We start from the raw sequence: 64,046 nt of genomic DNA, 5'->3' as shown, positions 1-64,046 counted from the left end.
CTCTTGGAAAGTAGCAAAGACTGGATTAGAATCCAGGCAGTCTGACTTCAGAGTCTTCAGTAACTGCTATGCTGATTTTACATGGGAAGTAACAAGTGAATAAAGCAAACAAACATAAATAAATACTAATGCTCTGCATTAATGTGTGACCCTTACTTTTAATATCAGCTATTACAAGGACATGTAGAATGGGAGAGAGCAAATATTTAGCTGATGAAGTAACTGCAGGTTGCCATTCTTTACGCTTCATGGCTTTGCTTTTCCCTTTACAATTCCTCCTTTTCAGTTCAGATAATGAATAGCTCCTGCTCTTCACACCACAAACTTCCTCTTGGCTCAGCTTCAGCCCCTCCCCGATACCTAGATCCCTGACTTTGAGAATGTCCGGGCTTTGAGAAGCCCTAGGTAAACTGTGAAGAATACCCAGACTCTGTAAAATCCGTTCCCAGAAAGACTGGAATCAGGTCTTGTGAGATGCAGCAGAGGTTTGGAGGTTATGAGATGAAGGAAGAGATGAAGCCAGGCATGGATATAAACAATGCATTGTGCAATCCTGCACACCATGGAGCGAACTTTAGTGACCCCAAGTTAGTAATTACAAAGAGTTTAGTGTTTACATTTCATGTTTATTAAATAGTCCAATTTAATTTCTTATTCATCCTTATCACAGCATACATATAAACATTTAAGCGTATATTAAGAAGTTATATAAAAGAACATAGTTGCAACACAGAGACATTCATGCCCAGCAAATTCCTAAATCAATATTTCATGTCCCATGGGACCTCCTGGGCAGAAGACAATAAATAATTTGCCTTGATTGAGTAACACTAGAGGATTCTACGCCTGGGTTCCATTTTCTTGTTTTGCCTGTTGGATGGGTAAATATTGCCTGTGGTGTGATATTTTCCCATTTGTTATCCAAAAGCTTAACAAGCTTTGGAGTATCCAGTGAAAATGTGTTATGCAGAGACCAGTAATACTGACCAATATTATTAAACAGCTCTGCCTTATAAAAATTCTAACTAAAAGGTCAGGTGCCATTAGGTATATATTGAATAAAGTGATACTTTCTCATATATAGTGGACTAGTCATTCATTCTGATGTTTTGCACTATTAAAATGGAAAATATTTTCACCCTTCAATGAATTATTTATAACAGGCATCATTTGTCATAAAAATTAACTGAGTTGACAATGTCCTTCTTTCTAAGACCCTTGGAGAAATTAGTACGATAGATTATGTTCTTAGCTTCCTTATGATATCATGAGAGAGGAAAGATAATAAATGTGCTTTTTTAATTCTTTCCTTTCATATTTCTTTTAAATGTTTTTCTTTATTGACTTTAGAGAGAGAGAAAGTGAGAGGGAGAGAGAGATAGAAACATCAATGAGAGAGAACATCGATTGGCCGCCTCCTGCATGCCCCCCTATGGGGATCTGGCCCACAACCTGGGCATGTGTCCCGACTTGGAATCAAACCGGCGACCTCTTGGTGCATGGGTCGACCCTCAACCACTGAGCCACGCAAGTCGGTCCTTCCATATTTAAAAGCAAAGGAATTGGCAAGAATGAGTTTTTCTTGAGATGTTTGTCTCTAAATGCCAGATGGCATTTGTTGACTGTTTCTGTAGCTTCCTAAGGCACAAATAACAATGTTTTAAATCCTGAACAGAGTACTATGGGTTATCAGCCTTTTAAAAGGTCCTTATTTATGCCTGTTTTATAGGTAAAACTCACAACTCTCCACAATGATTCAGCTATACCTCCCCTTCTTATACTGAATCTCACACTATGAATTCTAATGTCCTACCTTGATTTATGTTTTCTTGAAAAGAAATAATAATAATCACAAAAAAACAAACCAAAAGCAAGAAAACTGTTCCAATATGTTGTGTTAAGAGTTAATCAATAGTTGGATGCTTTTTCCTCATTGTGTGATCTCCTTCTCTGAAGCAGATTAGGGCCCATGAGCACTGAACACTAGTAATAGGTTCTCTCAGTGTGGCACCAGGTCCTCTCACCACTAGGTTTCAGTGACAGGTTTAAAAAGGAGGCCAACAGCAATGATCAGGAATGCTCTCAAACAAGCTCAGGTATCCAAGGATAGCTCCTGAACTGAGGTGAGGTTGCAATCAAGAGTTTTTTCTTAACCCTACTCACTTTTCCTAGGCCTTCTTCTACAGCTCATGTATATCCCTTTATGGGAGAAGCAACTTGGTGTTCATGTAATTGACAGGAGGTAGAAAGAGAACTGATATTTGACTCAAGATGCTCCAGGACTATAGCAGAAGTAGAAAACTAAGGCTGGATAGACCTACATTTCAAAGTACTCTGCTTCTTACCACCTGTGGGGTCTTACTTAGCAAGTGTCACTGTGTTCCTTTATACAATGGATGATAAGCCTATTTTAAGGTATAACATACATAAGGTACCGAATACATAGTAGGCAAAATATAGTGCCCTCCTTCACCTTTTATTCCATTTACTACCATTTCTAAATGCCATATATTTTCACTAGATCTGAAACTACTTGCAAAAACAACAACAACAACAAATCAAATGATGCTTGGAAGCTCTATATCATCATTGTCAACAATTTCTTTTCTTTTTTTTTTTTTTTTTTGTGTGGTATGTGCCCCTAATGGGAACCGAACCTGAGACTCTCTGGTCCGCAGGCCAATGCTCAACTGCTGAGCAAAACTGGCCAGAGCCATTGTCAACAATTTCTGAAGCCCAAGTATAACTTGCTCTGTAATGAAGTTGCCACACTTATAGCAAAAATACTACAACCTGCATTATATTTTACAGTCTACATATCATTTAATTGGATGCTCAAAAATAATCCTAAGATAGCCCTGGCCAGTTTGGCTCAGCAGTTAGAGCGTCGGCCTGCGGTCCAGAGAGACCCAGGTTCGGTTCCCGCTAAGGGCACATACTTCGGTTGCAGTTTGTCCCCGGCCCTGGTTGGTCGTGCGGGTGGCAGCTACTCGATGTGTCCCTTCACGTCGATGTTTCTCTCTCTCTCTCCCTTCCTCTCTCTCCCTCCCACTCTATCTGTACAAAAAATGGAAAAATATCCTCGGGTGAGGATTAAAAAAAAATAAAAAAAATCCTAAGATATAGTAGTCTAGTGCCTGAGAATCATAGAATTACAGAGCTGAAAGGGGACTTGGAGATTATTTATACAATCTCCTCATTTTATATCTGAGGAAACTAAGAACTGGAAAGGTCAGGTGACCATCAAAAATGAGAACCTAGATCCTCTGGTGTATAGTCCAGTGCTTTCATTACTTCCCTGTCTGCCAGATAACAGAATTTAAAACAATAGCTATTTGACCAGCACTGGCTCAAACCTTTGAACTTTCCATGGGCCAAGAGGTGATGGTAAGGAGCTCATTCCTGAATTTTCAATTTAAACTTAAGATTCTGAACCCTTCTTCTTGCTACAATTGTAAATCTCAAGAATATTTGCTATGTGTTAGAATGACTATTACAGAAAATAGAAAACCATCTAAGGATTTTACGCTCCTTTGTGCATGGTGGAATACAGAGGACTGGGGAGACAGACAGAAGCCCCTTATTAGTTTATTCATTCCATCAGCCATAACTCTATTCAACAGTATTTGCTCAACACCTATAATCTGCTGAGGGTAAAATGATCACAAAGCTTAAACTCTAGTGAGAAAGACAGATGATAAAAGACTAACCAAATGAATAAAATATCTGCAGATGTGATAAGGTGTAATAAAGGGTATTAACAGCAGGCTGTGTGGTAGGGAGTATTGGGGTAAGAGAGAACCTGTTTAGATGGAATGAACAAGAGAAAAAAAAATAACTTTGTGAAGAACTTACAGAAAAAGGTACAGTACTTGCAAATATTCCTGAGACTAGTATGTTTTAGGAATTGAGAGAAAGCCAGTTTGGTGTGTGCATTAATGGGCCAGAAAAGAGAGATGGAGGATGAGGTTGAAGAGCTTGTCTACAAGAATGGCCTCCTAAAAGACTTAGGCAACATTGATGATGAGGAAAGGCAAGATTCTTTCAGAATCTGTGATAGATCAAAGATGTCAAGCTTTTAAGAGGCATCAAAAAAGACTCGGGTTTCTAGTTAAGAGGTGAAATTATTAATTAAAGCTAGAGAATCTTGGACAGGGGGGCCTGGGGATGATGGGGAAAGAGGAGTAAGTTCAGTTTGGGACATTTTCAGGTCTTTGTGCCTCCAAGGCAACCACACAGAAGTGTTTAGTTTGCCAGAAACACAAGGTTTGAAGTGCAGGATAGAGTCTGGAGACTAGGTATTTAAATTTAGGAGTCATAGATTTGAAGTTAAACTCATCAGAATGAAGGATATCATCAAAAAAAGAGGGGGTGGAATTTAGAATAAAAAGGCAATGGGGCTTAGACTAGAACCCTGGAAAATGCCAATATTTAAGAAGAGAGAGGTCTAGAGAAGTTATACATGCATGTGACAATGCATTATTAATTACAAGTCATTATTCTTCTTCTGTATAAGGTATTATCAGTGTCAAAGCTGTGAGAAGAAAGGGTGCTGCTGCCCTGGTGAAGATACAATGGTAGAGAACAGGAAATTGAATGTTAAGAATGGAAAGCAAGACAGTTTGACTGGAACAGATAGGCTTCATTGGAACATAACATAGGATATAAGGTTATAAAGATATGGGACGAAGGAAATGATGGAGGACAATGATTGAGAGAGAGCTGTTACAACTGAACTAAGGAGCATGGATCTGTTTCACCAAAGAAATATCCTCCAGATGCTTGAGCAAAGAAGTAACATGCATAAAATAGCATTTGAATGTCATTCTGACATCTTCATGTATAAAGAATTAGAGTAGAAAGTCACTGAAAGTTGGGGGGGGGGGGTAGATCCCAAAGAAGAATGTTGAAGTATAAATAATATAAAACTAAATATAAGTGAAATATCCTATATGTATATTTCTGGAGATTGATTATCCCCACCTGTACATGTGTTCATCTGAAGTAGTAGACTGTATGATTGCTTAATGTCCAGTCCTACCATTCAGCTATTCCATGCATAGAAAGTGGGGGGAATGGAGTGCCATATGACTCAGGGTGCAGTCAAGAAACCAAAAACACACCCGATCTCAAACAGAAGGAATAAAATAAAAGAAATTAATTACACTGTGATGAAGAAGCTAAAAAGCCAAACAGGAAATGGCAAGGCCACTCAAAGATTAGCCACAGCAGGAAGCTGCTGCTTTCTCTAGGATTGGCGGCATGCAGGGAGGAGCTAGTGTTAGCAGAACCCAGAGGCTGGACAGCTTGGCAGGAGCTAAAGCCATAGCAGGTACTGCCCAGCAGGAGCTGGGAGCAGAGGGGGGGGGAGGGGGGGTTGTCCGGAGGAGACCTGGGACTCTAAGCAGTTGCAGTCATGAAAACACAACCAGAGGAGTGACAGAGAAAGAGAGAATGCCATGCCCACCCCCAGGTTCCTACCTCCTGCCCTCCAAGCTTCTATCAGTGTTTCACACCAGCTAAACTAGCTGGAAGCCAGTTAGCGAAAAGAAGGGCAGGAAAGTATTTGGGAGCAAACACAATGACTGGTTTTTCCTGGGGGCTGCTATGGTAGTTCATAAGTAGATATTTTAATTCTCACTAACATTTTAGATTTAGGAAAAACACTAAAAAAAATTTCAATTCAATTTAGTATATTTATGAAAATAAAATTTTCCCAGCCTCAGCTAAATTTATGCTTTCCTCAAGAGAAAGTACTTCTCTATTTTAACAGTAAAATATAAGCTTTCTCCCGATATCCAAAATAACTACGAATTTCCACCATTTAAGAAATAAAATAATTCTACATTTGCTCAGTCATCAAATTCAAATTAATAGTTTTGTTTAGCTATGGTTACATAAGACTATAAGTAACAAATTCAAAAATTCTATTAGTATTGAATGCTGAAGATGTCTAACAACAATGCTATCTGATAATGTTTCACTTATTTTACATGCTATAATTTTGAACACTAATCTATGTATTCATGATGGAAGCTTTGAAGACTACGTGTGATTCAAGTTGTGATTCCCTGGTATAAAATTATTTGAGAAGGCCATTAATACTTTACCACATGTGTACATGAAAAATAATAAGTGTGATTTTTATTTCAATACTATCAGGAAAACTTGATTTTCTTAGCATTTTTTCTTTAAGAGTATTCACTCTTGTTAGTACATGTTTGTTATAACTTTTGCAATTATCTTCAAAGTGTTTTTTATGTAACCAGAATACAAATATAATAAAGAATATAAATAAATTATATATGGACTTTAATGTATCTCACAAGACTTGAAAGGAGTAACTCTGCAGCAAATAAAAAGAGCTATCAATTTGTCAGGTACACAGTAAACATTTGGTACTCAATGCCCTCAAACAATAGTCTAAGTGAGAAGTATTATACATTGGTCATGACCTTTTTCTAGCTGCAGGTTCTCTTACTGTAGCACCCACTCAACAGTGCCAGGCTCTTTGAAGAGCGAGGATAGCTGCTGATCAGACCAGCAGTGGTTCTTGATTCAAGGACAGCCATCCATAGGAATGCTGATGATCCATGACGTAACTTGATATTGGGAGCTGTATCTGATAAAGGAATTGGTGATTAGCAAAGCTAATCAAACTGGCTCCTTCCGATATGAAAGCTGGAGGATAGAGAGGGTTGGATACTTGTTAGTGAGAGATTTGAAAGGCCAGTTCAATAATTGAGATCCCAGTTGTCCATGAGAAAGAAGAAAGCATTTTGGAGCTGTCTCAACTCTTCACTGAGTGCCTACTAAAACTCTACAGGCATGGTCACAATAAGAACCACTCTTCACCCAATTATTTTTTCAATACATTATTCGGAGTGAAGCCAATCCTTAAGCTAAAAACAACTAGAAAAGAACACAAATATTAATAAATTCAAGAAGAAGAGCTTATGAAAAGTAAGTCATGGACCCAAGGGTTTTTAAATATATTGTTGCCAGTATGAATGCAAGGCTTACTAGCAATGAACTGGATTAGAATTGGAATATAACCTCACAGTCCATGGATACTTGAATAAATTTTCTTGCGAAAAGGAAGTTGAACACTGGTTTTCAGGAGTTGGTCAGGATATCAGAAGTGGGAAAATCCAGTCTAAGAACAGAGTCAAAGCCTGTGATTTTTCTGAACTCCAGAAGAGAGGGATGTATACTTCCCTCTGAAGTCCCAAATAACTGCATTTTGAGGTTGCAAGTATGTCCAGAACAACAGAAGCAACAAAACTATTTTCTTGAGAAATAATGCAAGTCCTTCAAAGGGCATCTGAACCCCACCGTAGTAATGTATCCCAAAAATCCTCCCTTGAGGACCAAGCAGGCATGCTCCCAGTCATGGGACTGTTGGCAGCTGAGGCTCTCAGTGAGCTGTTGTTCAGGAATTTTCTTAAATGGAATAGAGCCTCCCTGGCCGAAATCATACCTGATTCGTGAAGCAGCCCCATCCTCACATCCACTGAGTGATCTATGGTATGTGCTTGAGGACGCAAGAGGATGCAAAGGTCCAGATCGTTTGCCTTAAGACTGGTCCACTCTGAATGGTTATCCCAGTTACAGCAGACCTTGTTGCAAAGGCATTCCCATGCAAGTTTTTTCCTTGACTGCATAATTTTACTTCTTTTACTTCCGCACAAGAATTGATTTGAGCACACTCACGCCCCAATATATTTTTACATGTGAATCTCCATCTCATCGTCTGTTCTCAGATAACTCAACCTAAGACATAAAGTAATAAAAAGAACTCTATTTAGAATTCACAGATACAATGCTTTGCATGTAAATGAGGGTTCAGGTAATGACTGATCTACCATCTTAAAGATAAAAATTAATGGACAAATTTTAAAAATGTATTGTACATGCCTCAGGATATTTTTAAAAATACCCAAAAGGGAAGATGAGCAGAAAATGGAGCCAAAGAGACTTAGTAAATAGTAACTCAGTAATGGTGGCTCACATTGTTCTAGATACAATGGTTAAACCTTCTATTACCTGAGTGCCTTTGAGCTGGACGGCTAAAGGCACAGAAGAGTCACCTGAACTTTCAGCATCTTGGGAAGGCAGTAACTGCAAGAAAAATACACCTGTTTTCTCATATTCTAACTATAAATAGCATTTGAATTTTTTAAACCCCTACTATTTCCATATTGCTTTAATTTTAAAAATATTTTAGATTATGTTCTTTCAAGAAAAGTTGTCTCCCTGTGTCTCTGGCTAAAAGACAATAAGCTAATCCAATCAGCTCCCTACTTCATCCAGGCTGTTTCTCATCTCTGCCTTAGTTTTACAATATTTTGTGAGGTCAATAATTTAGATATGTGTATAGAAATTATAATAGATTCTTTCTAACTTTATGGGCTAGACCTAAGTAGTGACTGAAGAAGCACCCCTGCTCAGTTGTTCAGTAAATATTTGTCAAATGCCTAGGTCTGATACTGTTTCAAGAGATACAGTTATGCGCCCTCTACCCCTACCAAATTCATATGATGAAATCTTAATCCCCAGTGTGATGGTATTTGGAAGTGGAGCCTTCAGGGGGTGATTAAGTCACGAGAAGGTGGCACTCATAAATGGGATCCGTGCCCTCATAAAAAGAAACCCCAGTGAGCTCCCTCACCCCTTCCATTGTGTAAGGGCACAGTGAGATGGCCATCTATGAGCCAGGAGCAGGCTCTCAGCAGACATCAAATCTGCCACCACCTTGATTTGGGACTTCCCAGCCTCCAGGACTGTGAGAAATAAATCTCTATTGTTTATAAGCCACCCAGTCAATGGTGTTCTATTACAACAGCCCAAACAGACTAAGTCTTTGCTCTCCTGGAGGTTACATTTTATTGAGAGAAAACTGAGGTAAGCAGAATGTGGCCAAGAGGAGAATTAGTAAAACTTTTTATACTACTATTGCTAAAAATTTTAGTACGTCCTTCTCCTGTGAGGTCTTGTCACTTCTGACATGTGGATGATGAGGGTTTTCAATCCACTCATCAGTTTCACATGTGCCTTAGAGAAACACTCAAAGGACATTTTAAGTGATGAGAGGTGACTGAAAAGAGTTGTTGATTTTATTTCTAAATTGATAATTTTCATTAAATTCAAGAACTAAGAATGGTGAGCCACAGAATCAGCTTTCTTTACCCAGCTTTCACACTTTGCTTTTATTACGATCATGTTCTCATGTGCAATGAGAACTTCCAGTTTTGCCTTGAAGGTTTCGATTGTAAGAACCCTCAAAATTATCTCCTCACTTAACTGAATTTTAGCCACTTTTTAATTTATAGTTAAAGTGAACAATGAATTCATTCTTCTCTTCTAAGATTTAATCCCTAATCCCGATATTATTCTCATCATCCCCACTCTTTTTCTGAGGTAAAATAAAAATTCAGTCTTGAGGAAATTTGCCCTATATATTTCTCAACTTAATCAATGAGAATCTGGATAGTTGGCAAAGTTCTCAAAATCACTTCTCATTTTACCACAAATGACCTCACCTAAAACCGCTGGATATGGGTACTTTCAGTCTTAATGTTTGTATCAGTCAGGGTTCTAGAAAGACTCAGACAGCCCATTTGAACTGGGTAAAGTGATGAGACTTTCCTAAGGGAACCACTCACAGGTATGGGCAGCATCAGGCAGACCAATAGTGGAATGCATGAAACTGAGCACTGAGCATCCTATGACTGACAAATTCTCTCTCTCCCTCTCTCCTCTTCAGAGACCTAGTCTTTACCCCAGATAATCAGCAACTCCCGAGGAGCAGGAGGCAGTAACCCAGACTTGACTAATGGCCACACAGCCCAGACCTCTGGCGGACTAAAGATAATATCTTGGCCTGAGTTATGTTTCAGTTCCCGAGCCCTAAGTGGAACAACCCCCTGGCTACTTTCCCATGGGACTAGACAGAGAAATGCCAGAAAAGACCTCAGAGCTGTCCTCAAAGCCTGAAGAAATGATTCATCACCCTTACCCCATCCCTGACCAATCAGCTGCCAGCATGACCCTGAATCCCTAATCCATGGTGTCTTGTGATTTTACCCTATATAATCTGTAACCTACACAGAATTGGGAGTTCAGGCTTTAGAGCATTAGCCTCCTGTTCTCCTTGATGGCGCCATTCAATAAAAGTGGCCAGTATTCTCCACTGCAATTCTTGGTGTTTAGTGTTTGGCTCTACGCGTGCCGGGTAATTGAACTCTTTTTGTTCTATAACAGGTACAGTACTTCAGAACTAGCACAATAGGGAGATGTTACCACCCCTACGCAAATGAATATAGAAAGGGCCACCTTGTGTGAACATTAGCCTATGTAGAGATGTAACAAACAGAAAGGGAGCTGGGGAAATAAATACACAAACCACATGTTCACCCATAGCTGTTCTCCTACAGGTATTTCATAGGTCAAATCCACTATTAGGCAGAGGGCAAGAAAGTCCAGTGAAACCCTTGTAGCTGAGTAGGGGAGAAAAGAGTGGAGAGTGGTCACCATGAATAACACACCTTCAAGGTGTGCAATGATGTGGACTATGGACTTCTGTTCTTGGTGTTTTAACCATTCTATGATTTGGTCCCATTAAGCAAGTTTGCTTGAGACACAAAGGTTTCCAAAGTCTCTTTGTTGTAACTTGATCTCTCAAAACACATGACTCTCTAGATAAGAAAGCCCTTTATTACTGTTGAAGTAGATAGGCTTTTCCTAGACTATTAAGAATTGCTAGGGATGCTTGAAGTGTTTTACTGTTCTCTTGATGTCAGTTTTTTTGTGCAAAGTAACCATGATTTCATGTAACACATCTCTTGGTGTATAAGAACACTGACTTGAAAGGACTATTTTTATACTCCACTTAGCATTTTCTTTGTTATTTTTCCTAAGCTTTGCTATCATATGTATTTTATTTACATTATATTATTATATATTAAATATATTTAAAACATTAAACCAAGGTCAGGTTGCTAGATTCATGTCACAGATATACAGTATCAGACTTATGAGCAATGTATGAATGGCATAAGTTTACGAGATAGCTGTAAAACCTATAAACTTATTAACTTATATAAGTTTATGAGGCAGGTAATTGGAGAATTGGCTTCCCAAGTTTGTGTTTTCAGACCCAAACTGGTAGTGGGTAACGGTAAAGGAAATATGTGGAAAATCAAGTCTTACTTTTAGATTTCTTTTCTTAAAATCTTTTCAATTGTTTGAACAGTCACATCAACACACTTCCCATTTTAAAATGTGCCACTTTTTAAGATTACTCATGAGTACAAGTCACGCTGCCTCTTCCTATTTTGTTGTCCAGCACAGAACTGCCCAATATTTTTAATATCATCTCATTCTTTCCCTAGCATCTCCCAGAAAACATCTTTTATCTCTGTGCAATTGACATCAGAGAGCTTTGAACAAAGCAATCAGTATAAAATAATGCATCAAAGGTCTAGATTCTTCTTCCATTTCCAAATGGAGGACACTTGTGATGACTATTTGTTAACAGCAAACAGCACCAGATGTTAGACCTCAGTCCTTGAGTTTGGGCTGAGAAAGAATTCAAAAGCAAGACTCAAATACAAACACAAGTTTATTTAGAAAGTCACAGAAGTAGACGTGAACACAGAAGAAGCAAGCCAGCTGGGCTGTGTGGGCTCAGGAAACAAGTTACAGAAGCAAAAGAAAGGCCCTCAGAGCTTAGGAGAAAGCAAAGGTACACATCTTGAGGGAAGAAAGTATGGGGGGGCGGGGGTGCTCTGAGTCCTTTGTCATAAGGGTTTTTATCTGGAGGTCTAGGGGAGGATCTCAATAGTATATTCATCAGCTTTCCAGGAGTGTCCTTTCAGGGTCATGGTCAGCATCAGGGCAGACTGTCAGTAGTCATCACAGCTGGTCCTGTTGTCAGCCACGGCATCGCCCTGCCTGGACTTGCTGCTTTTCTGGGCCTAGAGTTAAAACACAACCGAGGCCTAGATGTTAACTCTAGGGCTTAATGCTTAAGGGAGTGGTGTGCAGGGGCATGTATGGGAGTTGTATGACTCTTCTAAGGAGGTCAACCACATGACTAATGACATGCCAGGAGAGGAAAGGTAGGGGGAGGGTCTGAAATGCATGACCAGTGACATTAAAGGTCAGGATCTAAACTGTGATATGCTAAACAGTTGTTCTCAACCTTCCTAATGCCACAACCCTTTAAGAAGTTCCTCATGTCATATGTGGGCGTATCTGCATGTGGGCGGACCGGCCTGGAGACGGATAGAGGAGCGGTTCCTAAGACCATCGGTAATATGTGTTTTCCGATGGTCTTAGGCAAGCCCTGTGAAAGGGTCATTTGACCCCCAAAAGAGTCACTACCCTCAGGTTGGGAACCGCTGTGCTAAGGGAAGAACTGTTGCGCTGTGGTGTGAGGTCCCACCTTACAATTGTCAGTTGCTAGGCACAGGGGGGCTTTCCACCTTGGTGACATTCAGTACCTGGCCTATGTTCCTACTCTGCTCAGGTCTGTCTGACTACCTACTTACTATATCATATTGATTTGGAAAATGCCCCAACATAAGAAAAAAGTTTTTAAAAAACTCAGCTTTAGAAATGAGGGGATTTGGGGGTACTTAAGAATGACTATAAAGCGTCTCAGAGTTAAACTAAGCAACTCAACACAAAAGGATGAGGCCAGAGTCAGTAAAAACAAACCCAGAATTATAACTTGTGAAAGGCTGGCTAATGAGCTTCCAGATTAAGTTTCAATCAAGAGATTAGAGAACGGCTGCTGTGGAAACCTGGCAATTAGCATGTTTAACGCTGTGGGACAGTGACTCTCACATATCTAAGAGGAGGATGTGTTACAGGAGAACTCTCAGTGGCAGAATGAGGAAAAAGAAGGGACCAAGAATCCCCCACATGAAGGAGAAAGAGGAGCCCTCGCTGGAAGATTCCAGTTATCTCTTTGGTTGTGTTTCTCAGTGGAGAAGAACATATTTCAAGTACTCTTAGCTGAAGAACCCTTCATTAAGAAAATCTAATTCCCATTTGTTTGTACTTAATATTCACCAAGCAATTTTGACTGTAGATTACATTTCCATATGTCTTCCTCAGGGGGAAAATGTGAGATCCAAACACCACTTTATGAATGTCCAATCTGCATGCCACCTTGAAGCCCAGTGTGTTTGTTAAGGATGCTGGATGCCTGGGTCCCAACCTGGGCTCTGTTATTTACTACCTAGGGCAAGTTATGTAACTTTTCTGTGTTTTAATTTCTTTGTCTTAAAGGAATTAAGAGCAGAACCTGTGGACCTTTCATGATTGTAATGATAACTGATATGAGATAAAAAGTTTTAGAGCACCGCTTTTTGATTGACACTTCCATTTTTGTGAATTCAGTTGGTTTGGGTCAGTTCCCCCAGACTTCATTATTTGGGAGCACTGAAAGACTTTTTATCTAGACACACAGGCTAAGAACCAGGCTCTGTTACTACCTAAATGATAGAAGCCTTGGAAATCACCTTGGGCAATACTACCTTTCTGTTGCCTGTGGAGGCAGAAAGGGAAAGGTTGGGTTGGGAGTTGCTTACCTAAGGTGCATTCCTACAACGTTATGAGAGCAAGTTTAGGGGCAATAAGGAAATGGAATCTGACTGTGGGGCAACTTCTCAGTCTCTTTACTTGCCTTTTCCCCCTGACCTGCATCCTGGTAGAAAAAAATCAAGACTACACAAATGAGATAAAGCTGAAAGTCCTTGGGGAAAGTATATTGTGCACAAGTAAGGTTTTATTGTTCAAATCACTTTGCCAAAGGGCTCAGGTTCCAAGGCCCAAGTTCAGCTTTTGAGGAAGTCCATGTGTAGAGGTGTGTCTGTCCTCTGCCCTGACCTGCCTAGAGGCTGATAGGGGCCAGTAAGGTTGCCAATTCAAGATGGGATAAGGACAGTCCAAAACTAGGGCAAAATGTCAAAGTCTGGTTCAGAAAGTAAAAGTGATACTGGCTAAGAACCAGGGTTCATACCTGCTCACTACAGCAGGAGGCACCCAATTTGAGCAGGGGTAAGAAGCAGAGGAAAGTCTCCTGGCACTAGAAAGGTGACAGGATAGTGGTGTACTTTGACTCGAAGCAAATCATGGGACAACTTTTAAAAGGTGATGGTGCTGCATCCACGAATGCTCCTCCCCATCCGTAAGTCTTGTAAACGAAGTTCTGTGAAACCATCAGCCCACTCCCTCCAAATTTCCCACTAGAAGTTGCAAAACTACCAACAAAGGTTATATTTGGGATGCTATAAGCTCATCTTCTTCCACAGCATTCTATTCCCCGCATCTGAATCCTGACTTTTGGGTAACATCATCACTTTTCTTGAAAAAGTCTCCAATCAAATCACTCTTTGCCCAGGCTCCATTCTCCGTTGCTTTTCCAGACATTGTGCAACTACCTCTGCTTTTTGAACACCAGCCATCTGCTTATTCTGCCCTCTCTACATTCTTGCAGCTGTTGCATACTCACCTTAGACATTGTACCAGTCAGGGGTCTATCAGGAGACAGATAGGGTTAATTGAAAAGATTTTAATATGGGGACAATTTGCAGATATGAGCAGCGTAATGGAAGCCAACAAGGGTTAGTGTTGAGAGATTAGCAAGCCAGAAGCTTGCTGCCCCCAGGCCTGAAGATGCAGGAAAACAGGGTAGCTACCAGATTTAGACAGAGACTGAGCTGTGGGAAGGGGTTGTCTCACGGGATCTGTCACTACAGGTAAGGTAGCAGAACTACTGTCCAGTGTGCCTGGTAGCCAGGAGACCAGTTAGCCTAACTTTTCTTTTCTCCTTTCTGCATTATTTTACTAGAGCCTTTTATTGGTTAAATGCAACTTGCAACCATGGGCAAGGACAGGAAGTCTTAGTGAGGCAGAATGTGGAGGCTGGCTTCTCCTGGGGCAGGGAGTAGGGCTGGCAGAGGATGTAGGAGGGCAAAGAGAACAATCAGCACAAACAGACTCCACTACTGTTCTTTTAAAATAACATTTACTCATTGTCTTAACTTGATTATAAAAGTAATATATGTTCATGTTTAAAATACAGAGAAGTATCTTTAAGAAAATAAGAGTAACCTATAATTCTGTTACCCCAAGCTAACTATCTGTATAGTTGAGGGCTCTACTTTTTATGCTTAACAAGATATCACGAACATTTCCCTATATCACTAACATTATTTGAAAACATCAATTTTTTAGTGGCTGCAGATTTCCATCTTTTGGATTCACCAAGATTGGTGTACTCATTTCATTAATGTTAACACTTAAAATATTTCTAATTTTTTTACTATTATATATAATACGGAAATGACAACTCTCATATGTCCATCTGATTATTTTTATAGGAGAAAGTCTTAGGAGTGGAATTACTGAGTATGAATTCATAAACATTTCAGGCTCTCGAAGCATATTGCCAAACTGTACTCTGCCAACAGTGTATAGGAGTGCCCCTCTCCCCAACCCTTGGCTCCTGAAGAGAGTGAGCCCAACATTTAACTCTGCTTGCTATCGCCATGTAGAATGATGGTAATAAACTATACAAGAGTAGAGATACAAATATTGTGGCAGCAGGCTAGAGAAAGAAATGGGAAGAAAGGTTGATGATGGAGGAGGGAGTGGAGAGGAGGCGAGCGCTCACACGGTTTCATTTCCTATCCTCTAGGACCTGGCATGTTGTGGAGCACAAAGTGCTCACTGAGATCTTTGAACAAAGGAATCCAGTGTCTGGCTTGCATACTGACTGGTGGGTGCTCTGAGTTGAGAGATAAAGAATACCCACCCTGGCCCTACCCTGTAAACAAAGCCAGGCCTCCCTAGAACACAGGATTGAGCACATGTCAGGTAGTTCTGGGCAACGGTGCTGGTTCTACGGCGCCGGGGCCACTCCTGAACCACTGCACCCTGCTCTTATTCTCCTTGCCCCTCAGTCTCTCGTTCCTTAGCTCCTGGTGTCTACATTTGGACTTTCACCCCATTTGGGCTGTCAGTTCAGACAACACTTTGGGGGTTAGCATTGTAGTTTAAATGCAACAGGACGCTAGCCTAAACTACCTGGGTTTAAGCTCCAGCTCTACCACTCCTAGTTGTGTGACATTCTACCAACTGTTTAAATTCCTTGGACTTCAATTTTCTCATGTGTAAGTGGGCTGATAACAGTACAATTATGCTATAACAAATTTCACAAACTTAGTGGTTTAAAACAACACAAATTTGATGTTTTATAGTCTTTAGGTCAGAAGTTTGAAATGATCTTATGGGGTTAAAGTCAAGGTATTTGACAGAACTGCTTTCCTTCTGAAGATACTAGGGGAGAATCCCTTTCTGGCCTTTTGCTGCTTTTAGAGGCTGGCCATATCCCTTGGCTCATGGCTGCATCCCCCTGACCTCTGCTTCCGTCTTCACATCCCCTCTGCCTCCTTCTTTTTTCTTATCCTCACCCAAGGACATTTTTCTCATTTTTTGTTCAGATAGAGTGGGAGGGAGAGAGAAGAGAGAGAGAGAGAGAGAGAGAGAAAACCATCGATGCGAAAGGTACACATTGCGTGTCTGCCACCCGCACAACCCAACCAGGGCCAGGGACAAACTGCAACCGAGGTACATGCCCTTAGTGGGAACCGAACCCGGGTCTCTCTGGACTGCAGGCCGACGCTCTAACCGCTGAGCGAAACAGGCCAGGGCATCTGCCTCCTTCTTATAAGGACAATCTGATGACTTGAATAGTCTGGGATAATCTTCCCATCTCATAACTGAATCACATCTTCAAAACCAGTTTTCCACATAAAGTAACATATTTACAAATTTTGGGGATTGGGGTATGGACATCTTTAGGGAGCCATTATTTTGCCTGTCTCACTACCTCATAAGGTTGATAAGATTGTTATGAAATCACAAAAGAGAATAAATCAATTATCTATGAAGACTGCCTAACATGGTGCCTGCCATATAAGAAACAGGCAATAAATCTTGGCTATAATTTTTACTAACCTTCTTCCCCTTCTGCCTTCCTAATCTTCATGATGCAGATACTCTTCATTTGTTCAATTTACCCAAACTCTTTCCCTCTTCTTCTTTTTGGGGAGAAATTTTACAAACAAAAGAGAAGGATCTGATATAGGGGGAATTAATGAGATACGTGTTGAACGTGTTGAGTTTGAAACGCTTGCATGGCAAATACGGAAATATTTAGCAGGCAACTGAGAATATTGACTTGGGAAATATTGGAGCTGGATATAAGTTCTGGAATCATGGGTATAATTAAATATACAGGAATTGATTGAACAGATGAGAGAAAGTATATATATATAAAGAACAGAGAAAGACTGAAGATGGATTCTAGGGAAAATCAACATTTAAAGAGAAGGAGAAGGGAGGAGTCTCCGAGGAGACTGTGAACAAAAGTATAGAGAGGTAGACATTCAAGACGGTGTGCCCCTAAGGCTAATGTAGGAGAGAATTCCAACTAGGAGAGGCATGGTAATAAACTCTAATATGGACCAGAAAGATGAAGACTGACTTGGCAAGTAATGGTATGCTTAGGTAGAGCTCCAGTTGAGTGGTAGGTACATAAACTAGATTTTGGTTGTCATGTATACTTGTTGCATGTTTCAGTGAATTGCCGGATGGTGAAGAACGCAGAGCATGGGGCTTCATAAAATGTGGCAGTTAATGAAAGAAAAAAGATGAGGTGGCAGCTTAAGCAGTCATGGGTAAGAAAGAATTTGTTTTAAGGTGAAGAAGATTAACTTGTATTTGTAGGCCCTTTATAGGCTCTGGTGAAAGAGCCAGTAGAAAAGTAGATACTGTTGATACAAGTTTGGGTTACTATTCATGGAGCAAATTCTTAAGAGTTGGGTGAAGGTTAGAGTAAGCAAACAGTGGACAGATGAAGTGATGGAAAAGTCCAAATATCAAAGGGGGGGGGGGGATTTTTAAAGAAGTTCATGCCTGATTGCTTCCTTTTTTTCTGAGGTTGAAGGTAAAGTTGCCTATTTAGAATGAAGAGTTAACAATAGGATTCAGTTACTTCACCATCAACATTCATTGGCCACAACAATCTTTTCATTGTTAGGAACCTTCAACTTAACTTGACCTCAGGCACCTATCCACTCAGCCCTAAGCTATACCTTCACATCATTTTAAACTGCTCCCTTTCAAAGCATGATTCATACACTTTTCACCCCTCTTACTCCTTCTGTCCATTAAATTTATTTTTTGATATCGCTTTCACCTTCAACCTCTCTTATTTTCTTTGAATGAACATACTTTTGCCCTGGCCAGTTTGGCTCAGCGGTAGAGCATCGGCCTGAGGACCAATGAATGAACATACTTTTCTGGCAAGTTTATATACTATATTTAGCTTTTTTATATTTCTACTCTCATATTTATGTGAATACTAAGGAGAAATTGGCATCTTTTTTCTTCCCCTCATCTCCCTCATACAGAAAACACACAATTTGAGAATAAATGTCTGGATTGCAGCTGTTTGGGGTAACTCATACTATTTGAAATAACTCTAGTCCTGGAAGACTAGTTAAATTCTGAGCAATTCCCAGAGTTTGAATCCATTCCTGAGTGGGCCCAGCTTGGGCTTTGTGGTGAGCAGGTGGAAATCAAATCCTGGTTCTGATTAAGTACACACCCCCATTCCCAGCCTTAGACTTCCTGGAGTTGACTTCTGTTTGTCTACTTTTTATTCATTACTCTTCTCCGTTGGAAGAGCCAAGTCACCTTCTAGCAGCTGAAAAGCATGGTATTATTTCACTGGGACTCAGTACTAAGTGTACTCAGGAGTGTGATTTATTTTGCACTCTGAGATACTATAGGATAGGAGATCACAGTTGGTGCTAATCAGAAAAAAAGAGAACTTTGTAAATTATTGACATTCATTTGCAAAACACATTCAACTTATCATTCTCATATACTTTATTTTGTAAGGTAAAAATTATTAGCTTCTATGTTGATGGTGAAGTGATGGAAAAGTCCAAATATCAAAGGGGGGGGATTTTTAAAGAAGAATTAGGAGAATTAGGAGAATTCTTAAAATAAAAGAATCATGATCTTCCATAACTTATATAGCAAAGGGGAATGTTACGGAAAACTAGACAAGTGTGAGTATACAAATCTTGTTTCTTTGTATGCCATGTATAAGTTACTACATCTCTCTGACTTCTGGTTTACTTATCTGTGAAATGGGAATAAATATACTTATTGTATATCATTCTTGTTAGGATTTAATAAAACAATGTTCTAAAGTACCGAGCATGGTGCCTGGTGGCACTTCTGGTGGATGTCTGGTGCAGTTGACACGTCACCACTCCCTTCAACATCTGGAAACGACATTTCCCAGGACCCCTGTCCCTGAGAGGTTCTGGGTTATAGCTTCTCAGTGAAAACCAAACACGGCAGTTTCTTCTATGTGGCTTTTTGCAGACCTCTTTGAGATCCTGCATTGCAGTTCATGTTTCCACTTTGCCTGACGCTCATGACTCCTAGAACTCTTCTGGGAGTTCTAATCATGCCACCCATGCTGGTGCTTCAAGGAAGTGATTTGGGACTGTCTCTGGAGCCCCTCAGTTGCAGGCACACAGCCCTTCTTTCCCCCAGCTTGAGATATCTCTGTTTTATTGACAAAGACTAATTTGGTACAGTACCGAAATGTCTCTATGAAAGTCATCTGTAAAATTATCCAATTTCTGTTTGGAAACAATTTCACTGAAACCTTCACCCGTTGCTTTTAAAAAAAAGGAATTACTTTTGTTCTACGTCTTTATCGTGTTCCCAACTTCTTTACCAATTTTTAAGGCAGAATTTTACACCCTGTCAAAATGAGAGGTTTATATTTGTTTATTCATTTCTGAAAAACCTCAAACATCTAATAACTATTTTTAAAACTGGACTTTATTGGTATTTTATGTGTCTCTTCAATTAATCTGACAAACTGAAATACATGCCAATTACCTTTACTAGTCTGTGTTATTACCCCAGTCTGTTCCTCCCCTCATGATTTACTGAGGAGGGATCTCCTGTTAGGAGGTTTACAATTAGTTTTTCATCTAGTTCTCCACAAATTACTCTGTTGCATGAATATGCTAATGCTATAATTCATGAATGAGAGTTAATGATGTGGTCACTCAATGTATTTTCTAATTCTTTGGGTAAAATGTTGATTGATTTTATTATATATGTGAATGCATTATTTTTAGAAATGTTTGATCTTGTCCAATCTCCCTGGTGGACAATCTGGAAAACTGGGGTCTCACGCCATGGTCAGGGAGGGGTTTACATCTGAGATAGGCATGGGATAAGAGGGAGCTGAAGGTTGATTTCTAGATTGAGGAGGAAAGCAAATCAGAAAACTAAAATGTCAGAGAAGGATGGAAGCAAGATAATAGCTGATGGTTATTGTGCTCTGACATCTCAGACCCTATTCTAATCTTTACCTATATTATTTGCTGAATCCTCAATCCGCAAACATAGGAAGTACCCACTTTTTTTAAACCCCTGTATCAGTCCCAGCAGAATACAGAAAGCATTCGAAGATATGCTCAAAAAGACAATTTAGTGAAGAGATCATTTACTGTGTGTGGGCAGAGTTACAGGAACCAATAGGGATGGCGAGGTACTAGAGACTAGTCAAAGGGTGAGCTTCCCTAGGACTGAAGGAGAAGGGAGAGGAACAGTGTCACTAGAGCCCAGTTATTGATAGCACCATAGGGGAAGAGCCACCGCCAAAGCTGGTCTTGGACACGTATGCCCACTATCATATCTGCAGTCCTGAGAGGCAGGAGAGGATTAAGAAATATCCCAACCTTTCCTCTGCATGTTGACCTCTCATTGGCTGGACCCAAGCAAGTCTCAAGGATGCTATCTGTAGGGGGTTGACTCCCAGGGCAGAGAAGGAAGGCTTATGGGCTTTGTTTGACAGTGAAGGCCAAACAGAGAATAACCAACACTATTCTCAATTTTACAGATGAGAAAACTGAGGCTCAGAGAGGTTAAGTCCTTTCCCAAAGTCACATAGCTATTAAGTGGTGGCGCCAGGATTCACACATCACACCTACTTAGTCTGATACCACAGCCTCTGGAAGATTCTGTAGGGAAGTAGGTTGATAGGAAGGCACATGCCCAAATCCTCTGAGTTAATAGTAGAAAAGGGCAAGATGCAGACAGGAGAAGCCTCTGGCTGAAGTTGTAGCTGAATTCCTGAAGAAGAGCCATTCAAACCTGCTGAGAAATGATCCTCTTATACACCGGGAGGGCAAAAGTACACGAAATGTGGAGTTTGTTCTTGTATTATTATTTATTCTTGTATTGCATATTTTTGCATGGGAACAAATCTAAACCTGCTTTTGCCCAGCCCTGTATAAAATCCAATTCATTTGCACGGAAATACGTTCGCACAGAAATATTATAGAAGTATCTGTGGTTATATATGCATGATGCCAAATATCCAGGTGAAAAATAAAATCCACCTAATCTTTCTCAATATCCAAACTTTTCACAGCAAACTAATTGAAAATACCAGTGAATTCACCAGCCAATTCTTATAATAATAACTAAGACTTGGGTAAGTCTGTAGTTTTAACAAAAATTGTCATATACATTATCTCATCTCATCGAACAATCTTGGCTTTTTACATTATAATTCCACTTTTATAGATGAAAAACGTGAGGCTCAGAAGGAAAAAAAAGACTTGCTTGACATCCAGGCAGATCCAGGTCTCCGAGCCGCTCTGGCTGTAAGCCTCTGCCCCTTCCCCAGCTGACAGGAATCCAGTGCGAAGGCACATGGGTCAGCAGCTTCCCCCAAATTAAGGAGCACTTTGCAATCGAGAATATGACGTGTCACCACCAAGGAAACAGAGAAACACGAGAAAGGGATGAGTGCAGAGAGCCAGAGATGTGAGGACAGAGACAAGGGGCGAAAAAGAGGAAGAAAAAAGTCAGTAAAGGGAAGAGGAATGAGCGGAGAAGCCAGCAAGGCCATCATCCACCAACATTAAAAGACAAGCCATGAAAAACTAAAGGAGCCCTGGCCGGCTTGGCTCAGTGGTGAGAGCTGGCCCACAGACCCAGGAGTCTCGGGTTAGATTCCCGGTCAAGGGCACTTACCTCGGTTGCAGGTTCGATCCCCAGCCCTGGTCGGGGTCATGTAGAAGGCAACCAATTGATGTGACAAACTGTGTTTCTCTCTCTCTCTACCTCCCTCCCACTCTAGCTAAAAAATAGAAATAAGAAAATAAAATCAATGAAAGGTCGAATGAGGAATAAAAAAACAAACAGAAAGAAATCTGAAATTAAAAGATTTATCATTACGAAAAGCACCTGACAGACAAGTCTGCCAGAGGTTCAGGTGCAGACTGCATTGAACTGACAAGGAAGCCAGGAAAGGGGAGATTTGGGTGAATCGGGCCGTTGTAGGAGCACGGGGTCAAGCAAGAACATGCACTCTATTCGCTCAAGGCAGATTCATGTTTGAGTCCTAACAGGTGATTAGATTCACTACTCAGCTTAATTTATATGAATTTTCTGCTTTCCAAACAGATATTAACATCATGCAGACATAAATGATAGCTGGGTATTTTTGCAAAATGAGCTTAAAATGATTGAAATAAAAGAAATAACTGGGGTCCCTGCTTCCCAAATTCTACATCCTATTTTAACTCTTCTGGTGACATGCAAGGGAAAAAAGTGAGATTTTCCGAAGAGACCCCTAGGAGATCTATGTTTATTTATTTATTTTATTTTATTTTTAATTTATTTATTTTTGTTAGAGATGTTTCTCCTTTTCCCCCCACTGATTCCCCCTCCCCTTCCCTCCCTGCCCTGTCCCCAGGTTTGTTATCCATGTCCATTGTTCATGCACACATGCATATAAGTTCTGTGGTTTATCTCTCCCCCCCCCTCTCCTGGGGATTGTCAGTCTGTACCCCACTTCCACGTGTCTAGGACTACCCCATTTCTCAGACTGCTATGTTCATTATATTCCACAAATAAGTGAGATCATATGATACTTGCTTTTCTCTGTTTGGCTTGTTTTGCTTGTGTTACTTTCCAGGTCCCTCCATGTCGTCTCAAAGGATAAAAGATCTTTCTTTCTTACAGCTGCATAGTATTCCATTGTGTATATGTACCACTGCTTTTTTATCCATTCGTCTACTGATGGGCATTTGGGCTGTTTCCAGATCTTAGCTATTGTAAATAGTGCTGCTACAAACATGGTGATACATATATTCTTTCTGATTGATGTTTCAGGCTTCTGAGGGTATCACTGGGTCAAATGGAAGTTCAATTTTTAATTTTTTGAGGTAACACCATATTGTTTTCCATAGTGGCTGCACAAGTCTGCATTCCCACCAGCAGTGTATTAGAGTCCCCTTTTCTCCACACCCTCGCCAACACTTGTTGTTTGATGATTTGTTGATGGCAGCCATTCTGACAGGTGTGAGGTGACACCTCATTGTTGTTTTAATTTGCGTCTCTCTGATAATTAGTGATGTTGAGCATTTCTTCATATGTCTCTTAGCCATTTGTATGTCCTGTTTGGAGAGGTGTCTATTTAGTTCCTCTGCCCATTGTTTAATTGGGTTCTTTGTCTTCCTTTTGTTGAGTTGTGTAAGCACTCTAAATATATTGGAAATTGACCCCTTATCTGATACATCATTGGCAATTATGCTCTCCCATACAGTGGGTTGCCTTTCCATTTTGATGATTGTATCTTTTGCTGTGCAGCAGCTTTTGAGTTTGATGTAGTTCCATGTGTTCATTTTCGTCTTTGTTTCTGTTGCCTTAGGGGATGTATCAGTAAAAATTCCTGGGTATGACATCTGAAATTTTGTTGCCTACAGTTTCTTCTAGGATTTTTATGGATTCATGAGTCACATTTAAGTCTTTTATCCATTTTGAGTTTATTCTTGTGTAGGGTGTAAGTTGATGGTCTAGTTTCATTTTTTTTTTTTGCATGTAGCTGTCCAATTTTTCCAACACCATTTATTAAAGAGGCTGTCTTTACTCCACTGTATGCTCTTGCCACCTTTGTCAAATATTAATTGAACATATTGCCTTGGGTCCATTTCTGGGTTCTCTGTTCTGTTCCACTGGTCCATATGCCTGTTCTTGTGCCAGTACCAGGCTGTTTTGGTTACAGTCGCTTTGTAGTATAACCTGAAATCTGGTAATGTGATCCCTCCTACTTTGTCCTTCTTTTTCACGATTGCTGTGGTTATTCAGGGTCTTTTTTGGTTCCATAATAACTTTTGAAGTATTTGTTCTAGCACTGTGAAGTATGCCGTTGGTATTTTGATGGGGATTGCATTGAATCTATAGATTGCTTTGTGTAGTATGGACATTTTAATGATGTTAATTCTTCCAATCCATGAACAAGGGATGTGCTTCCACTTTTTTATATTTCCTCTATTTCTTTGTTCAATGACCTATACTTTTCCATGAATAGGTCCTTTATTTTTTTGGTTAAGTTTATTCCTAGGTATCTTAATGTTTTTGCCGCAATGGGAAATAGGATTGTTTTCTTAGTTTCCCTTTCTGTGAGTTCATCATTGGTGTATAAGAATGCCATTGGTTTCTTGACATTAATTTTGTGTCCTGCTACTTTTCCAAATACATTTATTAAATCGAGTAAATTTTTGATGGAATCATTGGGGTTTTCTTGGTATAGTATCATGTCATCTGTGAATAATGACAGTTTCACTTTCTCCTTTCCAATTTGGATCCCTTCTATTTTTTCTTCCTGTCTGATTGCTGTGGCTAAGACTTCCAGTACTATGTTAAATAAAAGTGGCGAAAGTGAGCATCTTTGTCTTGTTCCTGTTCTTAAGGGAAATGCTTTAGTTTTTGCCCATTGAGTATGATGTTGGCTGTAGGTCTTTCATATGTGGCCTTTATTATTTCTAGATATGATCCCTCTATTCCTACATTGTTGAGCGTTTTTATCAGAAATGGATGCTGGATTTTATTGAAGGCTTTTTTGGCATCTATTGATATGATCATGAGGTTCTTATTCTTCATTTTGTTTATGTGGTGTATCACGTTTATTGATTTGCGAATATTGTACCAGCCTTGCATCCCTGGGATGAATCCCACTTGGTCATGGTGAATAATATTTTTGATGTATTGCTGGATCTGATTTGCTAGTATTTTGTTCAGGATTTTAGCATCTATGTTCATCAGAGATATTGGCCTGTAGTTTTCTTTCTTTGCACTGTCTTTATCTGGTTTGGGAATTCGAATTATGCTGGCCTCATAAAACGAGTTTGGAAGTCTTTCTTCTTCTTTAATTTTTTGAAATAGTTTGAGGAGAATGGGTGTTAGTTCTTTTTTGAATGTTCACTAAAACTCCCCCATGAAGCCATCCAGGCCTGGGCTTTTGTTTGCTGGGAGAGTCTGGATTACATCTTTGATTTCCTTAGTTGTTAGTGGTTTGTTCAAGTTTTCTATCTCTTCCCGGTTCAGTTTTGGGAGTCTATGTGTTTCTAGAAATATGTCCATTTCACTTAGATTGTTGAATTTGTTGCCATATAATTGTTCATAGTAGTTGTTAACAATCTTCTCAATTTCTATGGTATCAGTTGTTACTTCTCCTCTTTCATTTCTGATTTTGCATATTTGGGTTCTCTCTCTTTGTTTCTTGGTGAGTCTAGCTAAGTGTCCATCAATCTTGTTTATCTTTTCGAAAAAACAGCTCTTTGTTTCATTGATCCTTTGAATTGATTTTTTTTTTTTTTTTTGGTGTCTATGTCGATTATTTCTGCTCTGATCTTTACTATTTCTTTCCTTCTACTTGCTCTGAGGTTTTTGTTTTGTTTTGTTTTGTTTTTCTTTCTAGTTCTTTCAGTTGTGAGGTTAGATAGTCTATTAGAAAATTGTCTTGCTTCTTGAGGTAGGTCTTTAGTGCTATGAACTTCCATCTCAGAAATACTTTCGCTGTATCCCATAGGTTTTGTGTTGTTGTGTGTTCATTTACATTGGATTCCAGGAATTTTTAAATCTCTTCCTTGATCTTCTCAGTGACCCATTCGTTGTTTAATAACATGCTATTTAGCCTCCATTTGTTCAAATGTCTTTGCATGTTCACGTTGCAATTGATTTCTAGTTTCATGCCATTGTGATCTGAGAAGATGTTTGATATGATTTCAGTCTTGAACTTGTAGAGACTTAGTTTGTGTTCTAACATGTTGTCTCTCTTTGAGAATGTTCCATGTGAACTTGAGAAGAATGTGAATTCTGTAGTTTTGGGGTGTAATTCTCTGTAGATATCTATTAAATCCATTTGGTCTAGTGCTTCATTTAGAGTCTCTGTTTCCTTGCTAATTTTTCATCTAGAGGATCAATCCAGTGATGTCAGTGGGGTGTTGAAGTCCCCTGCTATGATTGTATTGCTATCGATTTCTCCTTTAAAGTCTTCCAGAAGATTTTAAATATATTTTAGTGCTCCTATATTGGGTGCATATATGTTTATCAAGGTTATATCTTCCTGTTGGATAGATCCTTTCAATATTATGAAGTGGCCTTCTTTGTCTCTAGTTATGGTCTTCATTTCAAAATCTATTTTATCAGAAATTAGTATTGCTATTCCAGCTTTTTTTTCCTTTCCGTTTGCTTGGAAGATTTTTTTCTATTTCTTCACCTTCAACCTATGTGAGTCTTTTGTTGTGAGGTGGGTCTCTTATAAACTACATATAGACGAGTCATGCTTTTTTATCCAGTCAGCTACTCTGTGTCTTTTTATCAGAGCATTCAATCCATTTACATTTAAGGTGATAATTGATATATCCTAATTTATTGCCATTTTTGTATAGTGTGGTTATATATATTTTTTAATTTCTCCCGTTAATTACAGCAATCCTTTTAACATTTCTTGCAGTGCTCGTTTGGTGCTAATGTATTCCCTTAGCCTTTTTTTTTGTCTGGGAAGCTCTTTATTTGACCTTCTATTTTGAATGATAGCCTTGCTGGGTAGAGTAGTCTTGGATTCAGATCCTTGTTTTTCATGACCTTGATTACATCATGCAATTCCCTTCTGGACTGTAGTGTTTCTGTTGAGAAGTCAGCTGAAAGCCTTATGGGGGTTCCTTTGTAGGTAACCTGTTGCTTATCTCTTGCTGCTTTTAGGATTCTCTCTTTGTCTTTAATTTTTGGCAGTTTGATTACTGTGTGTCTTGGTGTGGGCCTGTTTGGGTTCTTCTTACTTGGGGCTCTCTGTGCTTCTTGAACTTGAATGCCTTCTTCCTTCACCAAATTAGGAAAGTTTTCTGTCACTATTTGTTTGAATATATTCTCTAACCCTTGATCATTTTCTTTTTCTTCAGCGACTCCTATGATGTGAATATTATTACGTTTCCAGTTGTCCCACAGTTCTCTTAAGCTGTCTTCCTGTTTTTTAATTGTTGTTTTTCCTTTTGGTTTTCTGATCGGTTAATTTTTTTCTACCCTGTCTTCTAATTCACTGATCTGGTCCTCAGCTTCCTCTACTGTGCTGTTTAGACCTTCCAATGTGTCCTTTATTTTCAATATGTCATTCTTCATTTCTTCTTGTTGGTTTTTAATTTCCAACTGGTTGATTTTCAACATTTCTATGTCTTTACTCATGGTACTCATGTCTTTACATATGCTGTTGAGCTTCCTTAAGATCATGGCTGTGAATTCTAGTTCTGTTAACTTGCTTAACTGCACCTCATTTATCTCATCTTCAGTAGAGTTCTCTTGTTCTTTCATTTGGCTTTTGTTTCTGTGTTTCACCATTTTGGCCATCACAGTGGGCTTTGGAGCCTACCAAATTTTCCCTGTGGGTGTTGGTGTTCTGCTCTTTGTGGCTCCCTCTCCTGGGTTTGGATGAGCAAGGGCGAACCTACGTTAAAGACCACTGTCAAGTCTTACTTTCCTGGGTAGAGTTGATAGCTCAGGAATGGTACAGTTATCCTCTAGCTTTTTGCCTGGAGGCTATCAGTAGTGGTTACCTGAAAAGCCTCGGGTTCTCAGTTGAATGAGAAACTTCCTCAGATGTTCAGAATAAGGGGATTTCCCGTAGGTGGGGCAGATGCTGGTTGTTAGTGGGCCTTAATTTGCATTTCAGTGGTCACCGGGTTGGGTTAAATCTCCGAGGGAGGGGCCATCGCCTCTCCCCAGAGCCCTGGGAGGAGTAAGATGACCACAGTCTTGCTTGGCCACAACTCAGCAAAAGCTCTGAGCGCCCTCCAAATCCCGAGTGTCCCCACACAGCTCCAGTCCAGTCCACTCTCCCTCTGCCGGAGCCCAAGGTGAGTGGCTGCTGCTATGTTAGCCTCTGTCCCTGCTCTGCAGCTGTGGAGCCGCTTGGGAGTGTAACCCGAGGGTGCTCACGGCTGAGGCCGCTGCAGTCTCTGGGCTCCCGGGCCCCTCCCGCGTCCTCTCAAGCCTACCAGGATTGGGTCAGCGTCCCTGGTTATGTTGTCCTCCACGTTGCTTTTCTGTTGCTTTTTCCTGACGATTTGTCTTTATTTTCGTTGTAATTCCAGTTTGGTCCTGGGAGATGGTCTGTGTAGCTTCCGTTCACTCCGCCGCCATTTTGGAATCTCAGGACATCTCTATTTGAAAGTGCCTTCATGTTATGTGGTCGGAGTACACTTCAGAGGACAGCGACATCACTTAATTACTCCGAGGTTACCCTGTGTTCCTTGTGCCCCTGACTGGCCGGTTAATACCCGGCCGAGTGCCAGGCGAGTGCATAGGAGGGACGGTGAGCATACAGAAGGGAGTGGTTTCCTAACGCATTCTTACTGTAGCCAGATCGCGCAGAAAAGACAATTGGTGAGAAATTATTAAACACACGAATGATTATGATGATCAAAGATTATGAAGTTAAAAAAGGGGAAGAAGTTTAGGATTCTGCTGTATCTCTGGAGTATGTCGCTCTCAGAGTTTCAGCCTTTTCTTTAGGTTTTCATGTTCATGTTAGCAAATGAAAAGTTTTAGATAACGTTGAACATAGCTTGAGAGAAGGAAGTCTAGATATGTATATCCCATGTTTTGCCATTTTTAAACATTTAACTTTATAGTGATGTGTTTCTATTGTTTATTTCTCAGTTTTCTAATGTCTAGTTTCTTATGATGTATGTGTCTTATTGACTCATATGATTGCAATTTAAAAAATTTACACTGAAGGATGGATTCCTATTTTTTTTTAACATAGCTCATCTTATATCACATGCTCTTCTTGATGTTTTTCTTCTTCTTAGAGTCAAAATGTAGCATAAACATTTTAAGAGCATTTCATTCCAATACATATATTCTTTATTTGAAATTGAAATAGATTTCTACTTTGTGCTATTAAAATAAATGTACTATTCCCAGAAATGTAAGGGCCTCATGATTGCTTGACTTCTTCTCTATATCATCTTTAGTTCATCAACCATGGTTTCATAATCATTTTATGACATAACCCATTTTTTTGCACATTGTTGTGAATATGAAATCAGATGCCAGAGTGACATTTCTTTCTCTGTCCTTAAACTCCCCAGTTTCTGGGGTAAAGTAAAACTTTACTGGTAAAAATCAGTTTTTATAAAAATCTTCTTGATAGTTCTCTTTAGTCCCTTTAATTTGAGCTTCTGGAGCCATTTAATTCTTACATAAAGAATCACTGGAGCATTAGAAACAAACAAATACAAAGTACTACAATACAGTGCAAACAATATGACAGTAACAATGCAAATACCAGTTCATATTTATTGAGAGCTGTGACAGAGACTAATTTTCCTCAAGATATATTTCTCTTTTCTTTCCATAGTAATAAATGTCCTGGTTTTCAAATGATTGCTGATCAAAATAAAGATAACATTTCCCAGCATCCATTCTTGACCATTTGGTGACCCCAGGAAAGGCAGTCACTCAGCACAGAGCAACAAGATGTAAAGTCCCCGAGTCCCTAACGTAGTGGAATACAACCCCTGGCCTGACAGCTGTGGACTTCTTGAACACTGGAGAGAAATAAACTTCTATCTTTTAAATTCACTGCTATTTGAGAGTATTTCTGTTATTTTCAGCTGAATTTAATATTATTATAAGTGGTCTCCTATTGTAGGCACTTTGCTGATGCCTCACTCCTCTTAGTTTTGCAAGCATCCCTATTTATAAGGATGATTGCTTCCCCCATGTAGCAGGTGAGGAAGTCAAGGCTTAGGGGGTGGAGTGATTTGCCCAGCGGTATGAAACCAGCTCGGTCTGACCCTAGAGTCTGTTCTCTTCGCCACTCTGTTTCCACCGTGTAAGAAGGCACCTGGGAATTGACACGTCATCTTTACAAATAAGATAATCAAGGCTTAGAGATGGAAAGTCATGTGCTGAAGATCGCTCATCCAGTTAGTAGCAGAGCTAGGACTGAGAGCTAGACCGCTGACTCGATGCTCTGAACGTTGCTGCCTCTGAACTGCACTATGCCAGCTTCCAGACACGGTCTTTCCCCAGGCGGTGCAAGATAAGCCTTAGAAACGTGCGCATACCGTGATAACCGTGATAACCGTCCTCCGGCTCTGCTCTGGCTTTCCACCAGCTGCACCGTCTGCCTTATTCTCCTTCGACCAGTTCTTACTTCCGGTAGCACTTCCACTAACTGAGCCACTGCTTTCCTCCTCCGTCATACGCCTGGAGCCAGCCCAGTGGCCCAACACTTCTTGTCCCAAGGCTGGATCCTCTATTCTCTGACTTTCGCTGGGCATCCACCCTACTTACTGTGCCGGTGCTGAACCCCTCTGTGCTCTCATCTCCTCAGTGGCTCCCAGCCTGCTACTTAGTGCCACACAGTCTTGCTTCTGACCCAGATAGAATGGGGGTTTGGGAGAAGATGAAGAAGAGAAGTAACAGTACCAACTATGAAAGTGTTACTGTTCTTATATCATTTTACATCTCCAGCACTTCAGTGAGATAATGATGGAACAATTGTATCTATTCCCCAAATTGGGGCCCTTTTGAGAAAACAGTAGAAAACTAGGATGTGTGGTAACCTGCGGCAATAAGGAGGAGGAGGAGGATACATAACATTGGCTACTTGCTAGGCCCTCCTCCCAGAGCTGTATATGCATTATCTCAGGTGATCCTCACAACAACCTCACAAAGAAGGTATTTGTATTAGTCCTGAGTGGCAGGTGAGGAATCTTAAGCACCCCAAGTAAGTCCCTTGCCTAAGATCACCAGGCTAGCCATTGGGAAAGTCAGAGTCTGAGCTCAGGCAGCCTGGACCAAGGCCACTCAGCCATGCTCCACACTGCTCCACCAGCAGCTCCAGGACACAGATTCCACTGCTCACAATTGTTCCTGCTCTGTTTTGAAAAAATAAAAACCCTGAAGACAGGATAAAACCCATTGAAGAAGAGCATAGTGAATACTTGTGTACCCTAACTCAGAATCACCAATTGGTAAATTTTCCCACATTTGTGCGCTCTCTCTTTCCAGATGCATGGGCGTTTAATTTTTTTTTTTTTTTTCAGAAACAATTAAGAGAAAGTTGCACACATCATTTCACTTTACCCATAAATACTCTAGCATATATCCTAAGAACAGGGACCATTTTTTTAAGTAGCAAAAATATCATGATCATACCCAAGGAATTTAATGCTGATGTAACATTGCTACTTAATAGGCTGATCATATTTAATTTCTTTAAATTCAACCATCCTAATAATGTCCTTTATGGTGGCATTTTAAAAATCTTGGGTCTAATAAAACATTATGCTCTGCATTTAGTTTATTTGTAATTTCTCCTTTATGCATTATATTGTTTCTAATATACAGACCAAGGGGACAAAAAAGTGCGTAGAGCATGCTGCAGACGCTGCTGATGCCCTGCCTGATGTCCCCATGGGTCACCTGGAGCTGCAATATCACCCGCAGCTGCTGTGGGCATTTTCTACACAAACACGGCTTCCTGCCTCATGTGCCCATGGTCTCAGGCTCTGTGCCATGCAGCTTTCTCCAGAACCAAGGGAGCTTGCTCAGCCTATGAGTAGGGCAGCCTGGAAGAGCTGAGTATTTCATCACCTTCAGGGACAACTTTCAATCAATGAAGTTCACCATGTGATCCAGCAATTCCACTTCTGGATATATATCCAAAAGGAATGAAAACAGCCTGTCAAAGAGATATATGCACTCCCATGTTTATTGCAGCATTCTTCACAATAGGGACTAAAGATAGGAAAACAACTTAAGTGCCTGTCAGTGGATGAATGGATAAAGAAAATGTGATTCTGTGTGTGTGTGTGTACACAATGGAATATTATTTGGCCACAAGAATAAAGGAAATCCTGCATTAGCAACCTGAATGGATCTTGAGGACATTATACTAAATGAGATAAGTCATAGAGATACAAATACTGTATATCACTTCAATGTGGAATCTAAACAAGCCAAACCCATACAAACAGAGTGAAATGGTGGTTACCAGGACCTGGGAGGTGGGCAATAGACGATATATTGTTTAAGGGTACAACTAGTAGACAAAAATGTGCACAGCACGGTGAATATACGTAACAATAGTGCATTGTATCATCAAACTTGCTAAGAGACTGGCTCTTGATTCTCACAACAAAGATAATGATGTGATAGAGGGGCTATCACTATAATGACAATCATATTACAATATGCACCTTTTCAAGTCAACTTGTTGTAACCTTACTTTTTTCACAGTGTTCCATGTCAAATATATTTCAATTTTTAAAAAGAGACAAAAAAATAAGTTCTCAAGTTGGTGCGTACGTAGCTGACCTTCCCTGGGTAGAACAACTCTGAGGCCTGTTCTTTATCCTACCTGATGGAGCTGAGTTCCCCCAGGAGTAACTTTTGGATAGCACAGTTGTGTGTGTGGGGGTGCTTTTTCCCTTTTCCTGTACCTCTCTTTCCACTCACTCACTTGTGATTCTTGAGATTATCTCCCAAATATATGACCTACACCCAAGTTCTTGTTTAACTGTGCGGCTAACTGGTGACAAAGCCAGGATGTAGGCCCAGGCAGCCCAGCTGCAGGGCTGATGCTCTCACTACCTAAACCAAACATCATTTGCACACGAAGAAACTGCCCTAGAAGGATCAAGTCACTTACCGCAGGTCTCACAGTCAGTAAATTAGAGCTGAAATGCAAATGCAAACTTCTATTTGACTCATTGCAAGCTCTCAACAATAATACCACATAAGCTCAATAGAGCCTTAAAAATGTAGAATCTGACATAAGGACAGCAGAGACTAGATTACTTCTCCTCTTCAAACACAGAATTTTAATTTTTTACTGAAGTAGAGACTTTCTTTATTGTAATTTATAAATCAACAACTGTTCATCAAACTGTGATTGAGCTCTAAGAGGTGTGTTGGGTAGGAGAGTGGTCTGATTCCTATCCTCAAGGAAATGACTGTACAATGATTGCAATTTATTATTGTATTAACTGAACAGCATTCATAATAATCTCTCTCTCACACACACACACACCACACACACTCAAAACCTCTGGCTAAAAAAACAGGGGATTTGTCATACCCTTCCTTCTCTTTCCCTCCAAGATTTCTCATAAATATTGTTGTTATGGTATGTCTCACACTTCATTGTGTGGCCTGTTTATGTATCTGTGTCTCCCACTAGACTCTGAGATTCTCAAGGGTAGGGATCCTGTTTTATCCTCGGCACCAAGAACTGGACTTAGCAAATAGCTAATAGTTTATCAATTTCTTCCATATGGCCAGGGACTGTGCTAAGCATATTAAGCAAATTGCCTCATATAATCTGCAAAATAATACCATGAGGGAGCATCTATTCTTATGTTCATTTTACATATTCTTTAATAGAGCCTCGAGTGAGGGTTAGGAGCCAAACAACTCCGCTAAAGACACGCAGCTAGTGAATAAAAGAGATGGGATTCAATCCTAAAATTCAACATAGCCCATTGTTCCTTTCTACACTACGTAGCCCTATACCTTTGCTTTTCTAAACCCAAAGATCACTGAAAATGGTTCTGATCACTTTAAAACTGTGCAAAATATTGCTGCTGCCAAGCCTCTCAATATGAGCGGCACCCCCCAGCAGATGAGACAGCTGCCTTGTCTCAATTAACCTTTACTGAGATCGAGCTGGGTTGACATTAGCTCCCTAAGCACCTCTTCAATCACTCATTCATTCATTCATGCATTCATAGGTTTTCATTTCAAATCGCTCCTTTGTGAACCAAGTTAGGAAATTCTCATTTTCACACATCACCTATTTTGATGGATTCTGCTCAGTTATTTTCTATTTTCATGATTGACCAGCAGCCATTTATACATTTTCCAACCATCATCTCCTTTGCAGCAGTGGGCCTTCGACCTGTGATTGCTTTCAAGTAGGTATATTACCAGTAGTTGTTTTTTTTTTTTTAACTGTGTTTCCCTGGTAGCTTCAGTTTTCAAATGAAATTGAAATGAAATTGAACAAGATGAATCTCTGTCACTTCTGAATCTGTGAAATCTTGGCTATATAGGTATAGGTATAGATATAGATACAGATATAGACATACACTAGGATTTAGGCACATATATCTGTATATAGCTATACACACATATATTAATCTTTATTGTTAAAAGTATTACAGATGTCCCTCCTTTTTTCACCCATCAAACCTCTCCTCCTCACTCCCACCCACCCCTGCCTTCACCACACTATTGTCAGTGTCCATTGGTTATGATTACTTTTGATAGGTAGTTTGCACTCTTTGGGACCCCCGGTGCCAAACTTTCAGCACCTTCATCAGCACTGACGAGGGAGGTTATAGCCATTGACTTGAGGGGTGGAAGTGCCAGCACAGACATTCCCTGTGGGGTGGCCAAGATGGTGTTTGTAAATAAAGTTTTATTGGAACACAACTCTATGGCTGCTTTTGTGACACAGTGGTGGAGCTGAGTAGTTGCAACAAGAGACTGTATGCTCTGCAAAACCTAAGATAATGTAGTATTTGGTTCTTTACATAAAAAGTTTGAAATAGAGCTCTGGCACTTAATAAGTGGGAGGACTTGGGTCAATCATCATCTTTCTGAACTCTGGTTTTCTGATCTATAAAATTATCTTAATAGTGAATAAGGCTATATAATGAAAATACTTTGTGATCTGTAAACTTTTATCTAAATTTTAACTGTTTGTGGGGAGAGTAGCATTAACAGCTGTATCAGTTAGGTGTTGCTGCATAACAAGCTACCCTCAAAACTCAGTGTCTAAATATAACAATAATTTATTACTTTTCACAAGTCTTAGGAAACTCTGTGGCTGAATGAAGGGTGGTTTTGCTGTGCTTGTCTCCTGTCCTCTTCCTGAGACCAGTGGACTAGCCTAGGCAGCGCCATCTTATGGTGACGGCAGAGGCGCACGAGTGCAAGCCCAATTATGTCAGCATTTTTGAAGACTCTCCATGCATCATTACTGCAAATACCCCACGAAGGAAGTTCACATGGTCAAGGTCAGAAGAGGGAAATTATGCCCCAGGCATAGCATGAGGTCACTGAAAGGTCACATAGCAAAGGGTGTAGATACAGGAAGTAGTGAAGACTGGAGGTCACTAAGGCAATGTACTAAAACTATTGTTTGAAAAAATGAGCATTCTCAAACTGTGACAGTGAAAGTAAAAATCAGTACAACTGCAATTTGGCAGCACATAAAAATATTATACTGTACATGTGTATGGCTTTTGATAGAGCTATCACATTTCTAAGAATTTATCCTGGATGAATCATGGATGTGTACAAAGGTTTAGCAATAAAAATGTTTATTACAATATTGCTGATAAGGGTAAAAAATAGAAACAAATGTTCAAAAATGGAGGCATGGTTACTAATTATGGCCCATCCATATGATGGAATCATAGGGAGCTATTGAAAATGAGGAAAAAGAAGAATACTGACAAAAAATATACATGATGTATTGCTTAGTTAAAAAGGTCATAAAATAATTTTATAACATATTCAAGTTTTATTAAAGTGTGTGTGTGTGTATATATATATATAATATATATATTATAGTTAAGAGAATGCAGATATGCTAAAATATTAACTGTGGTTATATCTGAAAAATAAGATTAGTATTGAATTTTATTTTCTTACTTGTCATTATTTTGGACAGTTTAAAATTTTCCAAAATGCCTTATTTTTGTAATAGAAAATTGTTTTAAACAAAATAGAATAAATAACCTTTTTTAAAAAATCATGTCTGCCCTGGGTTGCTGATTCACACTTTCAGTTTTTTCCCCCTGTCTTCCCAGAGGCATTGTAAGATCACGTGCACTTCACCTATTGATTGAAAATGCATTCTATTTCACATGAGTACCTTGTTGCACAGGAGTTATTTATGGCTATGTAGCTATGCATCAGTTGTGCCACCCTTGTTTAAGTTATTTATTGTGAATTAGAATTGTGATTATTCTCTGCCTCTGCTTAAAACATTTTTTACATATACTATTCCCATGCTACTTGACAAAAACTGAAGTTTTAACTTTGAAACACCTAAGAGAGGCAGGTCACAGCAGCCCTATGAATTTTTGTAATACAGAAGTATTAAAAAATAATATAATTGCCCCTGTTTGAAATCTTAGGAAAAAACTAGATTCAGACTACACTTGGGACTCACCTACATTCTTTTCTTCTCAGTCTTTGATCTACTCTTATATTTCAAGCTTTTGTACTTGTTAAAGTTTATGCTGTGGAGGGGAAGCTTCCCTCTCCATAGCTATCTTTGGTTAATAGAAATGTGTCTACAAAGCATTAATTCTATTCTCAAATGAAGACCACTCCAGATTGTTTAAGGATATAATAAGGCACTAAGTTAGGTGTTAAGGCTACGTCAAAGCATAAAAGCCACTGGCTTTAGACATATAGGCTACCTATTTCAGAATAAAGTATAATAATAACAGCAACAATGATAAAACAATCATGCAGGTATTACATGATTGACCCCCCAAAATAGGATAGACACAAACATTCAAAGACAGACAGATAGTGCACATGTTTCAGGGTCTGCCAGCAGGGGCCACATCCCACCAATACTCGAGAGCTGCTTTCAATGACATTAGTGCACACTGCAAATTACAAAAAATTGCTTATAGTTTATATAATGATCACATGCTGTTTAGTTAAAAAACATATTTAGGGAATGGATAAATAAATTGTGGTATCACTTTACAAAGCTATATAGTAGTGGAAATGAATAAAATCGATCCACAGGTATCAATATGAATGCATCTTACAAAAATCATCTTTAACCAAAATGCAAGTTGCAAAAGTATACCTACAGTACACTTACATGGTTTTATTTCTATTCATCTTAATAATATGCAAAATAATAGTAAAGAGTGCTCACAGATACACATGAAATATATTAAGTGAATCTATTTACTAGCTGTTCACTAGCTGTACATTAGCTGGGCATTAGGAATGATAAATCCCAAATTCAGCTGAAGGGTATTGCTCAGAGTCAAGGGTAGAGAGCATCTCAGAAAGAGTTCATAGACGATGCAAATGCATTGACAATATCATTCTTTAGTTGGATGGTGAGTGAGATGGAATTTATTATATTGTTTTTATATCATTCTATATGTCTCAAATATGTTGCAATAAAATAAATAAATAAATGCTCTAGATGCCCCAAGATCCAAGTGTGATCTATATGAACAAAAATATTTTCATCAATAGCAGATGAAACAGTGACAGAAAGATTGAAAAGGATTTACAGCAGTGCATTAAAGTAAAATGCATTAACGTAAGAACTTGAACAGTTTTTAAGGATATGAACTCCATGTGACTACGCAGAGCAAACACGGTTTGTCCATCTAGGAACATATTTCTGCTGACACGGAGATTTGTAGTGAAGGCCCTGAATTTCAAGAAACTGCTTATCAAACATTGGGGAAAGTTTCCACGCCTGAGAATTTAGTGCTGTTAATCTTCTGCCACATTTGTGCTAGGTCCATTAGACCATTTTAGGTCTTGTCTGTTTTTATTACTTGTTATATTTCTAGTAAAGTTAAAGCTTTTAACACTGCTTGGGTGCCTATGAAGTTGATGAATTCCTCCACTACTGATGGTGTCTCATGCTGATCCTCTAATGGGTGCATTGAAATATAATCTGCTGGGTTATTTTCTTTCCCTGGCCCATGCACAGTTTTATAATCATAGCCATGTAGATATTGTAAACCCCATCACTCCGAGCACGTTGCCTCCGTGAACTGCGAACTGCCAAATATTGTCATGAGTGCCTGATGATCTGTTACCACATAAATGAAGAGCCGTAAATGAGCGAGAGACAGTGCATGAACCCAGGAGGGCTGGCAGGCCTCTGTCAAACCCCTAATGTAGACATGACCCTCTTAAAATTAGTGTTGCATAGAAGAAAGTCAGAGCGCTTCACCTGGGTTGGAATGCAAACTATATTGTCATAGTTTTGAGAAAACCTTCATAAATCTGGTGGTAGCATCTTTTTTTTTTTTTCAACTATTAGGTATTGGCCTGTAAGTTGGGATATTACAAAGCATGCAAGAGCTATTACTTTAATTTCCATTAGTCAAGTGACTGGAACTACACACAAATATTTTACAATGCTTGACACTATAACAGCCTTCTCGTCAACCTGGCAGTACAAAAGCCACATTTCTGACTAGGTCCCAATTTCTGACTTATTGAGGAGCTCAGATGTGTGTGATCTTGGTGTCTGCCATCTGTAAAATAGAGCTTCTCCAACTGTAAAAGGGAGATAATAGTTTCTGTGTCCTGGGGTGTTGTAAAGGTTCATTCACATTCAAATTATTGTATTTTCAGTAAAGTGAGGAAAACAAGTATTAGGATACCTAAATTTTTATTTTTATTTTTGATACTGTAAAGCCCAATAAAAATTATAGTATTTTCTTTCTAGACCCCAATAAGTCATCTTGTGCACCACTTGGGGGTATATGCACACTTGTAATTTCAAGAGGAATGAATATTCCACAATTAGCATCACTCTCATCTTAATCCTTGCAAGATAATAACACTCCTTACAAGATCTAACTCCTGGTGGGGGGCCACGTGGACATTCGTCTGAGTCATGTGAGATGAGTATCACCATTCTAAAAAAAACTGCTCTTTGATCACTATTTTTGAAATGTTTTCTTCTAATCCACATATTTCTTCCCTATTGAAGTGAAGAAAATTAGAGAGTGAGCCAGGAGAAGGACTGTTTAAGGTCATCTGCCTTGCATTCAGTACAGCAAGATAGCAATAAGTCAAAAAATTTCATAGATGAGTCAGAAAGCAAGATTAGGCAGGAATAAGATTTAACCCATAAACTCGCTGGAAACGGGCCACAAATCTGGTGCTGAGCTTTCTTGCAGCCAAATGAAAATGGAAATGCAATTGCCTATAAACTTCACAGTGATCACAAGTTAAATATTAATCTGTGGCTTAGGAAATAGCTCAAGTATTCCTATAATTTGAGCAGAATAATTCTTTTCCATGGGGCTTTCATGTCACAAGGGACTTTTATTTGTGCCTCATTTTTCTTATCTAAGAAGAAGGGGGTTACCCTGGATCATCTCCTTGGTTCCTTCTAGCTCTCTTATGCTCTGATGTTTTGCTTTATTATTTTGATAACTTTTTTGTTTGTTTTATATTATCTGACAAGACATGAACAGTGGGCATTTTCTTCTGATCCTATTATTTATGTAGAATTTGGTAGAGCTTAGTGTAAGGTACCAATGAGAAGACCTCTCCTTCAAGATGAATGTAGGTCTTTGTAAAGACTCTTTGTATTCTCTATCCAGGCTTTGGAGCCAGTACAGAACTTTTCATGTCAAAATACTACATCATCAATCATCATTATCTTTGGGCATAATCACCATTCATGGTATAAATGAACCATTTTGCTCATTGTTGACATAGCAATTTGCTGAGTGAATGGCTTTAGGTGGAATAACTTCAGTAGTTTGTTTTTGTTTTTTGTTTTTTAATTAATTAATAGGTTTTATTTTTAGAGCAGGTTTAGGTATACAGAAAGCTGAGCAGATAGTACAGAGGAAGCTCCCACCTACTTCCTCTATCCCTCACTCAGTTTCCATCATGATTAACACATTATGTTAGTGTAGTACATTTGTTACAATTGATGAGCCGCTATTGATTAGCATGAACTAAAGTCCATAGTTTACATTAGGGTTCACCCTTTGTGTTTCCATTAGGATTCGACCTATGGGTTTAGCCAAATGCAAAATGTCATGCCTCTACCATGGCAGTATTATACAGAATAATAGTTTCAGTGCCCTAGATTTAGGTGGGATAACTCCAGTAGTATTTTTTTCACCTTGGAATACTTTATATGAAGCTACCTCATTAATTTTCAAAGACAAAAATTATACAGTGCACAAATGCCCCCAAAATATGGCCAAATATTTTAATTTAGCATATGGCTAACATTTCTTTCCCAGTTGAAGATATATATTTTTGTGGGACTTCATTTTAATTTTTCATAAATATTTATAAAACTTGAAAATTCGTCTGAGGCGTTCAATCCTACCATCATGGTGGCGTTAGCACAGCACTCTGATGTCACAGCAAGATGGCAAATTATTTTCAGGACACAGCGCCTGAGCAGTCCTTTTCTAGAAAGCATCGTACTCTTTTAAATATTTGATGAATTCAGTGGAGTGATTTAGTTCGTCAAGTTTTTAAGATCTATGGATTTACACTCAGCAAAAAGGATTTCTACCTTGGAAATATAGAATTATGCAGTTCTGATGTCATTTCACCATTTTTCTCTTTTTTCATTTGTTCCTTAATCTTGTTGCCCATGTAAGGAAAGGATCAAATACCCAACTACCCAGATATCCAGTAATGCCTTTTATTTCATATTGTCCTGATGTTTCCTGAGGTCCCAGGCATCCTGGGCAAGTGGACAATCAGACAAGTTATCACCTTTAATCAGTGAATGTATATCCTCAGTGAACACATCCATATGGGGCGGGGGGGGGCGGGCAGAGAGAGAGATTTATATTTACTTACATGTGATTATTTATTCATTCGACAAATATTTATTGAGTACCTCCTATGGCTGGGTATTGGGCTAAATGTAAGAACAAAAGAGTCTAATGCTGTGACAGACAATTAGCAATGATAAAACAAAGTGGATGTACAAGCACATGGTGTTTTAGAATGCAAGAGTAGTTAAACCCTCTTATTTTACAACAAAGTTGAAGCTAAGAAAGAAAGGTCAAGGTCAATGATAAAAATAAACAGTAGAGCCTGGAACAGAACTGACTCTTAGTTAAGCATTTCCCAGTCCCCCTTTTGTTTTTGCTTAAATAGCATTGCATTGTTCTGATAAATCTGAGACATCTTTAATACTTTAATTTGTGACAACTATATTACTTGGAATGGTTAAGGGAGAAGGAAGATGCCTACAGAATTCTAGTGAAGTTTAATTTAATTTGTTTTGGATGAAATTTAAGCTAAAATTGTCAGCTGAAAGACACACATAAGGAGGTATGAAAGCACAAGAGGATTGTAGCTTTTTTCCAAGTTTGTTACAGATTAGAATTTCATCACTGGAGTTAAAAGCATTGGGGACATGTTGAATTACTTTTCTGATTGTATCTTTAAAATTTTTCAACAGCTGTGTTTATTTTAGACATTAATCTTGGAGGCTGTCTCAAGAAAATACAAAAATAAAATGTTTTTCAAATAACAAGATCTTGTAACGAGTTCTGAGGGTCACCTTTGTTCAAATATGGCTCAGAAAAGACAGATGAACCATTGAGCAATTGAACTGTATCTGGTAAAATTGACCAGATAATGTATGTATCTCCTTTTTCCTATCTCTTGATCTCAGTGATTCACACCAATGCAAATTCTGACCTACCGTTTTATTCAGTTTAAGAAGAAAAAGTATAAAAGATATATTAGTGCATGGTGCTGGATCAGTCACTGTCCTGATTTTATCTCTGCCTTTTCCATTCTTCTGAATTAGATTCTTCATTTTTCTTAAGGTTTCATGTTTCTTCATTTGATCATGCAGCGTCAATAATTTCTCTACATTTGCAGCTAAGTCAGGCTGTAGAATATATCAGCTATATTTTTAATGGTACACATGGAATTGCACTATAATATCCCAAAGGCAGAAGACTGGTTCTATTAAATTACAAATAAATGTAGAACATTCAGGGATGCTGGAATTACAACAAATGGTACGTTGTCTAACATATGGAACAGAATGTTTTTTCAATAGCTAAAAATTGTTTTTATTGTCTGAATATAATAAAGGAATTTTAAGTTGTGTTCAAAGTAAGGTAATAGAGTGAAACACACATTTGAAAGGAAATACTATATTATATACTAACCATATTCTAGGAAAATTTTTCTCTTTGTAGGTGTCCTGCTTCGGAGATTTTGCCTTCACCCATGTTCCATCTGAACCAGCATAAGAAGGAGTTGCAAAGATCTCAAATTAACATCTATTTGCCCTTTATAGTTACAGCAGTGCTTGCATACAATTACATCATTTTGATCCTGTTTATGACCACACGAAGAATATGACTCTCAGTACCTCACCTATTATGCATATGGTCCTTTATCCCCAGGGGGCTGAGTAGGAAGAAATCTGACACTATTAAACGCCTCCTATAAGACTCATTGTTAAGAGCTTTTTTTCAAAGTCTTTTCACATCTTTTTGTTACCAGAAGATGTAAATATTCTGAACATGAAGCATTTCCCACTTTAATCCATAACCACTGACCAAATTGGGAAGTTATGAAAAAAATGAAATAAACCTCCCGATATGATGGAAAAGGTAAAAGCAAAGTAACCCCAATTGTGGAGGATATTTCTTTTTCCTAACAGAAGCCTGGGAACATCATTTCCTAAAGCCGTCTTTTTCTCCTGGTCATATTCACAGAGCACAACAACCTATCCGCATGCTTGCTCAGATAACCAAGCCATAATGCTTATAGCAAACACTGTCCCTGTGAATGCCTTGCCCGTATGTTCACCCAGCGGTCACTGACTGACAGTTCTCTCCTGGGAGGGTTCCAGCATCTCCTGGCCTTTGGGGCTTTGCTGATCCTCAGAGATGGAGCCAGTGCATAGAGTTCACTGAAAATGCTGGAGAGCCTGGCTGTGCGGCTCAGTGGATTGAGTGTCATGCTATGCACTGAGAGGTCCTAGTTTGATTCCCAGTCAGAACTCAATCCCCGTGGGGGGAGTGCAGGAGGCAGCCAATCAATGTTTCTCTCTCTCTCCCTAAAAAAATCAATAAAATAAAATGAAAAGAAAAAAAATGCTGGACAGCGAGACCCTCAACCAGGGAGTAGTAGGCTGTGGGGGATGTGTTTAGTTGGATCATCAGAGAAGCAGATGCTAAGAGGGGATTAAAAAGGCCAAACCTGGCCGGTTTGGCTCAGCGGTTAGAGCGTCAGCCTGCGGTCCGGAGAGACCCGGGTTCGGTTCCCGCTAAGGGCATGTACCTCGGTTGCAGTTTGTCCCCGGCCCTGGTTGGTTGTGCGGGTGGTGACCACTCGATGTGTCCCTTTCACATCGATGTTTCTCTCTCTCTCTCTCTGTTCCTCTCTCTCCCTCCCACTCTACCTGAACAAAAAATGGAAAAATGTCCTCGGGTGAGGATAAAAAAATAAAAAAAAGGGAAATGTCCTGTGAAAGGAAATAGGGAGGGGGCCAGGAAGCCTGGGAGAACTTTGAGACCAGGATGCGAGTGTGACCTGAGGAAGTCCATGACCAGGAATTTGGGTGGATGCATCCTACATGGTGGGAGCCAATTCTGTCAGGAAGTCTTCAAGCTTCAGTCTCAAGAAAAGCGTCCCATGTTTCTCAAGAACAGGTCTGCCTCAGTGTCGCCACCACACCAGGTCATTGGTGGGAGCAGCCCGTGGGAGGAGTGGCCTCCGCACAAAGGTGGCCAAGATCAGCTTCCTGAGGAGCTGGCCTGCCAGGTACTCGTGCCTTCTCCTGCTGGGTTAAAACACAGCTCTGCGAGGGGACAGGTCTGCGGGGTGTCACATACAGTTAGCGCCTCAATGGGTGCTCCGCAGGACTGAGTTAGAGTTGCCCATTGCAGTTATCTACTTTTGTTGCGCCTCCCCACTTCCTTGTCCACGTCTCCACTCTTTCACCATGCTTCCTGGGGTCACCTCCCAAATAACCTGCTTGCACCCAAATCTTTGTCTCAGGGTTGGATTTTGGAGAAACCCAAACTAAGACAATGCTTTTTATTCATTCCTTTTGAAACTACTTCATTGAGGTATGACTGACGTGTTAAAGCCTGTACATATTTAATCTATACAACTCCTGAATTTGGGTATAAGTATACCCATGAAACCATCATCACCACCAAAGCCACAGTCATACCCATTATTCTCAAAGTTTACTTCCGTCTTTAATATTATTATTTTCTTTTTGTGGTAAGAACACTTAACATAAGATCTACTCTCTTAACTTAGCAAATATTAAGTATACAATACTGTATTGTTAGCTATAGGCACTGCACTGTGTAGTGGATCTCCAGAATGTGTTTATCTTGCATAACTGAAACTGTGTGCTTTTGATCACCACTTTCTTGTCACCCCCCCACACACACACTTCTGGCCTCTGGCAACCTTCCTTTTACTCTCTGCTTCTATGAATTTGCTATTGAAGATTCCACATATAAGTGAGATCATCCAGTATTTGTCCTTCTGTGATAGCTTATTTCACTTAGTGTTAAGTTCACCCATGTTGCCACAAATGGCAGATGCTCCTTCTTCTAAAGGCTGAATAATATTCCATGGTGTATATGTACCACATTTGCTTTATCCATTCATCTGTAAATGGACATTTAGGTTGTTTCTGTATCTTAGCTATTTTGAATAGTCCTGCAGTGAATATGGACTACAGGTACCTCTTCCAGATTCTATTTTAATTCCTTGGGATAAATACCCAGAAGTGAGATTGCTGGATAAGATGCATAGGGTAGTTCTTATTTTAACATTTTTAGGAACTTCTAAACTGTTTTCAATAATAGATGTACCAATTTACATTTCCACCAACTGTGTACCAGGTTGCCCTTTCCCCACAGCTCTGCCAACACTTCTTATCTTTTATTTTTTAGTAATAGTAATCGTGACAGGTAGGAGGTGATACCTCATTGTGGTTTTGATTTGCATTTTCCTGATGGTTAGTGATGTTAAGCACCTTATCATATACCTGTTGGCCATTTATACGTTGGAGAAGTGTCTATTTGGGTCTTTCGCCCATTCTTGAACTGGAATTATTATTTCTTTTGTTATTGAGTTGTATGAATTTCTCATATATTTTAAATAATAATGCTTTATCAGATATATAGTTCACAGATATTGTATTCCATTTCCTAAGACAATGCTTTTCAACAACATTTAGTTACTGGGCTCTGTCTACTTGAAGCAGGTTCTTTTCCATGGCTGATTTGGGTAGCCATTCCTATGCTCAAAATGGGGTCACTGAATCATCAAAGCAGTTGGTTATTTCTTATTAGTGGGCCCCAAAGATACCACTAACTCTTATTTCTCTCCTGAATGCTAGCATCTCCCTAATTCTAATTCCTGACCTTTATGTAAAGAGGTTTGAATAGACCTTAACAAATATTTCTTTAAAATATTTGCTTAGAATTGTTCCTTCTAATCGAATGGTGTGAGAATGTGGTTATTAGGGCCAAAACAATTAAGCCAAAGCACCTACAAAATATTGTATTTTGTCTTTGAGAGTTGCATACAGCTTAAATGTATTTTGCTCGATGATTGAAAGAGGACCAGGGTAGTAAGGACAGAAACATTTGACTTTCATACCAGGCCTATCCCCTAAACCCAAGAGATCACCTGCATTTCCAGAATAAAATGAATTTTGAATTTTAGTTCTGCCTTATTGAACCCTTTATTAGAAAAATCATCAATCAGGTGGCCAGAGCAGGGCTCTAGTCTCTGACTTCTCAGGTTAAGTCCCCAGGTAGATTTGCCTTAAAGTTGCTATGGCAACACAGATGATGTGCTGCACTGTACACCTACCCATTAAGTGAAGCCACAGTGAGGCTACCCAGGCACATCTCAGCTGCTTGTTCTGTTGCATACTGAGTCCACAGAGCTGGCATTGTATTTTGTGCACCACATTCTTGTACACTGCCCTCCTGACCCCTGCCCACAACTGCTACTCTTACCACAAATAAGTGTCATTCCTATAAGTGCTCCTCATCCCCTTCCTGAGATCTGTGGGCCTCCTAGTACTACAATCTGGACGACACTGTCACAGTCCTCTTGGCAAGTCCCCAATCTTCACTTGCCTCTATTTATTTTTTCTATTTCAACCCCAAATTATAATGGGGAAGGGTGACAGTTATGGAATTGCCAAGGTTTTATTATTCAAATAAATAAATGCCAATTTCTATTACTATTATTTTCATAGACATAAATACATTTCAACACTAAAAACTAGGAAGAACGTTGTCTTAAAAGGAGAAACATCTGTAACAAAAATAAATAAATTAATAATAATAATTTTAAAAAAAGAATGTTGTCTTAGGATAAAAGAAAATTATTTCCAAGGAAAGATATTGTATTATTGTATAACTTTATACTATCTCATATATATATATATATATATATATATATATATATATATATATATATTCACACACCAATGCTGATCTGAGAACTGTTGTTATTTAGGAACTAATATGAAATAGCATCAATGATGAACCCTTATTGTGTGCTTACTATGTGCCAGGCACTGTGCTTCTGCTTTACAAGCATGATGTCATTTAAGTCCCACAATAACACTTGAGGTAAGCACTGTTACTATTTCATTTTACAGGTGAATAAACCGTGGCAATGGAGATAAGTAGCTTATTCAAGGTTATGAAGCCAGGATCCAAACTCTACCCTTGAGTTCCAGGGCTGGCCTCTTCAATCCCTTTATTTTACTGCATTGGTTCCCAGAGTATGTCCAGGAACCAGCAGCATCAGCAAAACTTGGGAAGTCATTGAAACGCCAATTTTGGGGTCCCACTGTAGACTAAATCAATAATGAGAGGTGGGGGTCCAGCTACCTGTGTTTTAGTGATGTGGGATTCTGAGGCATGTTAAAATTTGGGAACTTTTACCATGTGCCATTCTAAGATATACACAACGTAAATACACTATTATTTATTTTCTATTTATTTTACACCTCTTTGAAAAATATTGTATATCCCTTAATAATGGGATGAAGTTCTTCAACTTCTATTTTCCATAGTATAGGTCGCACATGGTCCTCCATAAAATACTTATTAAATTGAAAGGGAAATGCTACCATTTGTCTTGGATGACTTAATTTCAAATGTCTATAAAGATGGGATGCTAGATTAGAGGACTTTTTGAGATTCTGTGTATCTCTGGCAATCCCTAATATTGTTTCTGTCTTTTCATTGTGTGTATCTGTGATAATCAGGAATTACACGAATATAAAACTAATATAGCATTTTGCTTGCAAGTGTGATAATCATTAAAAACAGCATGAATCGTAGCAGCATATGGCATTTAAAAATAAGCTTTTCATTTATGCCAGGAGATGCAAAGCTCATTTTGTTTGGCCACAGAGTATGCAATATTGGTAAGTGAAGGTTTGAGAACGTGTCTTTCTGTAGAATACATTTGAAAGATGTCTTTTCCTTGTGAACAACATTGGTGCTGCATCTGTCTCACAGGTTCAGATCAACAGGACAATTCTCTGAACTGCTTTTAAAGAAAAGTCCTCTAGAACTAAACAGTAGCACCATTATTAGTGATATTATAGAACAGGAAACTTGCACTCCCATAACTGAGTTACATCGCATGTGATAGACTCTAGATAGTACATATAATTGAGCACTAATGCTGTACTTTGAAAAATATCAAGATTATAATTATAAAAAAGAATTTGAAGTGGCATGGGTATTCTGCAGTTTGTTATCAAGGGTTCAATCGAAGATTTTCTTCATTTCACTATCTCAGGGATGACATTATATGCCCATCATTGAAAGGAGAAAGAGAAACAGTGTTGATGCTCATTTTTAATCTCTGCCATTAACAACATCCTTACCTATCATCTGAGTTCTTATACAGAGTTTGTTAGATTATGACGATTTAATAATATTTATTTACAGAGATCCAGAGGGTATTTTACTATTAATACTGCACTCCTAGATGTCTTTATTATTATTCGCTAAATGCGATTGGCAATGTACACTCAGAGTGTTCTTCCCAGTTATAATTTCTCTAATATCGTTTTTTTTGTTTGTTTGTTTTTGCAGAAGCTATGTTTATATGGAGTAATTGGCTAAGAAGACTACATATTTCTAAAACTTTTCTATCACCTCAAACAGAAACTCTAACCAGTAAGCATTAACTCCCTGTCTCCCCTCTTCCCAGACCCTGGTAACCTTTATTCTACTTTCTGCCTCTGTGAATTTGCCTATTCTAAGTTTTTCCTATATGTGGAATTATACAAATTTTCCTCTTGTGTCTGGCTTATTCTACTTAGCATAATGCTTCCAAGGATCATCCATTTTGTAGCACATATTGAAATTTCCTTCCTTTTTATGGCTGAATAGCATTTCATTGTATGTTTATACTACATTTTGTTTATCCATTCATCTGTTGATAGACATTTGTGTTCTTTTCTACATTAGGCTATTGTGAATAATACTGCTATAAACATTCAATCCTAGTTATAGTTTAACACAACATATGGAACTTAAAAAAATACTGCTGCCTGGGCTTCACCTCAGGCCAACCAAATTAGGCATTCTGGTGGGGATGCGGTGCAGTCATAGGTATGTGTCTTTAAATCCCCTAAGTGATTCTATTGCATAGCAGAGCTGCGCACTACTGACTGACAGGCACACCTCGTTTTATTGCACTTCACTTCATTGTGCTTCACGGATGTTGCGTTTTTTACAGATTGAAGGCAAGACCCTCTTCCACCAGAAAAAAGATTGTGACTCACTTTACTGTGATACTGAGGCTTGGATAGGACTTCGGCATCCTGTTTGTAAACAAGATACACTTTGGGGGATTCTAACATAGGTGATCTGGAACCCCCTTTTGAGGCACGCTGATGTAGAGAAACTGCACCTCCTTGTTCCAGTCTGATTACCATGCCATCTTTTCATGTCTTACTGCAAGAAGTTATTTGTCACAGGAGAAACTGAGGGAAAGCAAAAACATGGCTCAGAACTTGCTATTCACTTTCACAGAGAAATAAGGGAGGACCACTCGGAACATCAGCTCCGCCAAGCCTAATAAAAGGGGAACGTGCTTGTCAGTGGAGCAGAGCTGAGTTAAGGATCCTGGTACTCCTCTCCCACTTGGCTTTTGTGAATTCTGTCTCTCGCTGTATGAATCGGTTCTGATAGTTGAAGGATTTTACAGTTAGATTGCATCTACCAGTGACTTAAAAAAAAGAGAGAGATGTTAAAATGCTTATAAAATAAATAGAAATGTAAAGACATGCTTAAGCCTCAGTCTGATATTTTTCTAACTCCCATTTTGTGTTTGTGTTACAAATGCATATAATATAGTGACTTTTGTCAAGTTGTGCCTGGATTCACTCTGCTCATGTTTATTTTATAAGATAATATTTTAGACCACGATGCTTTAATTCTGGAATACATATAATACACACATAGTCAACTTTTTTAGAACTGCAACATTTCTTTTTCTATGCCTTGTTGTCTCCAGTCACACGTTCAGGGGTGTTGATCAGTTACTCCACACCTCGATGCCAACGTAATGGAGTGACAATGCATTTTTCACATCCTTGGGTTCGCTACAGTAAAAAAGCTTTCAGACTCATCCGGCTTTCCACTCTGGTTGCTGCATGGCACAGTTATTGGTATTGGATATGTCAGACACGAGAAAAACTCTGTCTTCACAAGCGTGGACAGAAACGCACTTTACTTAGGTGTAAAATTATGAAGAATGTAATTCAGCACTCAAACGTCGATGATAATAATTCTTTCAGTTAATGTGTCCTGTTTCTTGTTTGCTTGAGCCCTTAAACCTGACAGTCTTCTCTTCTTGAAAGAGAACAAATAGAATTTTGCCAAAATACAGCTTGGAGGGAAACGCAAAGTTGGCAGTTTTATTACTCCTTTGTTATTTGTAGTATCCTCTACGTTTAACGCCTGTATTTTGACAGTTTTCCAAAAAAAAATGGCTCTCAGGATTTTGCTCTGTCCTAAGAATGACAAGTTCATGGTGAAGTTTGACTGTTTTGTCCAACCTGGTCACACAGCATGTGGTTTTCTGTCTGAAGACCTCCAGGAGCTGACATCTTCGATGGGAAGTGTCAGTGATATAACCCTGTTCCGTTGGATCCTGAGGTTAAGATGCAATATATTTGGGGTCTGGTCTCTAGTCTTGGTCTGAGAATCTATAGCAGCTCTCATATGCTCCTGGCTGGGCCCAAAAGAACTTAAAAAATTGAGGTATATCGGTAGGTTATGTAGTCATATGTTAGGATTAAAACCTACAGAGGATCTGGCCCTCCTAAAAGGTCTCCTGGGTGAATCTTGTCAAGTTGATGATGGAGCCTAAAGCCTCTCTTAAGAGGAATGAGGAATAAACTATGAATGTTTAACTAAAGAGAAGAAAGGTTCAGTAGAGAGCCTGTTATTTACCTGCAGGGATTAGGAAGAATACCAAGTCTTTCTGTGTCTGGGAGAAGAACAGCACCCTGGCTATCTGAGTCATGATTGCATCGTCAGCATCCAGCGCTGTTTTAATGACTCGTAAATGGCCTCGTCTCTGGGACTGAGGAGCAAGACTGACGTTCAGCTCTTCCCTGGAGCTCAGCCAGCAGCTTTCACTGGGCTCCAGCATCATTGCCTTGGCATTTGCTTGCAAACAATACCATTCTGGAAAAGTATTCTAGTTGAAAGCAAGAGGCAAGGTTTGTCCTTTTTTTCTTTTCTTTTCTTTTCTAATGGGAGCTTGTTGTCAAAACAATAAATGCTGAAAAATTATTAAATTTTAAACTAATAAGACCATGGAAAACATATCTTCCCAGTGGGGGGGTTCCAGCAAAAGTCTCAGTAAAAGGCTGCCTCGCCATTCCCCAGGTCTCCAGCAGATGCAGTGACCTTTTGCAGGACTCCCTGCCACCCGTGGGGAGCCTGATAGGTATTTGTACTGCCAGGCTTGTCAAATTATTGCCACTTGATGGATGTAATGAATGATACAACAAAATAAATTATTTAAACACTATTAATAGAAAAAAAGCACTACCCGTTTTTGTGGATGCCACGTCTTTGCTGGAATAAGCAATTCCTTGAGTATCAACCGATGTTGATGGGAAAGCACTGTGGCTCACACCATCCAGTATGTTTATCTGATTCTCAGGTTCGAAGTTATTGCGCAGCCTGAGATGTTCATAGGCTGTGAGTGTGGGCCTGAGGGGTGCACATGCTCACAGATGAACTAACCTTCTTGTGTCTCCGTTAGAACGTTCTCGTGCAAACGCACCAGGTGTTATCACAAGTAGTTTCCTGGAAGACATGATTGTGACTTGCTGTCGTCTTCTTGTCACTCAGGCCGGAGCCTGCAAAGGGGTAGTTCCTGGATGGATTCACCTCCAACTGGCTTTCAGTGTTGCAGGTCCAAGAAGCAGATCTTGTTCTTTCCTCAGACAGGGCAATACTAATCAAAATCACAGCAAAATGATGTATGCATCAGAAGATTAATTTCCACGAAAGCTCAAATCACCTCATCAGATGGGATAGCAATTTCCTTAGATCAGCACATCCTGGCCTAATAAGCAAATCTATAAGGGAAGGTACTTGATAAACAGAGGGTCATTTTTGTGACTATGTCATCAAAGCACAGTGATTAATGGCATCAAACAATAATAGTGTAACAGTAACAAATACTTACTAAGGCACATTCTAAGGGCTTTACTCTAGTCCTTATGTGTTAGGCAGCATTTTAAATACTTTCATATATCAGTTGATTGCACTACCCTCGAGGTAAATATTACTATCATCATCTCCATTCTCTAGAAGAGAAAACAAGCCCAGAAGGATTAAATAACTTGCTTGAAGTCACTGGGAAGTGGCGGAACTGGGATTTGAACACAGGCCTATGCCCTGTTTTGACCCCGATATATTCTTCTGCTCCTTAGGGGTGTATCTAATACACCTGCACCATCTGCTCCATGGACACCTCCTCCCAGATGATAATATGACCTCTAAAATGTTACCCCTCAGACTCATTTTCCTGATTTTCAAGTTGCTGATCCCACAATGTTGACACATGCTTTCTCGAAATATGTTGTCCTCGATGATTAGCCATTGTCAAGGCCTGATCTTTCTGCTTTTAGCCTAGACCATACCTTTAAAGGGGACTTCTACCTGTGTCTGACCTCATCCAACATGTGCTGACTTTATATGTCTGCCTTCCAGAGTGCTGGGGATGTCCCTCTGAAAGTGTGGCCCACTGGTATTGCCTACAGATAGTTTCCCAGGTTTCAGGAAAATGTGTAAGCAATGAAACACATCAATTAAAAATTCAAAAGCGAAGCGACAGAATGGGGAAAATGTGATGAACAAAGTCATTATATACCTCCCAATTTGCTAATCTGATTGGTAAATATAGCTTTCTTTTTATTTACCTTTTCAGAGCACCATGCCCAGCAGCGTACAACTAGTAAGAAGCAGTTACTGAGATTTGAGAATTATGTAAAAGGTGGAACAAGAAATGAAAGTAAAAACCATATAAAAGCCAAAGAGACAGCTTGTACTTATTCCTTCACTTCTCAGAGAAAAATTGTATCAAATATCAATGAAGTAGGCACTGGCAATGACAGAATTCTGTCAATGGCAATTGGTGGAGTGTGTTCTATTTGCTTATCAATGCACTTTTTGATAACCAGAGGCTATGACTGTACTTATACAATGGCAAATAAAAAGCTCATTTCAAACAGCCAGGGGCTTCCAAACATCTCAGTATTTTCCACAATGTGTGAAAAATAAGATTTTTTTAGTGTCTTTCTCACATTTTATCAGAAAGTTTTAGCATTGTGACAACAATCCCTGAATCTGTAACGTGTAGCTTCAATGTCTTGTCTACATTAAATATTCCATTTCAAGTCTCCATGACAGGCTGAAATTCACTCATTCCTCACATTATTTTGCAATTAGTATGGTACTCATGAGAGTAGCTATAGCTAGATTTTCTACGTGACTAGAAGTAAAAGGTAAAAGGTATTTTGAACACAATTAAACCATTAAATATCCCCATTAAAAGGAGACATGACTATATTGCAAGTTAGAAGTAATATGCTTTGAAAAAAATACTATTAAATACATGTTAATAGAACAATTGGTTAACAGTACAGAAAAGAGTCAACTGGAGCGTTCGGGTGATATTTAATGAGTATACTCTTATTGGTTGATGCCAAATTCAAGTGATTCGTTGGGCTCTGTTCTGATTTGTGGGTGCCTTGTTCTGGTTGATTGATTCTTATCAATTGTTAAATATTTTTATTGGCTCCTAAAACAATTGTTAAGTATTTGGACTATTTCCTCCACTTGAAGCCATACTCTAGTATCATATAGCCAACCAAATCCAAATAGTTAGAGAGTTGTTATAAAACGACACATTTCCTAGCAATTAAAGTGCATCCTTGGATGTATTTATTTATTGAACCAAGTATCTTAGAATAAATACAAAAAGAAAGCAACAGAATGGAAAAATAAGTTGCAAACTTAAAATCAAAAGCTTATTTATAGACTTACTATGTGCCAGCCACTGTTTTGAGCACTTGACCTATAACCTATTTAATTTTCACAGCTCTGTGAGATGGGTACTGTTATTATCACCATATACAAATGAGAATAACTTGTTGGAGTTTGCTACCTAATAAGCTGCAGAGATTGAATTTAAATCCAGGAATTTGGCTCCTGAGTCATGCTGTCAACTCCTCTTCTCTACTGTCTCTATTATAAAAACGTACATCCCTGGCTGGTTTGGCTCAGCGGTTAGAGTGTCGGCCTGAGGACTGAGGGTGATGAGTTTGATTCCAGCTCAAGGGCACGTACCTGGGTTGCAGGTTCAATCCCTGCATAGTCAGGGTTGTGCAGGAGGCAGCCAATTGATGTTTCTCTCTCTTTCCCCCTCCCACTCTATCTAAAAATCAATAAAAAAAAATATCCTCAGGTGAGGATTAACAACAAAAAGTACAATTTCATATAAACATGTAGGTTAATAACTATTTTTAAAATATTTTGTTGAATTTATTGGGGTAATGTTGGTTAATAAAAGTATATAGGTTTCAGGTGTACAAATATATAATACATCATCTGTATATCGTATTGTGTGTTCATCACCCAAAGTCAAGTTTCCTTCTAGCACCATTTATCCTCCCAGTGGCCATCAGTAGATGAGTGGATAAAGAAGCTGTGGTACATTTACACAACAGAATACAATTTGCCAGAAAAAAAGAAAAAACTCTGACCTTTTTCTTTTAAAAAAAAAATTGTTTTTCCTTTATTGATTTTTTTTTTTTTTTTTTTTTTTAAGAGAGAGAGAAGAAGGGAGAGGGAGAAAGAGACAGAAACATCAATGAGAGAGGACATCGACTGGCTGCCTCCTGCATGTCCCTCACTGGGGATTGGTCCCACAACCTGGGCATGTGTCCTGACCGGGAATCGAACTGGCGACCTCTTGTGCATGGGTCAACGCTCAACCCCTGAGCCACACCAGCTGGACAGAACTCTGACCTTTTTCGACAGCATGGACGAACCTGGAGAATATTATGCTAAGTGAAATAAGCCAGTCAGAGAAAGACAAATACTGTATGATTTCACTTACATGTGGAATCTAATGAACAAAATAAACTAGCAAACAAAATAGGAACAGACTCATAGATACAGAGAACAGACTGACAGCTGTCATCAGAGAGGAGGGATGTTGGGGGGCTGGGTGAGAAGGACAAAGGGATTAAGCAAAAGCAATAAGCCATTGTTAATAAATATTTAAAAGAGATAAACAGAGAGTATATGAAAACTAAATTCTATAATAATTACATTAAAAACACAGCCTTTTTCGAAATTAGAGAAATACAAATGAAAAGTCATTCAATAAATTTTTCAAGTTCCCAAAATGAGTGAATGCGAGTAAGCTCCACTCCATAAGGAATATGAGAGAGCAGACACACCCTCAGTGGCTGTTGGCACAACAAATTGACTGATGTGTTCTGTAAGACAATGTGAAAGTAGTTTATAGGAGCTATGAACCAGTTTGTTCACCTCTCATTTAGGAATTCCAGTTTTGGAAAGATGCCTTAAAAATGACCGAATAAATAAATAAATAAGTAATATCTTATACAGATGTTTGCATCATTGGTGTATGTAATAGTAAAAATTGAATAATAATTCAGATGCGCTTAAAAGGGAAACAGCTAAACAAGCTATGGTATGTTAAGAATACAAAACATCACATAGGTATTGAAAATAAGAAAGGTATAAGCTTTATAACATGGGAGTAAAAAAATGAATCTGAAAATAAAATAGACCCGAAGATCTGATTCAGTGATTAAACTATGGAAAAAACCCTGTAAGTGTAATTTGTTTAAAGCCTGGAAAAAAGTATGGATATAGAAGTTGAATTTTTATTAGTGTGTGTTTGCTTCTTTATTGATCTTATGGCACTTAAATTCTCATTGGCTTGCTCTCTTGTGTATGTAAAAACAAATAAAAAAAATAAGGGAGCACATTTCAGAAATGGGTCAATTTTATGTCTAAATGGAATTACTATACATTTCAGATGTGATCCCATACAGAGCTGCCTGGGAAACAGTAGGAGAAGACACAAGAAGAAGAAAAAAAAGAAAAGTAAATGTATGTAAGGTCAGGAAAAATAGTCTGAGCATTCATCATTCTTGGCTGAAACATACATGCAAGAACAACCCCACCCATAACTAGTCACAAATCGTCTGTCAAAATAAAAAAGTAAAATAGCAGCATATGCTGGGAATTTTACTGCTTTTATGATATGTAGAGAGACATTTCCTCTCATATATTCCCTTCCTTCACATTGCTGAGAATCCAGCCCTCCATTTACTGTGATTTCAGACTTTTTCTGGGTAAATTTTCGACTTTTTTCTCACCCTGCGTGGTGATCTTCAGCATCCAGGCTGAATGTGTCTGTTTGATATTTCAAAAATAACTCGGTTCACCAGAGCCTCTGTTTCCATTTGACTCACCCTCCCCCACCACCACTACCACAATTAACCATTTACTGGATGTTCTACATAAAGTTAGATTTGCTTTCACTGGTGTCTTTATATATACATTAAAAATAGAGCTTCAGATGAAAACCATATACTCCTCTGTGCTGTACATTTCTCCAAGAAACACAGCACTGCACAGCGTTTCAAATGCAACCCGTCTTCATCTTGCCAGTGATTTGGCAGTTTTGTTTTCCGAAGGCTACTGCTCAGAATTTGTTTTCTTGGTAATCTCTCAGTCCATTTGTTCTGCCGAGTGCTGGAAATCTATGTAGGACTTTAACCTCCATATGCCATATACTGGTAGATTTACCCTTTCTTTAAAATGTTATTCACACTAAAAAGGGGGGAAAAGAAAGCATTTCATGACTTGCTAGAATGTTTAAAGTTAAAGTCAAGGGGGTCTCAAACTTTTGGTAGGGCTTACCTACCTGCCGAACCTCTAAGGGCTAGTTTTTGAGAGGAAGATTATCTTTCCAAATTTCTAAGACACACACAAAAGATTTTTTATCTTTGAAAGAAAAGGTTCAGTTAATCTTCCAGGCCTATTAGGTGTCTTGCCCTGAAGGTAATCCGACTTCTATTTTAATGACCACATAAAAGGGGATAATTATAGGGTCATAAACCAAAACCAAAAGTAATGAAAGCCAGCCCTATACACAAAACAGTGGGGAGATAAGTATTTAAATGAAAAGTAAACTTTGTCAATTGTCTGGCCATTTTCTTTGCATTTATTGAATATGGTTTTCCCAAGCATCCAGCTGTGATGTCAGGTTCTATGAAGTCAACAGAATTAAGACAAGTTCCCTAACTTCAAGAGATATCTTTGAATTGAAGGAGATAGAATTAACATGCCTGAGTAATTAGAAAACAATAAATGCTAAACCATGAGACTATGCATTTAGGGAAAGGAGAGAGCAGGGCTGGAGAAGCTGGTATATGTATAAAGAAAGCAGACTGTGAATGGGTGTTGAAGAATAAGGAGAGAGATGAGCAAAGAAGGCAGAGAGGAAGATGGCTGGTGGTGCAGGGACAGGGGACCAGGCAGAGGAACAGCATGAGCAGAGTCCCAAGGATGGAATGAGGTAGAGGATGTGGTTGAATGAGGAGGGCTTAGCGTGGATGCCGAGGTAGGACTCCACGTGCTAGGCAGTGGGGCTTACAAGAGGAAATGGTGCTCTAGGAAGAATCGTCTAGTACGGTTGGGATGGATGAGTGTGGAGATAGAGACTAGAAAGCTGCTCCCCTCACTCATGCTGCTGTGAACTGGAACTATGATCATTTCTTGGAGAAAGAGAACAAAGAGGACCTTTGAGGGAAAAGTCAAAGAAGATAAAACTTGTTGGAAGCTTTCCTTGGTGGCTACATCTAGGGAATAGGGTTGGGGAGCCGGTGATAAATGTACTTGACATTTGATGTTATACTCTTTAAACACTTCAAGACAACTTGTGTGTGTGTGTGTGTGTGATTCTTTTTTGCAGAGGTCATGTGTTATTTTCACATAAAATTAAAACATGTAATCCTAAAATTTATGGAGGACTTTAAAAATAATGACAGCACTGACTAATGGAGTAACTGTGGAAGGATGCTGACCTCATTTCCAGTAGGTGCATCTGTACACACACACACACACACGCACACACACACACACACACACACATCTAGGTCTGATATGTGCAGCATACATGGTCTTAATCAACTAGTGTCCTTCTCCCAGAGCCGTATGCTTTGTGAGCATGGAGCTGTTTTGCCTTGAGCACCTGCCCCACCCCCCACCGCCTTCATGATGTCCCTTCCACTCTATCTCTGATTCCTCTGTGCCAGAGCGATCTGGCCTTTGCTGCTGCTTCTCAGTTGTCATTGTCTCCTTGGACATATTCTACCGAGTCTTTCTCAAGTTTCTTGAGTTTAAAGTCCCACTGTCCTTTGCATCCTCCCAGGGCTGTGTGGGCTGCTCTGCTATCCATCTTCCACACTTGTCCAACTTCGTGAACCTGACTTGCAGTCAAAAGTGCTCCAGTGCTGGTGGGTTGGCCTGATGCCAAGACTGTTGACTGCAGCCCTGCGTGTAGATTAATGTTCACAGAGCACACGTTCACTAACGGGCAATCAGGCTTTCCAGCTGATCTCCTGATTTATGGAAGAGACGGCCCTGCCCCTATAATATACAGCAGTGGCATCATATGTATGAACCAAGAGTCTGCAAAATAAATCAAGCCCAGAACCTTAGAGGCTACATGTGTGCCAGCTGGTCAGCGGGAGCTTTGTGATACAAACCGTGAATAGGCAAGGATTTATTTATTTGAACTCTAACATGTATGCGTGACTTTGCATTAAGAAAACTCTAGGGAGAATGCACCACAGTTTATAGTAAACAGACAAAGGGTGAAGAAAAGTGTGTTAGACGAGGTGATTTTGGCCAGTAATAATCATGGAGAGCAATAGTTTTCTTAAAATGAAGTTAAAAGTCTTAATGTATGACAATAGATACATATCTGAGGACAAAACACAGCCTCCTTGTCTTCATTTCTACCAGTTTTGCTTCTGACACTGTCAGCAGTACAACACCCCACCCAATGGGATTTTTTTCCTGTAAGTTTTGATCTTTTTCAGGAAATAATGTACCTATGACATAACAGAATTTTAATGTTTTCTTTTTCATCACAGCATGCAAAATTATTTAAACTAGAAAAAAATCAAGAACTTTAAAAATTAAAATTTTCTTTTTTTTTTTTATCCTCACCCAAGGACATTTTTCCATTTTTGTTGTTGTTGTTGTTCAGATAGAGTAGGAGGGAGAGAGATGAAGACAGAGAGAAAGAAAAAAAAAAAAACATCAATGTGAAAGGGACACATCGAGTGGCTGCCACCCACACAACCCAACCACGGCCAGGGACAAACTGCAACTGAGGTACGTGCCCTTAGAGGGAACCGAACCCAGGTCTCTCTGGACTGCAGGTTGATGCTCTAACCGCTGAGCCGAACCGGCCAGGGCAAAAAAGTAAAATTTCTTTATGAAATTGTAGGACAAGTAAAATTTAGGCTTTTCCAAAAAAAGAAGCCTTTAAATAAAGCAAAATCTACAGATTTTGAACAACTACCAAATGTATTTTTGTCCTAAACTTAAATACTTTGGTACCTTAAAAAAGAAAAAAAAAAATTTAAGTAGGATGGAAATTTCTAAGCTTTATTAGATTTTTGGCAAAATCAAAACACTTGACAAAATTCTTTTAGTAATTCTACAGTTTGGGAAAAAATGTGTCTTCAAAGAATTATTGAGATTCCAGGAAATTCCAGGCACTATGCCAGGGGCTAGACATTAAAGAAGAACAATAGGTCCTGCCTTCCTTGAGCTTATGTCCTAGTGCGGAGACAGAAATGGAAGGTAAACAAACCCATGAGATGATGATGCGGTGTGGCACTGCATGGCAAGGCTGCACAGGGTGCAAGAGAGCTGGGGACAGGGAGAGAACGAGGTCGGGGGCACCTCTCTGAGGAGTCTCACGGGGCAGTGATTTAAAGGATGCAAATAAGCCAGTGATTCCAGAACATTCCAGGCAGAGGGAACAGTGAGTTGAGGTAGTGGAAGGAGACCATTGTGCTTGGCCGGAATTAGAGGAACAGGGGCAGTTAGGGAGGCCCTGGCCTGCTCTTGCAGGATCTTTTTGGCCATCACAAAAAATTTGGATATTTTTTTCTAAGTTAAAAAAAAAAGCCATTGATAGGTTGAGCGGGAAAGTGATCTGATCTGATCTACATGATCCTATTTACATTTTTAAGAGATTACTTTGGCTCCTTGAGGGAGATACATTAGAGGCGGAAATTGCTGGAATGGAGAAGCCAGGGGATGTGGTGAGGCAGTCCAAGGGAAAGAGGGTGGTAGCTTGACGTGGTGGGTGACAGGAAGATGGAGAGAAGCAGACATGCTTGGGCATGTTTGTAGGTAAAACTAACAGGACTTGCATATGGACTGCACAACTAGAAAAGAAGAACCAAGGATGACTCCTAGGTTTTTTGGACTTAGTAATGGATAATGTTGCTATGTACAAGGGTGAGAAGTACGAAAAAACAGGGTGCGGAGGAGGAAGAAGAGATAACTGAGGCAGACGGAAGAGAATGGGGGGGACAAGGAGGCCGAAACAGATAGATTAGGCTGTTGAATGAGGCCTGGAATGAAACAATGGCGTGCGTGGAGCTGGAGAGAAAGACTGTGAGCTGAGTGCTCAGGTCCTTCGTGAAGGTGGGGCAGAGGGGCGATGATTATTGAACAGCTAAAGAGGGGCAGTGAAAGTCATGAGTTTGACCCGAGGTGGGGTTTTAAAGGAGGAAGAGGAATGGTTTGGAAGTCACAATGGTGGAGGAGGGGGAGAGAGGAAAGACCCACTGAGAGGCATGTGACCCTCTCCTGAGAAGACTGCGGGGGCCCTCCTGGGGGACCAGACAGTCACAGGGACACTGAGAAGAGTTTGAGATACCGAAGTGTATCCTGACAGGCCGGTGTTCCAGAGGGCACAATGATGTGCAACTGATATATATATATCTTATCTCCTTTGACCTCCTTTCTTTCTCACCCAGCCAAACACCCACACCTTTGCACCTGGAGCTGGAGCTCTTATCTTTCGACCTGGATCCTCTGGCTCACTACAAATTCAGAGAGGTGCCAGATGGAGGCCAGCCGTGGCTCCCTCTTGGTTTCTGTGGGTTGGAGATATTACCTAGCAACTCAGAGTTTTCTGGGTGGTGACAGAGTGTAGCCCAAGGGAAAAGAGATTCCATACTAGACACGTAAGACAAGGATTACACTGACAAATTATAGCCCAAAGTTGAACATGTCATTGTTCCCACATGCAAACGGGTACGGGAAGCCTGCCCTGTACACCTAGCCCTGAGCACCACAGAAACCCATGCCTCTGCCCTTGCGCAGAGATGATTTGTGTGCCTTAGGAACTTCGGTTGAGTGGCCATGGGTGGTGTAGACTTAGGGTGGGATGGAAGTGGAATTAGAAATAATAAAGGGGAAGAAGTAATTATATCAAACACCTGTTCTCCAATTCCAAAAGCAGAAAAAGGAAACAAGAAAGAAGCCCACCACCCATTTCCTGTATTGGTAGACCCTTAGGTTGCAAAGCTTCAAGGGCCTGAGGGGGTTATGATGGAATGCCTGGGTCTTTTGTAGACAGACCCTAAGGATCAGAGGCACTGAAGAAGGTTATCTCAAGTAACAGAGTTTCTTTCATTAGAAAATTGTATTTTAGCCCTGGCCAGTTTGGCTCAGCGGTTAGAGCGTCAGCCTACGGTCCGGAGAGACCCGGGTTCGGTTCCCGCTAAGGGCACGTACCTCGGTTGCAGTTTGTCCCCGGCCCTGGTTGGTCGTGCGGGTGGCAGCCACTCGATGTGTCCCTTCACGTCGATGTTTCTCTCTCCCCCTTCCTTTCCCTCCCTCCCACTCTATCTGTACAAAAATGGAAAAATGTCCTCGGGTGAGGATTAAAAAAAAAAAGAAAATTGTATTTTAGATGAGGACTCAATTACTCACAAACCAGCCAATTCTGACAGCTTATACTTTCTGCCTGGGACAATGAGAAATAGGGAGTCATTCAAAAACTTACCCTCTCTCCCTCTTCTTCCTGTACTCCAAACTCTACAACTTTTATAAATTCCAAAGAGACCTTAACACCAAATCATTACTTGCTTCATCAAGTCACTTCATTGGCCTATATATATATCTTCAACTTGAGTAAATCAAGCAACTTTGCCCATTCCCCCAGAATTTCTAGCTATGGTACAAGCTGTAATCTCTAGTATACAAGGTTCCGAGTTCTATCTCCTTCTAGACCATCTTCCTTTGTTCTTGTTTAAGGTTGCAGACTCATCTTTAACTGTGGCCACCTCAAGGTAGCTTTAAACCCAAATAGATTCAGATCAGAGATTCTAGTTCGTAGTTGGTATTCAACAAGGGCTGTTTCTCTTCTTCCATTATCATATTTTTACCAGTCTTGGAGCATTCTGCACACCGTCTTGGCATTTTTCTATTCTTTTTGACCCTCTTAATGTTGCTAACAGGATATGCAGAAGTGGTAGAAATTTTCTTCCCATCATCTCTCAGAAATGAACCAGCTGAAGCTGGATGGATGAGAGAATTGGATTTACTCTAAAGATTAAGTAGAAAATGTAAGAGCAAATCAAGGGTGAGGTGCTAACTCATTGCTCCAAGTCAGAACTGAAAACATGTGAGCCATTATTGAGGAGGCTCTGGCTGGGGTAAGGTGGTAGGGTACATTTGCCACCAAATGGTATGACACTAGCTCTTGATGGTCTAGGAAGAAGTCAGCTCTCTAGCAGTCAGAACACACTGGGGGTGAGGAGAGGACAGATGATGCAAATCTGGACTCTGCCACAGGCTCAGAAAAATAAAAAATAAAAATGCGGGAACACCCTCGGCCTTGGGATACCAAGGCAAGTGGATGCGTTGTGTTGTTTTGGTTTCCATGGGCACCCCTCTAGTCCCACAATAATAGGACTTGGTACAGCCGCCTAAACAACAGACTGGATGGCAGCATCCCAGCTCATTGCTAGGGACTGATCGGTCATGTCACTTTCCCTACCCATGGTGCAGGAAAAAGGAAGATTCTAGAGTGGCATGAGTGGCCGAAGGGATTGGTCGTCTTCCAGGGCACATAAGGCCTTTCTCCTTAGTTCCAGCACTTTCTTGAGGCAGAATGTTTTTTGTTTTGTTTTTATTTCTGTTTTAAAATAAAGTACAGCAAACTTTAATGGGAGGAAAGTGAGCCTGTGTCCTTGCAAGCACTCAGCGGGTTACTGCAAGGCTCGTGTGGACAGGCTCACGGCGGTGCTGGGCTGGTGGGCCGCCTTGACCAGTGACAGTGGTTGCTGATCACAGACGGCAGACTGGCCCTGGCCCGGTGGAGACTGCTCTGAATAGGTGCAGCTTGAAAAATAAAACTCTTCTCCTTGAGGCGCTTCTCAGTGCACAAACATTCTAATGACTCACTATTCATGTTCTTTTCTGCAGGTTCATGCTCTCTGATTTGGTGAACCTGAAATGTCACTGAGTGACCATGGTTTTCCCTGGGAAGATATGTGGGTATGTGTGTTGATTTAGGTTTAGGTTTAGAATATGCAGTAAACGGAGCTTCCAACACAAGGACTCTAAATTAGGTCTTTGAACCCAAAAATCGTGTGATTGCCATTATAATCAGCTGGAGCCGTACTTGTGCGTCTTTAACCATGTAACGTAGCATGGATTTTACAATGAGCTCATTAGACAGCTACTTGAACCTTCCTCCTAGAAATGTTGAAATTGTACAGGTGATAATATCACAGGTCTCAGGTAGCTAGAAAAACATGACATTTATTTCACTCAATTTGTAAGCAGTTTGACTTTCTTCGTAAGAAAAGTCAGGAAACTCCAGTGTAACATTAGTGTTGGAAGTAATGAAGCAAATCTTCCTATTTCAAGAGTGAGATGCATCAAGTAGAAAAGCAAGGGAAATAACTGGATATTAAGGATTACCATAACCAAACCAATGTTTTCCCCAAGATTGAAAATAAAAAAGGTACCATTTAATAATACATGACACAACTCCCACACTTGGCAAAGCAATATTTTATAACTAAAATTATAATGTAATTAGCCTTTCAAAATGTGAACACTTCAATATAGGAGTCCATTAATAATCCAACCGCTGCTGCGGCAAAGCATGTTCCT

At 39.6% G+C, this 64,046-nt stretch overlaps 1 long non-coding RNA gene across 1 annotated transcript; it reads left to right on the top strand.

The window, feature by feature from the left end:
* Positions 1-5,253: 5,253 nt before the first annotated feature.
* On the top strand, positions 5,254-49,460 carry LOC118625756. Its single transcript, XR_004958717.1, has 3 exons — positions 5,254-5,332; positions 48,342-48,425; positions 48,991-49,460. It is a non-coding gene; the product is annotated as an uncharacterized LOC118625756 (long non-coding RNA).
* The last annotated feature ends 14,586 nt before the right edge of the window (positions 49,461-64,046 follow it).

Source organism: Molossus molossus, unplaced genomic scaffold (genome assembly GCF_014108415.1).
Source record: "Molossus molossus isolate mMolMol1 unplaced genomic scaffold, mMolMol1.p scaffold_m16_p_11, whole genome shotgun sequence".
Classification (NCBI taxonomy): Eukaryota; Metazoa; Chordata; class Mammalia; order Chiroptera; family Molossidae; genus Molossus; species Molossus molossus.
Note: the sequence above shows the minus strand (reverse complement) of the source record. Positions and strands in the feature narration are given on the sequence as shown.